Raw genomic sequence first — 72,089 nt, forward strand, 5'->3', positions numbered from 1 at the left:
TAGATCCTCCACCCTACTCATACTATATCTATATAATATACATATATATAGTGTATACATGCATTTATTTCCTCGAGACAAATCAGACAAATAAGAGAAACTACTGAAACAATTTGAGAGAACATTGAAACATTTTGCTAATTATTCGCCAATTCAATTCAAGAATTTTTAAGAACACTGCTGATAAGATCCGATAATAAGATTGCAATACAGAGAATAATAATGTACATGGCTTGCTCCCTTAAAACTATCAACTCGAGCATGGTCTTGTGCACTTATTTTCTCAATGGAAGAATAATGATTAATTTTACTCCTTTTACTGTTTGGTGCTACTGCGATAGATTTTACGATAATTAATATTAAACTTTTTGGTGCAAGGGAGAGAAGAGATAAATTGATGGTAATAGAATAAGAAGAAGAGAAAGAAGAAGATTGCGGGCTGGAAAACGTTGAGAATATTGTGCGGGGAAAATAGAGATATTTTCACAATTGGGAAGACGCTGACCGTGGCTAGAGTTTTGTCGTTTGGGCGATAAGGTGCCGATCATTTGTTACGTTCACAGTGGGGCCATTGTTTCGTACTCTACGATCGATAGGCACCCTTGCGTGTTAGGGGAAGGGGGGGGGGCTATACATTATTGTTTTCTCTCGTCATACTTGTCCGGAGCTTCCTCTTCTCTTTCGAACATTCTTTGCGACAAAACAGCAGATTTTACTCTTCCTACCTCACAATAATAATATAATAGACCATGGTTTCTAATGAATTTGCTGGAAAATAAAAGGTTTAAAAGTGGAAGAGTTTGCAGTAAAAATTGAGGCACGAGAAAGTAGAATAAATCGTTGTGCATGCGGAGGATGATGAAAAGAACATTTTAATTCGTACCGAATGAATCGATCTGCCAAGCATATCGAGAGAGCCTCTATGAGAAGAGATAGTGAATCGTTAAGAGTATCCGAAAGTAAGGCGGCTAATTGACGAAATGGTTAAGAAATCGCAGGTGTCTGTTAGTGGCAATTGATTTGGCGCGCGGGAAATTCGGTCGAGCGAGCGCTCGCTCGTTCTTGCTGAATCCTGATCCCACGGAGGCGCATCGATTCCGCGTCATCCGGAATCGCTCGGTTCTCTCAGTGGCTGCACGCCGATGGCGCACGGTAAGGGACACGTCTGAGGTGCACCAAGTCGATAAGTCACGCTGCTCGGCTAGCTCACTGTGCCGAGTACAGCCTTGCAAAATGTTTCCTATATCCATATATCTTTGCTTTCTTTCGGCTCAAATTCCACCGATTTTCATTCTCCAATAACTCTCTTCATTTCACTTTGAACAAAAAAATATTATTATTCCAAATTTGCGTATATAGCGTAACCTTATATATAGTATTATTATTAATAAAAAGTAGTTGTCTTATTGTAACGATATATGCTAGTTTGGGGGGAAAAGATGGGATGTGGTATAGAAATGATTTTCGCCTGGTGTATAGCGGACGTACGAGCTGTGTTCTCTTATAGGAGAAGGGGGGCATATGTAGGTAAGGAGAAAGGGAGAAGGACGGTCGACGAATACGCGAGAAGATATTCGCGCTGCCCATATAGGCTAGGTCGGCTATACATGGGAACTGATGCCGGGAAAAACTCCCCGGTGGGGCCGAAAAAATGAATTCGTGCGCATCCCGTGCCCACACGTCTAACTTTCACTTCGCTCGGGGATCGGGCAGCCTCTGTATCGAGTGCCGAGCGTAAAGTGCCGAACACGGAGTACCTACTCTCAGCGAGCCAACGAGACGCTTGTTATATATAAACACATATATATATATAGGAGAGTGCAACTGGCACTCTCGATTGTCACGAGCCACGCTATTTTTTACCGATACCCTGGACCGCTATAGTTTTAAATGCCGAACCTCCTCCAATAACTCACTCTTGCAAAATCCCACATATTCTACATTATTTCATTTATCTTTTATTATACCACAATAATCCTCGACTCCTTTAACCTTTGATTTGTAGCTTTAACGATTCACTAAGAATTTAAAAAATGTTTTTGATAATCTTCTTTTTTTAGAAATATTAAAATATAAGATTGAAAATGTTACAATTGAATGTTATGACGTTTGAATGAAGGATTGGATTGATGAAGGAATAGAGGTAATCTGGTGGTGCTACCAGCTGTCAGGAATCTGGCTCTGCGATGCTAAAAAGTCAAACATCTTCATCTCTCGCCTCCTTCTCTTCCTTCTCCACCTCCTCGAGAGGAATCAAGTGGAGATAATAAATGAGTAATATTATGCCAAGTCGAGAGGCGAGGGTCTCTACATATATATATATATATATATATATATATATATATATACATATCGAACGCGTGCTTCAACAAGCAATGCGCGATAGATAAAACCTTGACGATCTTGTCGCCGATCGTCGTTATTTAGTTGGAGGGAACGATAAATCGACGTTTACGCCTACTTTCGCTACGTTAAATATAAACAACTGTAACCTGTAATTAATACCTCAATGCGTCCCGGCTAAATTCGACGCTTATCCCATTCCTGTTTCCTTATTACTTTCTAACTTGGTTCGAACGGTAATAAGTTGCAGACACTTGCTGACAATATCGATCTTTGGTCTACCTCATTATTGTCATCGATCATTATTTATTTACTATATATATATATATATATATATATATGTGTGTGTGTATGTATTAATTCATTCGTTCAACTCATATACGACAAATAAAACTGGCTTGAAAGGAATTTTAATATTTTTAGTGCCTCGAGAGAATAGGACAAAATAACCGGTAATAAAAATTTGTCAAATAAATTCACGTGCGGTCTGCTTAAGTTTGAGTGTGTTTCTTTGTACGTGTGCGCGTGTGGGCAAAGGTTAGGTTTTTGAATCGGGGAATCTTGGCAGCTACTGCGAGGAGCAGGGCGCATTTCGATCGTTACCTAAACGACGAGATCGTTATCGCAATACGGATGTGCGATATATCACGATGTCTGAAATCCCCCATCCTTCTGCAAGAGATATTCGCGAACAAATCTCCCAGCTAGTATCTAAGTACTTTGATCTGCCGCGAATTGCTGCTTCGCTATTAAATTGCGTTCACCGCTGGTGGAAAAAAAATCTATTTGTCTGCGGGAAAAGATAGTCGGGTCCTGGTGGAAAAAGTGGAGAAGGCAAGAATCGTGAAAAATAACTCGCGCTTTGATCTACCATTTTCAAAGAAATTTTCTCGAGATCATCGAGAATCCTCGTCTGGTATTTTCTTCGGGTCTCTTGTACGCCACTGTGAACTGAAAAGTGCACTTTATTCGCGCGGGTGCCTTTTCCACGCGGCATCTGACCAGTGGTTACAGAAATCTCCTTTTGTCGCGGCGAAAAAAATCAACGAAACCGCTAAGAGCGCAATCTGAATACCGCTTCGCCGCGTCACGATTTGAAACCAGTCAACGTTACACGATGTGCTTTTGTCCGAGTCTCGTGCAGTCTTACTGCACGTAATTTCTTCGTATGCGTAACTCTAGCATCGGGCAAGAAGCACCAAAGTCTCGATTCTCGATGATAATTCGTGACGACGGAGGACAAATGGAGCATCGAGAATCTCTTTTCGTCGTTGAGAAATATTTGTTCCGAGAGGAAAACTGGCAAATGTCGCGCAGGGAGTTGCAGACCTTTCGCCACGTGTAACCGTGCCTGGGCAATTTTCATTAAACATTGTGATTTCGCGTAATGTGCTTTGTCGATTTTTTGCCACCGACGCCACCGCCACCACTTTGCTTCCTGCTTCTATTATTCTACGGTTAGGAGGCTGGCTCTTGCCTCTTCTGCCACCCGAACCCCTCGTCCACCCCCGCTACACTTCCATTAGCCGTACAAGTCATTCTTGCTAAATTCAAAATTCCTGCAATTGTCGTCTCTCGAGAAAAATTCATCTTGTGAAATTCCTCCACCGAAATCTCATTTTTTCTATCGGAATTTTAATACATATTGTATATTATTGATAAAGTAGAGAAAACGGCACTCGATTGTATGAGTATTCCTGCACCAATTTCTCCGATTCATGTCAGTGTATTGTCCATGCGTGGGTGTAGAAAATTTTGAAAAACTGCAGTGACTGTAGAAAGACGTTCCCTGGGATGAAATAAATGTTGGTAGCATTATATCTAACCATATTCGTATGCCTTTGTGCCGATAAGCGTCGTCCAGTTTCAGAATTCGCCAAGTCCACTGTCCAGGAGGCTCGTATTTCGATAAAAGCATTATCAGAGAAATATGGCCTTTCTGAAGAAAAAAAAAGAGGAACGTAGGCAAGTTTTGAAACTGGACGAAGTCGGGGTAATTGAATCTGCAACACAGACGAGTTCGTGATATCACGATTTCTGGATTTTCTTACGAAAGATCGTATAAGAGACGAGTGTATCGATAAATCAGTCAAGGGAAAACGGTGAAAACTTGAAAGAATCCTATGAGATCGTTCTCGCGTTAAGATAGCCGAAGTCTTTGGCAAAGACTCTCGCTCTGAGCGCTTATATATATATATATATATATATACTATATTCCCATTGTCCGCGAGTCTCTAAACTTGTGCATTAGAACTGTATAACGAACCGCGGGTAATTGCCCCTAAGAGATCCATTAAATTCTTAAATTGTTAAAATAAATCGGTCGTTACATATCGCTGTGGCGAAGGAGAAAGTATTCCAAACACTTTCTAACTCGTGTGAAAAAATGTTCAACCACACAAAATTTCATACAAAATACAATAGCTGAGATGCTCGAAATCGATGTCAGAATTAATCTAATTAATAGGATTTTAATTCGAAGAATCGTCCAACAAAGTTCTTCCAAGGAAAAAAATAAAGCATTCGGTAATGTATAAGTGAGGTGGGGTGGAGTGCGAGTGATAATTATTGAAATAAATCGGTGGCTGTTGTTGATCCGTAATGGGGGAGAAAGATGAGAAAAGTAGAGGAGAAGGAGGGGGGGGGGGGGAGTGACTCGCGGTCGGGAGAAGAGCGCATGCAGATGAATAGCTTGCAGAAACCGTGAGACTCGAGTTTGCCCTATATATTGGGAGCAGTCGGAGCACCGGCACGACTACTATGCCTTATACGTGTCTCCTTTTGCAGCATGTATGTGTGTGCATGAGCGAGTGTGATTGGCTCCTTCGCCACGTCCACGTCGTACGCGACTGTGACTGGGCCTGGTCTTGGTGTCGTTCATCCTGAATAACCGTGTTCATTCGCTATATATATATATATATATACCACTACACGTATCGACAGAAATACACACACACGCGCACCTACAAATTCCCCGAGTACAATCGTGTGCGTTCATCCATGTTCCTCTGTTTTGGTCGTGAACCTTTGTACACGGCTGGGTTGTCACTCGGTTCGTTCATCCTTGTCCTTTGTTTCGATTGTGAAACTTCTTTGTACAGGCCTCGATCCACGGCGTGTATGTTGATCCATGTTCCTCGTGTTTCAGTGTGTCCATCTATGATCCTTCTATGCTGCTCGACTCTACATGTTTCTATACTTTCCTCTCTTGTATATACACGCGCGAGCGCCTTGAGAGATCGTTGCGATGAAAACTCGGTCTCTCCGCTCTACGAGAGTGAAGCATAGTATAGTGTGGAAGAGTTACGGCGGAGGGGGGATGAGAGGACCAGAAGAAGCCTCATGGCTAATCGTGCCGTTTGCGAGCGCGCGCGCCTCGCCTCACCTTGCCACGGCTCGACTCTCCTCCTCACCCTACCTAACCTAACCGTCCCCGTGAACTTTTGCCTTCTTCCATCTACTCCACTACCACATACGTCGCGCGTAGATGCGCTATTTAGCGATAGACGTGACCACCGTCCATCGCGCGCATCTACGAAGATCACGTACAGGTCACCTGCGAACAGTGCTCGAATGGAAGGATGGAATTAATTGGTAATATTGAATTCTTTTTTGAAGATACTAGTGAAGCGTTTTATGTCCAGGAGTCTGATATCGATCCATCGATCTGCATCGTGTTCGATATATCGAGTAGGCGAAACGTACGACGCTGCCGGGCTGCCCCCTCCTCGTTCCATGGTTTCTTCGTTAACATCGCTTTTCACCATTCCTCGAGGCCAACTTGGCTAGGCCTTATTCGCACGATCCCCGACGCTGGGCCACCTTCGGCACGACCTCTCCGGGCTTCCTCGTCCACCAACCCCCCCCCCCCTCCCTCTCCCTCCCACTCCCCCTCGCGCTACCACCGTAGGTGGCTGCATTGTACAGCAGTGCCGATCCGCAGTTTCTTCTCTTTCACCTTTCGCATTGCATGCACCGGACACCGGTCAGCATCAGCCGAAACTTCACCGTTACGCTCGACTGGACTCTGTACTGGATCGTTTATGAACGCTCTATCCGCGCGTACAACCAAACTCAGCTATTAAAGCCCAGGGAATTTATGAAATCAATTAAATTATTAATTAATTTTATGATGTGTTTTTTTTTTAAAGGAATTTATCGAAGAGTACAGGAATGATGAAGTTGGGGATGAAGAGAAACGTGTTCGAGAGTTAGTACATTATGTAGTAAGGCACACACAGTCGTGGACACAACGCGAGGAGTTAAGAAGGAAGCTATAGAATGAAAAGTTTTTTGTGGTAAATAGGAGAGAACGTGTTTATTTTGGCTACCGGTATTCCGGTTAGCGAGGGCATCACGCGCGAGGATCGGAAAGGCATAAAGAGCGGGAGTCGAGACTCGACGGCGTGGAGAAAGAGAATACAAGGGGTGGTTGGCGTGGCCAATCGATCAGCATTGGTGGTTTTTGCAACTGGCCATATGTCATAGTCGGCCAGCAGGAGAACATGCCGCAGCATCCAGAGCCCAGCTTGGCCCGCGTCTATTCACGATATGTGACGAATATTTTCGTGGGTGGCCATTCTTATACCCCTACCACCCTACCTTCTTCCTCTTCCTCTTCCTCTTCATATAATTTTTATCAGCCTGGAGATATCCCTCCAAACTTTCCACGATTATACGGATTTAGGCTTGAAAATATTTGCAAAGCCCCATCGGCGAAAATAAGTAGAGAAGGGTGTACTTTGATTCGTGGAATTACACATTTTTTAAAGATTAAGGTCGACGGGGCAAATGAATATCTGTACCAGCTGATTTGGTTATGACTAATAGGCTTATTTCGAGAGCAGCGTCGTTCGTTAAGGAGTCATCTGGATCTGGATTTCTTTGTTGGCGAGTGCGAGGCAGTGAATGACAGTAATCGTAGCTACATGGTCGGCTTGCAAATCATCTTTCGGTTGGAGCACGGATTCAAAAGGCATGAGGTCATCGCGGCGGACGGGGGAGGATAGAGTTTGCTCGGCGAGATCTCTCGAATTCGGCATCGTATCTCACTCTCTCTCTCTCTCTCTCTCACACTCTCTCGGGACAATGGCTAGAAGAGGCAACGCTCTTCGAACACTTTGAAAAGGGGCGGTGAAGAGGCTCGCTGAAGATGCTGGAGGTGGGGAGCAGGGAGGGGTACGTGGGTGCAGCGCAGCTAGAAAGTGTCCCAGACCGAAAGGAAAAAAAAGAGTCCGGGTCAGTTTGAATAATTTTGACCACACCTCTCGTCAAAGCAATACACGACGTATGAATACATACATTTAAATGTCCCCGACTACGCCGCACAAGTATTGTCCATGTCAGAATTTTTAAGCAGCTTCCTCCTTCATCCCCTCGACTCCCTCCATTTTATCTCCATTCTTGCTTCGATAATCCACTTTGCCTGGTCAATCCCTGCTAATTAAAATTCTATCTTACGCAATAATTTGGAGTAATTAATTATCGCCAATGTTCTTTTAGTCCTTTTTTGTAATTCTTGGTGCTTTCAACGCAACCAGCTGGACTAAATCGTCCCCTTATGGGTCTGGACTTTTTCTTCTTCACAAATCTAACGTTAATAGACGGGAAAGCTTTTGTCCATGGTTCGAAGGAAATGACGTTTTACCTTGACGTATATGTACGTACCGTTAAGAGTCGGCTTATAGCATTCTCGCACGATTTGAATATTGGAGCGCGCAGATACATACGTCGAAAGGGGCAGCGGCATCCATTGCTATCCACGCACACACACATGCGAGGCTCGCACACTCGTGATGATCGATCGTGAAAGATCACCGTCCGTACGAACGTAAAACACCGAATCTCTTAACCATTCGAACGCTTCGTTCAATTTCTTTTCCCTTCTTTGGATCAACCAATCTTTCAAAATTTTCCAAAAAAACCTTATCTCATTTTTGCAATTACTCGATTTATAAAAATGGTTTCAACAAACTTATCTCAACGTTAAAAAAAATATATTGCTAAAATTAACGTTCCAATGTTTTCTTTTTGGTGAAATCTATTCTAATGGAACTGTTGATAAGTGAACAAGTTGGAGAGGAAAAACGAAGATGGAGTACCGATTCAATAGAGTTTATAGGAGTAATTATAATAACTGTATTGTGTAATCGTATAAAACAGTGAAAGAGAGACAGCTAGAGTACAAGGGAGAGAGTATAATATATAAGTATATAAGAGTTTCACTGGCTGGCGCGAACGGCGATCCGTACTCACAAACAGCACGACGAGCGTACACTTTCCGTGGCTTTTGCTTCTCCTCGCATTCCGATTGGTGGGTGTGATTGCCGCCACTAGAATGTGTAGGTGTGCGTTGGTACCGCCACGCGTGGATGTCTCGCGATTATGAAAGCAAGACTCGCGAACGGAACGAAATGAAACGGAAGGACACAGCGCTTCCAACTGTTACATCTTTTTTTCTTTTACTCTCTCTCTCTTTTATCTCTCTGGATAACAACAACAACAAGCGAGAACAACTTACCCGTCAGCACGAAATCATTTGCATTATTCATACGAGGAAAGAGCGCGAGGGAAACTGAAATTTGTCCAGAATTAACGGGTAGGTTAAATCTCAACGTAGAATTAAAAACTACTTATTGTATAGCTAGTTTGATTAACAAAAAGTTGAAAAATCTCGGTAGGCACTCTCTTCGAAGCAATAGAAGGGGGGGGTGGGGAGTTGGAAGATAAGAAAAGGTAAACTTGGGAAAGAAAGAGTTATACAAATTATTTCGTGAATGGCGAGGGAGAGAATATTTTGACTGTGCCAGGTAAAGGTTTGAAGTATCATTGGCGACGTTTGTCCGGCTTGGACAAAACATGTTCCGGTCCGGTAGGATGACCCTAACGCCGCACCTTTTGTCGAGCGAAAGGAACGACCCGCCGTGTCTTTGTCATTATATAACGCCATTGTGGCCACACTTGCCCGTCGTGGAAGTCGGCTATGCCTTTGCATATTATTAAAATGACGATGATTGTCATTTCTCCCTCCCCCCCGTCCTCCCCCTCTCCTCTTCCTCACCCACTAACATCGCCACCTCGAACGGAGCCTCGCCGAGCAGCCTTCGTCTCGCTCTTTCGGGGACCCTCTTGGTTCTCCAGGCTATACGAATGTATATATGTGTACTATATACATATATATATCCTAGAAAGAGAGTCAGAAATACATCCTCGGCTATAGTTTCTCCACCTCGCTCTCTTGATCCTTCGATACCTAGCCTCACCTCCCCCCCCCCCCACCCTCCACCTCCTGCGCCGCTGTACTCCTACGTTCCCCTTCCGCTCTCTTTCTCGCTCACTCACGTTTTCTCCTCCTCCTCCTCCTCCTCCTCGATGAAAGAAGCGCACACGAAGCATTGCCTCTGTTTACTGGACTCGAGGTGAGGAATCACGCGGTTAATGGGCAACCAGAGCCGAGGAATTTTAGCAGCATAAATCAAACGGAATAAATTAAAGCCGCGGAAGAAGAGGAAGATGGCAAGAGGCGAAAGAAAGGAAATTGTTATAGATAAGGATGCAATATTGTGGATGTGTGTGTGTGTGTGTGTGTATTGTCGAGAGAGAGAGAGAGAGAGAGAAACGAATGAGAGAAGGATGCATGGGGGAAGAGAAGCATAAAAATGGACACGGTGGAGAAAATTCGAGGTTAGATTTCTAACCTACTCTGAGGATCTGTTGAATTTCTTTGCAGTGGAGATCGCTCGTGCGGCTGTTTACCGACCTCGTGTACCGGTAATGCCAATAGTATTCGTATATATGCGGCCGCACGATAATCGTAACTTTCGTCAGCCGCGGTACCAGTATCGGCCATACAAGACAAACGAGGCAGCGCTGTGAGCTCCGCTCGCGAAACACGTATCGGCCAGCGGGATCGAGACGAGCTCACGATCGATCGGTTGTCAAAAAATTTTTCCACGCTTGCACATCGTTCGAAACCCACCTGGAGGATTTTCTTTGGAAACACTCAGCTAAAATCCTAGCAAATCATTAAACCTTTATTTATCAACTATTCATCTTTATATCCTCCTTCTGCTTTCCTTTCAAATTCAACCGTCCAAATCTTCATAATTTTTATAATTCATTGTGAAATTTATTACTGTACCTGAATTTAATTGCAACAATTTTCGTTTTTTTTTTGCAAATGACTGAATACATTGATCAAGTGAGATAGGAGATTTTTTTTTGCACACTTGCGTTTCCGGAGCGTTGAAACGTCGGATTGGTATTTCCTTATCTATTGTATTATTCTTCGTAAAACTGCTATTAATTACGCATTCCTCTAGCTCGTGTCAATATTGCCGATTGATTGTCTCGGCTGAAGTTTGTTATATTGTACGTCGATCGTTAGAAAGTCTGTATCTTGACACTCTGTTTGAAAGACATTAATACGTCGCTACTTACGTAAAGCACGTAGCATTGAAATCACTAACAACATTCCGCTTAATTGACGTTTAAAAGCTTACATGCAAAGTTGGTCATTTCTATCGATCTACATAACGCGTTATGTGATTATGTGATAAAATCAATTGGAAGATTTTTGGATAGAGTACTTTAGGAACTGAGCTTTTGAACAAGATGATGAATGTTATGATTTGTTTAGCGAAAAAATGAAAGCATATGAGAATTCAACGATTGTAGGGGATGATTCATATATTCATAGATAATTTGATATCGATCAGTTTCCGAAGTAACACAATGTATAGTGCGACCTGCTTTTTGCCCAAGTCTCTTGTGTACTCGAATTTGCATAATTACGCGTTTTAATGTACCCTACGGTCATGAGGGTCAGATCGAATTTATCTCATTGGCCCTCACCTGTCGTGCACGATGCGGGTCTCGTTGGGGCAACTGACCACCTGTACAGTCTCCGCTACAACAGCGATCAAAAAAAAAAAAGGACAAGAAACTACCTGGTGGACGTCCGAGTCTCTCTATTTACTCACAAACACACATAGAAAAGTATCGAATTCAGTCGCACCATAGTCAAACGGATAGTGTTTGAGTAACGGATATAGAAATGTTCTATATATATATATATATATATATTTGTGTGTGTATGTATATAATTCTATACACACATATAAAGTTTATTGCCACATGTGTGCATTGAAATTGAAAAAATGAGCAAGCAAATGGAAATACGGTCTTGCAGCAATAATGAATAACTTGGTGAAAAAATGTTCGATAAATTTTGCAACGAGTACTTATAATAATGAAAAAAAGAAATTGGTCAATCGCTTCGAAGAGATGGAGGACAAATTGGAGATTGTGTTCATTTCTGTTGGCTAAAACTGGTCGTGCATGAAACAATAGAAAAGTCATAACTTTCTCCAGACAAGGACTCGGTTATATCCTGTCCAGAATATCTTGGACGCGCCCAAAAGTTGCACGTTTTGCGGTCACGCTCGAGTCAAGTCGAAGTTGAAGCATCATCGGCTGCCAAAAGCCGATTTTCGAAAGAATCAACAAAGCAGGAGGTGGGGGGGGGGGGGGGTCAGAAGGAAGAAAAAGAAGAATTCAAGGGAGACCAGTTTTCAGGTAGCCCAAGTCTTGTCACCGTTACTCGTGCCAATCAGAAAATTAAATCGTTCCTAATAAAAATAGTCTCCAGCTCCATTATACCGTTCGACTTCCTCCAGTCTGGCTACGCACTCTCAATCTTTTCAAATTTTGTTCCTCTTATTTCACGATCAATTATGCACAACTCATATACGTCGTCTGGTTTAAAATTTCTCATACTCTTATTGGCTTATCGTCGATGATACAACCCCTACTTCCGCTATAGCATCTAACCCGCTCCTGGAATAAATTTATTCCACTGTACATCGGTATATAACAAGGAGTTTGATGGATAGGAGAATATTTTCAGTAGGTTATAAATATTGCCTCTCGTACGAGAGCACCAAAACCATCGGCTAATTTTTCATTTTCGATCTCGGACTGTACAGCCCGCATGTCGGGACGAACGGCTCCCGGAACGCGCGTGTCTCGCGCGTCTCGTGCCTGGAAAGCCCACAATGGAGACACATGTCAAAACAATTGGCACACAGGTGTATCGAATTTACCGAAGAAATAAGCGAGGACACCCGGAGAATCGTGTCGTTGCGTCACACTCTGCCCTCCCGTACCATCCCTTGACCCCTCCTCCCCCTCCCACCTTTCCACTCCGCTATGCGTTGTTACCATGCGGTCCAATCAATGAATTTCCGTCTATTGTACCGTCGAAGAAAAGGGATATAGGCTGTAGGCGACGAGAGGGTCAACCGAACGCCGAATCCACACGAGGCACGCCGATCGTCAGCGGAATGTCGACAGCAACGATGATGCATGTCTCCTCACGCTTTCTCACTCCGTTTCCGGTCTTCTAACCTATAACAGCTACTATCATTCAAATTCCTCATCTTCGACTCCACTATATCTATTCTTCCATTTTTCCTCGGCCATTTTTTAACACACTTAAGAAGAATAAAGCTGCGCCTCCTTATGACCACGTCCAGCTTTGGCATTTCCCATTTCATAATCGACGCGCTGCAGTTATGTTCGAAGCTTTCACTGCAATTCGTCCTTTCTATTACGTCATAGAGCTGCAACTTCCCTGCATCAATTTCAGGTTGTCCTTCTACTAGTTCTTCCAAACGGCTTTGATCCAACTTTTTCATGATATCGCTGTCCCTCCTACGTTTTCCCGAAAACTAAACTCGATTCACTCCAAACTGTTACATATGGTGGTGTTACTTCTTCAGATCCGTTTTTACTAGGTTTTTTTTAGAGCAACTGGTCAAACGGCCGTGACAAATCACAAAGCTTGGAAATTTATACGATTGGTGATTGTGAAAAAAGGACAGTGTCCTGCAGCAACGACTTCCCAACAATCTTTGTGAGATCCCGAAGTATAAAATTTAATCCTGGGATGCATCCTGAGCCATTTTCATCAGTATTATCTTGCAGTTGGAAAAAAAGCTGGAAGAAAGGAGGAGACAATCGTGTATGTCTTCGCCCGAAGCTCCAACAAATCGCAAGAGATAAATTTGGAGATTTGGTGAGGCATAACGCCCATGTGATCTTGGAACCCCGCCGTTTGCCCTCACCCCCTCCCCCTTTTTCCTCGTCGATCCCCCATCCGGTGGACCGAAGAAAAGCATGCGGAGCCTTTTCAAAAGGACCAAAAACCGAAATTTCGTGGACGCTAATCGTTTTAACGCTGCACCCATGGCCAAGGAAAGTACGTGAAGCTTGCGAAATTTTCGTTTACACAGCCGCACGAAATCGGAAGAAATGGATAATATTACGATGGTCGAGTCTGATCGAGTAACAATTTAGATTCTTCCGGGTAGCTTGGCGATTTAATCCAAGGATTCCTACTGGACAAGCTAGAGGGATGATCGAATCAAGTAATGGAAAAGAGGGGAGGGGGGATTTCATTTTCAACAATTATCCGCGTTGTAGACGCCCGTATATCAAAAGTTTAATTGAATTTTCGGCCAAGATTCTCCAGTAGCAGATTAGGATCCGTCTTTTCTGCGGTCTCTATATATGCAGCACCGGTGAAATCTGCTGGCCAATGTTCTCTTGCCTCATTTCCCTACTTCTCTCCAGTTGGAGCAAATCTCTGCCATAGTGACTCGCTCCGCAATGGCATATTATCCTAGCTATGGTCCTGCAGCACCACTCAACTCTTCTTCGTCCTTCGCGTCTCTTCTTCCTTCATCGCGTCGCTCTTGACAAGCCTCGATCTTTGCCCACAGGAACAACCCACCTCATATTCCTTGCCACATGCTTTCGCGTAATAAGAGCGGGAAATCATTTCCATGATTGAAACTGAATTAGCTCGCCGAGCACATTGTACGTCGATATACTAAACCAACATAGTATCGAACCCACTCTTCCCTGCCATCTTCAAATCGGTTTGAAACTCACTCTTGTTTATTTACGATTTCTGTGGGAATAACGTATTTAGTGGCAATAACATGCCAAGTGATTCGATCGGTTCATGACTATGTAGAATCATCGCTTGCCGATTTTTCCCGAGGTGATCATTAGTTTGACGATATGACGTAAATATGTCGAGTTCACGCTGAGGGGAAAATGGAGAGAGAAAAAAAGAAGAAAAGAAAAAACGGCTTAATTGAGGATAGAAGTTTGAGTGACCAGCTGTGACTGGCTGACTTTGTAGCTGAATCGAGCGAGAAGTCGGTGGGATCGGTATTGGGTCAATTGATTCCGGCTGAAGTCGGCGAGAAAGGGGCCTGCTGCGCTTCCGGAGGTGGGCAAAAAACTGTCCGATGCACGAGGTAAAGCTGGGTCCGCTCGCGAGAAACCGGACCGATCATAATCAGAATCGGTAAAATTGCCGAAATGTGGTGCGACCGACCGGTACCTGAATGAGAAACGCGTTCGTCATCCCGTAGGATCTGTTTGCCCTGTCGCACAGGCCTTTTTCCGGATAAATCGTCCATCATAGGCAAATATGACAAGCGGGCAGCGCCCCCTACAAAAGGAATCGGCAGCGTGAAAAATCTGGTAGAACTGACTTTGCAGATTCGGACTGCGCGATCTGCCTCGCTGAGGTAACACGAAAGAGAGGAAATATTTAAGGGAAAGAAAAGGAAGAAAGAGATTTATTCTTACAATGGCGATGGCCTGTTGGACTGAACATTCCCTAAAATCTACAATCGCAAAAATTGGCGATCGTAGCCTGAGTGCCCATGCAAATGTGTTCTGGTGACCAAACGTTTTACGTTATATTACCTAACTGTGCAAAGTCGAGAGAAAAATACCTCGATATAATAAACAGCTCTGCTCAAAATGAAGTAATAGTATAAGACCGTCGTTTAATGCGGTGTACAAATTATAGGAAGAAAAGAATGCAAATAAGTATTTAATCAACAGTTTGTTAATCAGTATCATGCATATGCTCAGCATTGTTATCCCGTCGCTGTTGTATAGGTGGAAGTTATGACACTAGAACAATGAGAACGTCAGTTATAGCTGACACAGGTAGGACGTATGAAATCGTAAATACGTCCTCGTGCAGCTAGATAGAAATGAATTATCTACCTGTCCAAATTATGTGTGCGAATTTTTTTCCAGTCCAGACAGTATACTGAATTAGGAAAAATCTCCACTTTCTCTAGGAAAATTTCTGATATATTAATACGAGACGATGGAGTCAAATAAAACCATTCTAATTTAAACGACTATTGATTAATTTAATATACGAGAATTAAAATTATTTGACGAATGAACTCCATATATGGATTCAGACAGGTTTATAAAAAGATTGTTCGATTAATTTTTATCCCATTGGATGAAGTTTGTTCCCGAAGAAGTTATTTGACCAACCGAGATCCTGCGACACTTTCTTTACTTGCTTTTTGAACCAAATGGAAGGGGAACGTTGAAGTCAGAAATTTCTCGGAGTTAGCGGAGGGAGAAAATTATTTTTTTCCGTTTTGTCGGCTATTCTTGCCACTCTGCGCCCAAGGAGTTACTGACCCCTGGCCAGTCCATGGAGAGACGATCGACTATTTTTAAACGCGCGAAAAATGCATTACGTCCCTTTCGAAAGAACTCGAGTAAAGCACAAACTTCTCCGAGTGTCGTCTATCCACTCGAAATAATTTCCAATGTATTGCAACATACAAATTCATTTACCAAAGACTAGAAATAATAGTAAATCTAACATTCCTAATGTACTCGAAAATTTCTTATCTTACTTTTAATTTTATGATAGTAAATATTTATCCTGGCAAATAATTGTTTTTTCTTTCAATCAAATTTTACCATTACAATATAATACAGTGTAATGGAAAGTTATAATATTTATCGAAAAAGTTTATTTGACACAATCTTCCTCTTAACAGAATAGCATAGAAAATCAGTGTGGAAGACAGCCTGATGAATCATTTTTCAGAGATAGGCTACTCTTTGGTGAGACGCGTAATTAAACATTTCAAGGTGGTTTTGCGATTTAAAAGTAATTTCCTCGAATGCCTATGAAAAAAAAAAATAAATAAAAGAGCCACCTCTTCCCACGGTTGATCAGCTGGTCTGCGTCCAGAAAATGATGATCTTGCCCTTTCCTACAGTTCTTTTTTTTCTCAAAGATTTCCAATTTTTCTACCTGGCTGAGATTTTCGATAGATATAGACAGACCGGTGCACTCAGGTCCTTTACAGTTACGTAAAAAGGTCCTGTTAAGGACGGATTGGGGAAAGTAATTATTTGCTCAATTTACGAATGCACCAGTAAACATACGATGATTCCGTTATCTTGCTCGATGCTGTGTGTGCAACGTGAATTTATAAATCGTTGAGTCAACGTTGAATAAAAAATGGAGACTTTTTTATGCAAGGCATACGTATATATACTTATATGTATTTTCTAAACGCTAGATCACTGATCAATCGATATAAATGTATCACTGGGACCGAGTGGCAAATTATCGAATTGGCTATTGAAGGAGTTTGGAAGCAATAAAATTGGGTCAAAGGCAAAAAGGATCGACAGCTGGTGGGAGTCAATTTCCTCGGGACTTTGTCGCGTCATAAGAGAGCAAGAAGATCTGGATCGGTAGCGTAAATCGAGTAGCAAAACGATAGGTAAAATCGTAATAATGAACGATGGAAATTCGAAGAAGGGAAAAAGTGGGACGTCTTCTCCAGCGGGGAAATCTGGATGAGCGCACGTGGTCCTCCTGTATCAGCGAGACGGGTACCATGGGCGCGTCTTTTTCAATCGCTTTTTATAAACCTTCTCCCTTTTTTCGGGGCCCTCGGATTTTTTTCTTACCCCTTGGCCGGCCATCTGCCGCTGCGGAAGGGGCGGCCAAGAAGCAGTAGAAAGCAGTAGCAGCCAGCAGCATCTAGTAGAGGGGTTGGAGAAAGAAAGATGTGTGATGAGAGATGAATCTGGGCTGGACGAAGAAAGCATGTGTCTTCGAGAGGAGGTTGTTGCATCCGTAAGGAAGAAAACGAAAAAGGAAGTTGGCTTAAAACACAGGATGATGCGATATATGGTCCAAGATTGTTATCCCTACGATGGTAAATTTTATCGAATAGTAATAGAACGTAACAAGGACACACGATTAACGATCGAAACATAATTTAACAGCACGAGGCGATGATGTTTATATATAGCATGTAACACAATGTATGAATGATACGAAATTGCAGAATCAGATTAAAAGGGTGGACATTTTGTGAATGTTGGAATAAAGGTAGCAGGAGAAAGAGAAAGGGAGAGGGGGGAGTCTGCGAGCCTCTCCAGTAGTGGCCTAACGGCTTAAGTCCCAGTTTAACGTCACAGCCTGCTTCTTCTGCATTGGAACTCTCTGAATGAAGCACGAAGAAGAAAGGAAGGAGAGAGGAAGTAGCTGAGATGAACACGCATGAATAGTCTGTTTGAAGATAACGCTACGGCCCCTGAACCTTCGCCGCTTCGAGATTTAACAAGTTTAATCAATCCATGCACAATTTTTAGATATTGCAAGGAAACAAGGATAATATATATATATATATATGTTGTAGGATAATACTTAAAATAAACAATTGAAGAGCGCTTGGTACACTTGTATCCCACAACCGTTTTCATGTGTACTATAACATATTTACCGCTACCTTCTGTCCATTTTTTATTGATCAGAAATAGAGATGGAGGCCAGTTCTCACGATTGGGTGTTTTTGAGAGAAACATTGGGAAAAATTCTGGCCAATTCCTGTCATTCCGCGTGTACATTCCCGTAGGGCGAGGTCCTGGACTAACAACCTAGCAGTATTTCAAGCTTTTTTTAACGTCTTTTTTTGCACCTTCCGCTGGCCGAGAATCCGTGCCACTCGGGGTACCGTTTGCTCCCCCTCCTCTTCCAAAGGTTTTTTATCCCGAGTCCACAAGGTGTTTCCGTCCACCCCAGGATCCGGTACCCCCACCATCTTTTCACATTTTCCTTTTCCGGCTCTTGTCCCTCCTCCTCCCCCTTCCTTTTCTCTCTTATAATTTCAAGGGATAGAATTCTTGACATAAACTCATCAGTACGAAAATCTTCAAAGGACAAGGTTATACAATTCTTGTTAATTTTTCTGTCAAATTTCCAGCAGAATGTTCAATTATTGAAATCCTAGTGAACTTGCAAATGGAAGAAGTTTCGTGGAAAAATGAAAAGGATCCACGTCCGTCCAGATTCTCGTGTTATTTATATACGTTTCCACCTTGAATCAATGTCCCCTTCTTTTGGTCAAGGGGAGGGGGGGGGGGGGTCGAGATGATAAAAAAGTTCCCACTATTCGAGTTGGCAGGATCAGCTAGGGAGACAGAGGCATAGGTATGGGATGGAAGGATTCCTGCACCTAACACTGGCTCTTACCCCCCAGGAGCTGCGTTTTTTTAGCTCTATCCGCGCCCCTTCCTGAGACTCATGAGGCGCATGCATTATGCGCGCTGTGGGTCGTGCGAAAGTGCTTCGGTGTGAGAATTTTTTTATGCAAAAATGGACATGGGAAAAAACGCGATGGGGGAGGGTGCTGGATTAACGAAGAAGCGCGGATATAATAATTTTCCTGCCTCGTGTAAGAATTTTTCCCAGACTGGCTGACCCTTCCTCCCAACAGCTGCCCCCCTCTTAACTTCTTTTTATAAAACTGGAACGAGGACTGCTTTTTCGCTGAACTTCATGGAAATGAAAATTCACTGGATCGACATCGGAGGGACAGAAAGAGGATTCGCTAAATGATACTGATCCAAGTCGATTCTAATTTAAAGCGTCGTTAAAATATCGAGTATGACATTTATAAGTTTCGCTCGAAAATACGTACCGTGTTAATCATTCCTGACAGCTGGGTATACTCTATTACGTATCTAAGGATTTTTGTAAAGTAGTCGATCATTCACACGTAACTATTGTCTATATATATACTCGTTAATACATTTGAATAAAAATGCGAAATCTTTACACGCATCTCTGGATAGAGGTAAGGTTCTTCGGTTTTTGAATAATGTTTATGAAAAGATACAGGATATAAGAGGAAATGACGTTAAAAGGTAGGAGAGAGTTTCCTGTGTAGGGAAAATGGGCAACCCTTGCTGGAGCAGGAAGGTCCAAATTTCTAACCACCCTTGGCAAGGGGTCTGTCCCTGGTTATATTTGGTTTCTATCTGTTCTCGAGCACACATGCTGCATCGCCGTCACCATTAACCTACGACCGGCCGGTCAACGACTTTTTCTTTTTCCCAGTCGTCCGTGCTTCATCGGATCTCTATAATAAGAAACATGCGCGTACAAAACGATCAAGGCGTGTTTCATACTAAACGCCGAAAACATTGTTGACACCATCGCATTGAAGAAACTGTCCAATTGAGAAATACAACGAAGCGGCTGAATATTTCTCAAGGAGACTGGATAAATTTTATTATATGACTGCAATAAAATAAAATCTATTAGAATAATGAACTGTCAGACAGCTAGGTTCTATTAACAAATCAGCATGTAGCTCGTTGCTTGCGCAAATTACAGATAAAATCAAATAAGAAAAAATGATTGTTAATACATCTGCGTATATATAGAGATGCATCGAATCCTGAAATATTTATTGATTAAAATTAATATGGTAATTTATGATAAAAGTTAATTCCTGCGATATATCATAGCTGTTTTCTTTATCGTCGAAACTGTGTTGACTGTGTCGAAAGTGTCCACTATCAGGAAAAATTGTGTAACGAAATGCCAAGGCCTCTGGCAACCGTTAGTATTCGCGCACCTGCCGGGTTTCGATTTATCCGTTCCTTACGGGGTCACCAGATACGCCATCTATCCGTGTAAAATTTGCAGAATCCAGCAATCCCCATGAACCCAACGACCTTAGACGACAATCTCTGGTCAACGAAGCGTAAAACAAATGAAGCATTTTATCGAAGATTCGAAACGTCAGAATGTATTTCCCAACACTTTGCCGGATAGCCAGCGAGTGTATACAAATTGTTTTTTCTCTTATAATTTAATTAATGAAAATTTATACACCAAGCACACGAGATGGTTTCGCGGATGCCGTGTCCTCGTAAACAACGAATTGAGAAATAACGAGAGAGTGAGAGAAAGAAAGAAAGAAAGAAAGAGGGGTGGTAAGAGAGTTGGCAGAGTTGCTAGACTTCGAAGAATTTCGAAGCGTCTTTGGTTGCGAGTAAGCACGGAAAAAGAAAGGATTTTGATGAGCGAGAAAAGAAGAATATAGTGGGGGACGGACGGACGATAAACTCCCACGACGCACTGGCCACCGAAAGCGTGCTTCTCCTCCCCCCTACCCCCCTCCCTACGACGCATCTAACCCTGGCCACAGCATCGCACTGGCAACTCGTCGAGATGGAGCACATGTGCACAACGGTAGTCGCAGTCGCCTCGCCGGCAGCAGACGGATCTTTTTTGTCTCGAAGTAAAAATAATCTTTAAAACCCCGAACAGGATGCACGCGGACGGGGAGGACCCGGGGCATCGTCACCAAGATGGCCCGTACTACGTTTTTTCACCCTTTGGACGCTCCGTAACGGGTGTCCGAAATTAACGTCCTCTCTCCCAAGACGAAAAGGAGGGGGAGGGGGGAGGGAGACCATCATTCCTCCAGCTTTCTGCTTCCCGGAGGAAAGGACCAAATGCAAGCTGCATCTGTCGACTGTCACCAACGAAACAACCAACCGATAGTTTTCACAAATTATTTTCTGCCATTGAATCTTCGTAAGAAAAGCCAACAGCGATTTTCTTCGAATATTATAAGATTTCCATTGAGGAAAATCCAGGAAAAATCAAATGGAATTTTTCAGTAAAATTTTAGGATTAATGGCTATGCGTGCGAGTATAGGTAGAGAAGAAATTCATCCAGTTGAAGCATCATAAAAGAACGGGTCGTCGAGTAATGGACGTTGGCAGAATGTTGAATAATATGCAGAGGTATGACTTCTTACGTGATAGGTAAATTATCACGATGCATTGCTGTTTCATTAACCATATTCCATGTAGAGACACAATACTACCAACGAAGAGAATTGTGTCTCGTTTCGACTCTGCATAAACATTCTCTCATAAAAAATTATTTCTCTTTAATTGTAACATTACGAATAAGTTCATAGAGAATTAACTTTTGTATATTTCTCACTTTATCCAGTTATCATATATATACATATATAATAAAATATAGAGGCTTTTGATCGGTAGGCGAGTCTTAATTGGATTTCTCGGTGATTCTCAGGGGGATCGAGCAATTCTGACAGTGGCTCGGGTCTTTCACCTGTCGTTTGACGCGAGAGGAGAGACCAGAGGTCGCTTAATTAGAGCTTCATGGCCGCGAAATCATTTCCTCCAAGCGTGCTTATTCGCAGTGAGTAGCTATACGCGTGGGCGTACGTGTTTCCTCCTGCTGGATTATAATGGAGGCTCGGAGAGGCCTGAGTCGCGAGTGACCCCTAGGACTCTTTATAAAGAGTCGTAGAAACTCGCAGGTGAGCCTTTGCTGCGCGAGGAAAAAATATGCAATGAACTTGCGGACGGTTGAAACACAGTGCCCAACCGGTAATGAATGTGGGAGTTTCACACGGGTCAACGGATCGCTGCGTTTTCTAGGGATACACAAGGTGCACTTGGAATTTCTCTTCTGCGCCAGTGCAGCTCACCGCTTCTCGGTCTACGTGTGCGCGCGCGCGCGTGTGTGTGTGTGTGTGTGCGAGCGAATGCACGTGTGTCCGTGAGCGCACCTAATAAATGGCCCGATAACTTATACATTCGAAGAGAACGATATCATCTCTGAACGCCACAGCGTCGCTTCCACCAACGCGCCCCCCCCCCTCCCCTTTCCCTCACCTTAGCTAGATGTGCAGCTCCTCACCAAACAGGAAGTAGACCAAATCTTCTTCCACTCATCGTCCTCGACTACCCCAGCTAGCTCGACCATTCTATCCTCTGTATCTGTACCACGACAAACAATTTGTACAACTTTAGCAATGCTTCATCGATTATATATTTAGCAGCGCTGACTAATTGGAAGAAAAGCACAGAGATTCTTCGAACATTTCAAGCTGAAAAGCTCTTGTAATGCTAATTGGAGAAAATTGGTGGGAATCATAAATTTATCGTTTCATGAATTTTAACGAGTACTACGGAAACTGATAATCTCTCGCTGATCCTGAAAAATGATCCGACGAGCATTTGTCGTCGAGGAGAAAGAGCGGAATAAAGTTTCGCGAGTAGGTGTCCGTTCTCTTTTCTCTTCCGTGGATCAGAGAAGAAGAGGAAGAAGGATGAAAGCTCTCCAAGGCCCTCGTGAAACTAAAGTTTACGCGAGCGTTGAGAATACAGATTAACCTTCGACCGCGAAACACTTTGAGAGTTTAAATTTGCACCGAAACTCGCGTGCCTCGCACTCATTGGCCTTTCCGAAATCGATTTGCCGCCCCAAAGCCCGAATCGTCCTCTCACCAAGCACAAATCACATAGAAGCGAGCTTCCAGTTTCCGCGTTAAAGACTTTGCTTTATTAGACTCGGTTAACGCGAGATATCGAAGGATCAGCGATTTTTCAATATTCCAATTTAACTCTCTCTCTCTCTCTCTCTCATTAAGAAGGTTTGTGGAAAGGTCGAGCCAGGGAGGATTACACTGGCCAGAAACAAGACTGCGAGTATTTCAAAGATATATGGTCGTTATCTTGAGATAGAGGTTGGGTCAGGCCAGGATGTCTAAAAATTTGAGCATGAAAACATTGTCCAGGACACCAGGAGAACCGCAACAGATAATTTCCCTGTATACAGTTAAAAGTCACTTGAAGCTCTTGGCTAAAGATGGCCCTTGCCTGGGAAACGTTTAGACACCCCTCCTCCCCCTTCTAGGAGATCCTTGTAATGCGCTAGGAGCACGAGGCAAAGCTAGCTTTCCCGGAGTGAATTTTAATTTGTCGAAAATTGCTATAAATTCCATACTATGTATATACGTACAATAGAAGGAAGGAATATTTTCGCAAACACGCGAATTTGATATTTTTATAATATGTCAGGTAGAGTTTTAATGTTGAATAAAAAAAATATAATGTTCAATTGTTGCAGCTGCTTCAGTGGAGTTTGCGTGGAAAATGATAGTCTAAGAAACAGGTGAGCTCTTGCAGGGGATGATGCAAATGTACTACCTGCGCCGGTAAAGTTTCCTCTCTACCCCGAACCTTCCCCCTCCTCACCCCACATCGCTCAACACAGGATCTCGATCCTTCCAGTGAATATTTCGCGTGAAAGATCCGCGACACGGATATCGATCCCAGTGCGGATGAGGGTTTAGTCACAGAATAATTAATGTGAGAGAGCAGTTACTCCTTGTGTACTCCTCTACTCCACTTTCTCCACAGATCCACGGAAAGTTTAAGGATAAATGATCAACGAGCAATGCTAAACGCGCCAGATCGATCCATAAATCTCACGGAATCCTGCAAGTCTCACCTTTTGTCCCAATTCAACTTTAATTATCATAAAATGCATGTACTGAAACTTTGCCAGATCCCCTAATATCTTTTCTTAATTAATAAACAAGTAACTCAAACAAGAAATTTAATCAAGCGCAGAATTCGTATTAATTTTCTCGAAACAAAGCCAAAAAATTAGATTTTTTCTCACGTTTCGTTAATACTACATTAACTGCTAAATATATATATATATATATATCTAAAGAAAAATAGCGAATGAATAATTCAATCTGATGGGAGTTTCGTAAAGGAATTGTTGAAGGGTATTGCTGCGTGGGAGGGGTAGGTATATAGTGAAATGGAAATTTTAACAAAAAAACAATTATAGTTGCTTTTGGAAAAATTGGTCGATCATCGCTAACCATTGATATTTCCTGGAAAATTTCTTAAAAGTCTTGCGCGCTTTCAGCGTTAGAAAGTGTGATAGGGAGTCCGTAGAGTTTTGTCATTGCCAACGGACGCAGCATCGAGGAGTCATCGAATGGAGGGTTGCTTTTTCCAAAAGCTTTTGGCATAGATCCACAAACGAGAGACCGTGTGTCGGATTCGTGAAAGAGACGGGCCGTGTAAGTCTCAAGGATAGAGTGAGACCATTGGACGTATAGATAAGGATAGAGGAGGGAGCTATATGCTGCGCTTGTCAGTGAGAAGGATAGAAAATTGCGCGCAGGAGAGAGTAGGTAGGTACGCGTATCGTGTAATGGGAAAGAGAGAGTTTTGCTCCAAGTGCGAGGGAGGGAGAGAGAGAGAGAGAGCTTGTGAGAAATAAAAGATGCTAGATATAGAAATGCCCGCGAAAAAGGTTTAGTTTCTTGACGATTCGACAGGGAATAAAGAACCTCGAAATAGAAAAGATATAGGGACTGAAGATCCACTGGAGAGAAGAATAAAATATCCAATAGCACATGAGCAAATTACGTTAAAAAATGTAAAATCAAAGGAATGGTGCTAATGCGAGACGAAAGGTTTTGGGTCTGAAGATCCACTCGGAAGAAGAATAATGTATCCAATAGCACATGAACAAAGTACGTGAAAAAATGTTCAATCAAAGAAATGGTATTGATGCAAGACGAAAGGTTTAGGAACTGAAGATCCATTCGGGAGAAGAATAATATATCCAATGGCACATGAGCAAAGTAAGTTAAAAAATGTAAAATCGAAGAAATGGTATCAATGCGAGACGAAAGGTTCCCAAATGAGGAAATTAAATTTAACGGGTGAAAAAGGGAAGATTTTATTGATGTCGCGCAATAATAGTGCAAAAGTGCGTTGGTTGTGAAATATATAAGGAAGAAGAAGGGCAAGTAGCAGAGCAGAGCAGCATCAGCATCAGCATCAGCATCAGCAGCATCAGTAACAGAGCAGCAACAACACAGCGACAGACAGGACAGGAGTAGAAGCAGCGGCGAAAAAGAGATAGAGAGGGAGAGAGAGAAGTGGGGGGATGGCTGATGGTGAAGCAAGTAGCGGAGGGAGGGATAGGAGAGCGAGGGGTGAGTAGGGGTAGGGGGGTAGGAGAATCGTAAGGCGGAGGTAGGGGTAGCGACGGATCGAGAGAGAGAGAGAGAGAAAGAGGGCAGTCTCCCCACCACGGGGGTGAAAACTACCCCGAGAGGAAGCGAGCGAGCGAGCGAGCAAGGAAACGCGAGTCGAGCGAGCGAAGCGCGTGGGGTGTCCGGCCGAGACGAACCGAACCGAACGCGTCCGAAGCGAGCGCAGTGCCCGAGCCCGACACGACACACCACGACCACACCAGGCCAGGCCAGGTCCCGAACGGCACGATAGGCGCACGTCCGGCACAGTCCACTCAGAGATACGACCCATGCTGGACGATCGTCTCTCTGGTCCACGCCGGCTCCACTGCGCTCCAACCTACCACACAACGTCAACCTCTACAAACTCCCTCCTACTATCTATCTACTTTTCTCTCGCTTTCTTTCTCACATTCAAAATTCCACCACCAAAAATTCTCGCAATTTCACCCAACCTATCTCTATCACAACACATTCCTAAACAATTGACGTATTAACAGTTTCTTCCAGTGTGTTTACCCTCGATACTATGACATTATCACCGAGGGACGACGCAGCTGTTTTTGTGCTTCCAAGTATTATCATCGCCGTCTCGATATAGTATACTTACCGTACGGTGTTTTTATTCGTGTGCCAGATTTACAATGTTAATGTCGCTGGTGCTGCTGACAGAGACTGCGACTTGAATTACAGTGAGATTTCTCAGTGTTGGAGGGAAATAAGAGAGAGAGAGAGAGAGAGAGAGAGAGAGAGGATCCCATCAGTGTTAAGGGTTAAGAATGGTTTGACTCGGTGGACGGAAGCTCCGCTCGGAGCTGGAATAATGCTGCACCTGTAGCTCGCAGGTAGTAGTGCGGGGAATTTTGTTCAAGAGTGCTTTTTTTCCTAGTGAAGAGAAGTCGGTCAATTATGACAACATCATGAGGACGAACAGTCCGGCTGTCAGTTGACGAACAAGTGTCTCGGATTCCGAACCGAAATCAAGCACAGGTGGCACGTCCGCCCGTGCGTCGGATCTCCTCCATCGCCGTGATTTTTAGGCAGGGACTCTTAATGCGTGTGCCAAAGTCCGCGAATTAGTTGCCAGTGAAGTCTCTCGAGAGATAAGTGGACCATTGGTGATTCTGCGTGAATTCGGACCGAGTGAGAATCTCTGTGCTTTCCGGATGAACTTTTCCAGAGAATCTTCGCCACGCGCGAGGAGGAGGTGAGGAGGATCGGTCAAGTCTCTTCTCGAGCCGATCGCTTCTCGTGTTCCGGAAGCCGCGTTTGTAAGACGGAGGAGAACCTGCTGAGGAAATATAGGGAAGAAGCTAGAAGCTCCTCCTCCGACAAGTTTGTCTTCCCTTGCAGACGGATCCAGTAAACACGTGTACCACGAGTCGAGGACCCGATCGACCCAGCCACCATGAGGATCAAAATGCCCGCCGTCAGGATCGCCCAAGGTCAGTCACTCTCTCATTACCTTTTCACCTTTCACCCAATCTACTCCTGATTATCATGATTCTCGCGCGTAACACGCCTCCGCTTCGATAATATTCCTCGGATACTCGTGCTAGCCGACGGTTCTTCAACGTGGAAATCGTGAAACTTTGACATTTCCCGCTGGAGCTAAATTATATTTCGCTTTATCAAGCCGATTTTTTCTTTTTCCTCGGCTAATCGCCTCTTTGCGAATGTCACTATTAAAAGTTATTAGCAAGGATTGATCATTTTGGGTAAATTAGGTTTGATTAAAAATCTAGTAGAGGCATTTACGTGGGGGAAATAGTTGGACGACTGTAAAGTTTCTGTGAGACGAACATCGAGATACCGAAGCGTCTGTAATTTATTAATATGTGGCCGTTTCCATTGATTACATTCGCCAAACTAGTGTTTTCGTTGGGAGGAAAAACAAAATGTTGAAAGAAACTAGTTTTTCGTGAATTTTTCCAATGGAGAAAGGCGTCTCATATAAACATATACATGTATAGTAAACAAAACAGGCGTGATTTAATGTCATTGGGATAACTGAACTAGAAATTTCAATGAGGCAATCTGGAACGTAGAATCCTCGATTCCCATCGACCAACCACAAATCCTTCAACAGTTCGATCGGATCGTTATAAATCGTTTTCAATCGAGTCACGCAAGTCCGGTATGCTCCACTTTGATTCTAATCTTCCTGCAGTCGTTCTAATTTGATCCCTTTTCCTCACGAGAGTACAGTTCGCCATGAAAAATACTTCAAATCCAGAAGGCTTATACAAGTTTATCGGAAACTAATATGAAATGAGAAAATGATCAAAGCTTATTGCTCACCCCTTGATTACATCTTAAAGAGGATTAACTATAATGAATCAATCTTGTTTATTATGTACCATTAACAAAACCCAATGGAAACCTTGCTTTACTATATATACCAATGAAACACAAATCTGACAGAAAACAGTGCATACAATAAATTACAGAATTGAGAAAAACAGAAATAATCTAATCCATGCCAAGAATCATGCAAAAAATCGAGAAACTGAAAAATTAGTAAATCTGTAAAGACGAATATAATATTTGTCATTATGTAACAAAGAATCTTTAAAATTCTTATACGAGAGAAAAGATTTAATATATATAAAATATTCATTCATTATCTCATACATATATAGTTTACCAAAAATATTTCAGCAATCAAATGGCAAAGATATATTTGATAAAAATCCATATTGGATTTCATTGTCAGAAACAAAAAATATATATTTAACCACGATGGAGTTTATCGACAAAGAATCGAGTGAAAAGAAAAGAAGGAAGCGTTCGCATCACGGATTACAATGCGCCGTGCAGAATTGGCGGATTTTCATTAAGGGGATGTAAACATCGAGCCGTCGCGTCGCGTTGCGAGAATCGTGGTGCGATTGCGATAAATAAAGAGCAGTATTTTTCGTCACGTGGAAAAGATGGCAGGGGAGAGAGGGAGGGAGGGAGGGAAGGGGAAAAGGGGAGAGAAAATGAATCGGATCAGTTGGTCGCTAGCGAAAGTCGCGAGAAAGTCTACGAAGAAGTAGAGTGGAGAGTTAACGGGGGTGTAAGGGGGCGGGGGACGGGGGTGGCGGGTAAAAGGTGAAGAAGGGCAATGTCTTGGAGAAGTGTTCGTCTGCAGAATTTTTAATTAGAGACTGTGAGGAGGGGCATTGGGTTGTCGCGCGGGGGTGGGGTTGAAGAGGGGCGCATTGTCATGCGCGCGTTTTTCACAGACTTTTCCACCCCCTCGGAAGCCCTGCAGGCTCCGCGCGCGCGACGGTGGCGGCGGTGGCGGCTGCGGCGGCTACGTTTTCTTAATTACAACTGCGATATTCTTTAGTTCGCGCGATGACGCCGCCGCGAAAAGATATCCATCCCAATCCTTCGGCATCCCCGCGGTCCAACCCCTATTATTTTTTTCCTATCGAATTATCTGCCACTGCGCGCTCTACTCTCTCTCTCTCTCTCTCTCTCTCTCTATTCGATAATCCCACCTCGCTCGCAAACCTCCTCTACCAACGTGCGTGCGTACTGTGTGCGTTTCTTCCTCGTATATGTGCGACAGTGCGCGTGCGTGCCAATGTATATGCGCGCGGGCAAACGTATGTGCACACTGTAAGTGTATGCGTGTATGTATGTGAGTTTGTGCTCGCGCATAGGTGACCAAGTCAGTGAAGAAATGTTCAATCGTGCTAATAATCCCATTTGACAATATTCGAAAACCGAGAGATACATTTAAAGACGATGTAACAAAATTTCGATACTTGCTAGATCATGTATGAAAATTATTCAATAAATGAGAAATACTTAAGAATTTGTTTTATTGCATTGATAATACAGTTTTTTCATTGTTTCGGTGTCTAGGAGTCTCAAATGTGGAGATTTTTGGACTTTTTTGGAATAAAAGCCAAAGCTCAGGGTGACTTTGTTAACTGTTCAAAGTTTGTTGCTTGTATGATAGGGTAGAGAAGCGTGTAACGTGTGCGACAATCTCTCGCGCTCTTATTTGAATTTGTGGTCGTTCGTATATGCTACAGTGTGGGAGGAAATCAGAAATTTGGACAGTTTGTCGATAATCGAACAAAGAGAATGGCGCTTTTATCGAATTGACCGATTTTTAGATTTCGTTGAATTATTTTAACATGAAATTATTATTATTAATCATGAAAGGGAGATCCTCTAATGTAATATTGGTTATCTTTATATTCAAGGTTTAAATTCATAATAATGGATAATATATATGTTCTTTACAAATAATATATAACATATAGTAGTCTCTAGACTAGAAGTACCAGATTTTCTATAAGTATAACATGTTACGTGCGGATCAATATTACATACATGAAGAATTCATTCGATTAATTATTTAAATCAGTCTTTCCTTAATCTTCACAAAAGGAACGGTGCGGCTTTTAATCTCTGAATAGAACAGAATTAAACATACAAATTTATAAAGCTATTATTAAATTTGGAATTTTCTTAAAATAACGTTCGCAAAAACTGTAAGATAATATTTCATTAATCGAGTCACACAAGAGTTCAACTACATATTACAATTAATACTTTATTTCCTTTATCGTCGATCGAAATTTAGGTTGTGAATAAATTTAAGTACTCAAAATATTAGACTATATATCACGAAACGAGTGGCAATGAAGAGAATAAATAGATTACTTATGTTGTTTGTTTTTAAATCTCATCTCCACACTGTTATACGTATATATGAGAGTCTTCCCAAAACTAAACAGAGCAAAAACTTTTATATTCCATATTATTGGTAAACAAAGAAAGGTGGTCAAGCAAAGGAACCGCGATGCAATATAAAGTGTAACGTGGAAATTAGAACATATACACATATTAACGATGAAAGACTCTTCTGTCAAACAAATAAGAATTATAGACGTTTCAAGTAAGAAAATATTATTATAATAGAAAGAAAAGAGAGAATAAGTGTGAGACTATGGTTAGGTTTGTCGTGAGAGAATTTTAAAGGAAATATTGGCGAAGATAGTGTAAGGCGGCAATAAAAGTAGCACGAGGTGTTGGCCAAGACGTAATTTCGTGTCGTGTCGTGCCGTGCCGTGCCGTGCCGTGCCGTGCCGTGCCGTGCCGAAAGCTTATCTCGATGAGGCGTGACAGATTAATTGGAGCAATTAGACACCGCATTAGGACGTCGCGCGTCGCGGCGTCCTGTGCAATCGGGCCGAGGTACTCCCGAGGATGTTATTTAGCAAACAAAGTGCGTTTTACGTGCCCCTGTCGGCACGTGCGTGGCATATGCGCGTTTTCTATGGCCTATCTGTTAAATATTGTCTTTGATGCTACCCGTCGGAAGCCCTTCTGCTTCTTCTTCTCCTTTTCTACTCTCTCTCTCTCTCTCTCTCTCCCTCACCTTGGTCTTTCCTCATCTTCTGTCTTCCATTCCGATTCTCTTTTATCTCTCTTTCTCTCTCACTCTTCTAGATCTCGAACTCCCTTTAATCAGTAGTTTGCCCATCCTTGTCTTCGCTAAGCTTCAACTTCTCTCTATTTTGTATTCTTCCGCTCTCTTTCCATCTCTCGCTCATCATTTTGCAACTCTCTCGCTCTTCGTGGTCTCTCCCTGCTCGTGCCCGAAGCACGCACGATGCCTTTAGCGGCGAGTCGACAAAAAACTACTTTGATTTGATTTCTCAGATTAACCTTTAGGGCGGACGGGCGCGTGGCAGGATCCCTTCTCTTCTTCTTCGTCTTCCTTTTCTCTTCTTCTCTCTCTCCTCTTTAGCCCCTCTCCCTCTCTCCTTTTTTCTCAGCGTTGCGTCTCAGTGAAGGGTCCAGCACGCGCCCAGGTAAAACCAACGAGCTACGAGACATCACGCCGGACTCTCATCCTCTTGTTTCTTTTTTTTTTTTTTTTTTATTATTTTTTAAGTCATGTCAGCTGTAGAAAAATTGAACAACTTCGTCGAAAGCTGCTTATTTTATCGAAGAAATTGTATTTTAGATAATTTGCTCGATATATCGCTTAACTGGAGAAATTCGGTTAAAATAAAATTATATAAATAATCTCAAGTCTTGCCGCGCGCAGTGTTTGCAAATTCTTTTATTGGTTCGTAGAACAAAGGTGTTAATATGGAACGGGTTTTATTGCTTTATGATGTACGATAGGCGGGTTATCAATGTGTAAGGTGCAATGATTATGATCTTAAGTAGACTGTAATTAAGATTCAGAGCGATACTTCAGGAATTACATCGGGGAACTGGTTGTGCTTAAGGGCAATCGATTAGTTTGAAGATACGCTGATAGATGGCGTCACGTACCAGTCACCGTTGGATTTAGATCATTGCTGCGCTTTCGTTCCTTCTCTCCTGCACACACAGTCTCTCTCACGCAATAGCTGCAATTTTTTTCATCTCCAGCGACAGAAGATTGACGCAAGAGTTAAAAAGATATTGTTGATTTATTTTGCAAAAGAGAGGAAGTCGAAACGGTGTGAAATTGTAATTTTATTCTATAGTTATCTGGTGTGGGGGAAGATTGTCTGAAAGCCGAAGAAAATTACTAGAGTGGAGTGCACGAAACTGGGAGAAATTAAGCAGCGAAGGCAATTAATTATTTGTCGATCGAGGCGTTCCTTAAATCCTTGTCCTTGGCAGGACATGCGATACTGTCTTTCCCGAAGTTGGCTGTATATCGTCCGTCCAATCTGCTGGTGGGCAATTTCACTTGAAATACGATGTCGTCGAGCTCGTTCGCGGAGCTCGTCGACTCGGCTTATTGGTCTTCACCGAACAACCCTTAAAAAGGGGTTAAGACCGCGCAGTCGCGCGCTCGCTTTATACCCTTTTTTCCTTCTTAATTAAATTCGATGAATGCCAAGTGTCGTCGTACTGAGCCGTTTCGTCGAATCATTCTCTCCTATCCACCAAATTGCTTCAAGAGAGTAAACTTTAAATCAGCTGAAACGCGAAAAGTTGTTGGAGTCTATTGTGAAAACAGGGGGGGGGGGGGGGAGGGTCTGAAGGAAATTCCAGGCATTATTTCGAGAACGGCTGGATTTTTTTGAAAAACTCGTTGATAAGAATCAAATTTGCGAGACGTTGAGAAGCAATCGAGGGAAGGAGAAGAGGATGTTTTGAGTTGCCAATCATCCCCATTAGAGGGTACAATACCGGTCATTCTCGGGGGTCTAGGCAGTTGCGTCAGTAAATGCAGGATTTAGAGGCTCTTCACACGGTGGGCTTGGTATATATACAAAAACCATTTACTCGAGAAAAGCGCCACTCCGTAAACTTGCTGATAAAAAAGATGTGCACGTGTGTGTGAGAGAGAGAGAGAGATAGAGAGAAGACACCCCCGAGTAAGGCGAGACTGTCCAGGGTAAAATTTATGCTGTTTGCAGTGTCGGTTTCCTGGTCCATTGTCCACCATTGTCCGAGACCCTCCTTCCAAGGTGCGAACACCTTTACGATAATCTGCTCGTATTATTACACGCTTTGTCGGCCTTCACTTGTTGCCTGGAGGGTTCGAAAAGCCTACCTGACCAAGGGTCAATCGTACTTCCACCAGGAAGTAAGGTGTCCCCTCATGATCATCCGGACCCGCCCCTTTAAACATATTTACAAGCCACGGACTCTTCCTTTCTCGTCTCTCGCCACGACCCTTCAAACTTGACCTTCGAGCCTCTTCTTATAACCAGCCAATTCCTTTTTAACTATAATACTACCTATTCGACTCCTATACTCTGATACAATTATAAAAACCTTACGATGATCATGACACATTTTAGCAAATTCCTCCACACGAGAGTAGTATTTTTGGTACAACTGAAGAATAAACGTATACAGAGTGCAGCATTGAGAATCTGCACGTAGATCATGAACTTTGAAATTCTCTTATCTTCGTTACTCTAAAAGATATAAGTTTTATCTACACAATTTGTTAAAGCACATTCCTTTGCGTTTAATAATAAAAAAGTTCTGGAAAAATTTGCTACCTCTTATATAGTTTCGAACATAACGAGAATTTTATTTCCATCGGTTAGGTCATTTTGATAGTAGACCCTCTAATATATATTTATTTTTAAAGCGAAATAAAAGAGAAACATATTTATAAACATGGAGAAAAAGTAACTGACTCATTTGTAGGATATAAAAAAAAGATTAAAAGTTTGCACTATACATTTTTCCACATCTGTCCCTTATATGCTAAAGCTGTATAATGTCTTTTAGAGGATTTGAATTAGTAGAAGATTGGATTCTGCAGTTCGAAAAGAGGAAAGGGAGGAGAGAATCAATGTTTTGTTTATTAATATTCAAGAAGACTGTGCCTCGTGCGGTCACCCGTTATAGGCTAATGTCCTAAGATGAGTGCTCGCTTATGCACACATTTCGTATATATAGTATATATGAAGCACGCAGCGTCGAGTTGTATATATGTAGGTTCACTCGGAACTTCTCTATAAATACGAGACCGTTGGAGACCAAGTTCAGGGGAATAGGGGAACGTGGCATTTTTAGATTTTCTCCCGCTTTCCCCTGTCTCTCTCTCTCTCTCTCTCTCTCTCTTTCTTCTGCAGGAAGAAGAGCGGGGGGAGTGCCTACCATTAAATCACACGCATAGCCCAACATTTGCTCGCGCTGTTTTATGGAAAACATGGGGGCTCCCACCTTGTAATGGTACTATACACAGGCGGAAACGCGCGATTAAAATGAAAAACCGCGACGTCCTTGCTGATTCTACCAGCCATTCGACACTTCGATAAACCGTGGATTTGCGAAAATTAATAATAGGGTAGGTTAATTAGATGTATAAAAAGATAGATCGAAATTGAACGTAAGAGAGAAGCAATGAGCAAGGCGATTCAGCCATATTGTCGCCATTGTCCTGAAACGGTCATAAGAGATTCTTACCCCGACGAGATTTTTCGAAGAATAATTATAGACCCCGTGGAGGAGCGAGCCCCCCACGAAGCACAGTCTCGCTCGATTTCAATTGGTCCAGGTTGAACGTGGAGCCTGGACAGTTCCTCCCCTTCCCCTGATGGAATTAAAAAAAAAATGTCCAACCGTGCAATTTTCCTCTCGACCAATCAGGAGCATGTTTAACAATGAGAATAGCGCCATTTCGTAAGTTGCTCGGAAGTTTTTCACCATTTTATCTTCCGTCCTCGGGTTAGTCCGAGCGAAACGGCCGGACGTGATTTCTCGAATTGGCTCGATTTCGTTTTGCCTCTACGGATTTGTCCTCCTTCGTGTCGTTTTTCTACCTTTTCCCGCCGCTCTAGCTTGCCTTCCCTACAAAGAGCCTCGTGTTAAAGCAAATATCTTGCGAGCTGCTTGCCTGTCCGCCCGCCTGCCCGCTTCGTCGGTCCTAAAGTCGCGTTCAAAATCGTCACTTCCCCTTCCGGTGTTTGGTCGAGCATGCATGCCTCTTTTACGATTTACTTTTAGATCACCCGAAAAGAACCGCTCGAGACGATCAAACTGCAAAGTCATGTTTACCTTTGGTACACATTATTGCGCGATATATATTATAATTATTATATACACAAAATCAATATCTATATGTATATGTGTATATTTATGGGATATTTCAAAATATATGAATAAAATGCAGAAATATCCATTATTGACTCTTCGACGGCTAGGAAAATCACACGTTTCGAGGCCAAAAGTGCCAATATTCCCAGGACCATTCGCGTGCTACACCTTCTGACTCGGAATAATAGGATTTCCTCGCTGAACAGGCCGAACATCGTTTTCCGGGAAAACCATTGGGAAGCATCTCGCTCATTTCGAAAAGTTGGCATTTTGAAATTCGTCCAAGTTCGTAAAACTGCAATGGCGAGTAATTAAAATCATTAAAAGCCACATTAACCTTTTCTCGATTCTTTCCCGGGTATATATATCTCGAAATTGTGGTTTCCATCGTGTGAAACGCAACAATGGCTGTTGGGGTACGAGAGGGGCTTGTGGTGACACTGTTGTTGGAATTTATTTTACATGATAGGAGAAAAACAAGAGGGAAAGAAGGAAGACAAGGGTACGGAGAGGGTGCGGGAGGTGGAGGTGAGAGCGGATGAATTTTCGCTTGAGAAAATTTGCGAGATCGTTAATTATTTCGCGCAACATGCTTCGGCACTTGGCGTACGTAGCGTTGTCAAAAGTTAGCATTCGAATGTTTTGCGGTGAGGTTTCCGAGTTTCGCGGGGGACGTTTTGAATAATGTAACAACGAGCCACCAGCCAACCACCCCTGTTACCCCCACCCTTCCTTCTATCCACTCATGAAAGTTTCTAATTAACTCGCGCGCGCGAGAGGTTCTATATATATATATATATACCTATAGGGGGTGGCTGCGCGGGGCTGACGAGGGAGGGTGAAGAGGTCACGCCATGCCGGACAAAGCGGTTTTGGCTTTTGCTTACACTTCACACTGGCGATCTATAGATTGTTTTTTGGTCATTGTATCGAGCATCCACACTCTCTGGAGCACAATCACGAATACAACCACGCCATTTCGAATGGATCGGCATTATAAACTTTTCTATAGCTTCCTGCCTTTACAACGCTCTATAGAATATTAATGAAAATTAGCAGCTTTTACCATTATTCGCTTGGAACGTATAATACTAATACCAATTGTAGTGATACAAATGTGTTTTCGATCTTTCTCTCGTTTTTCTCGTTAATTTGTTGTTGCTTCATTGAGTCTCCTCTTACTATACATATACACACATATATATATATATATATATACCATTTTTCTGATTATTTTATAAAAATGGTGAAGCTCGAGGAAGCACGGAGGTGGAAAGGTAAATCAGAGTGAAGAAGGTGAGACGCGTGAACCGGGTGGGGTCAGTGCGTAACGTAAAAAGATTCGAGGTCCATGCACGTGGTATATATATATACACATAGGGGAGCGAGACGGATTTGCGGGATCGAAGCAGCTGGATCGCGTATAACTGTACGCACATGATTTATTTTGATCAAAAATCACGAAAGGGGTTTCTTGAAAGGTCTCGCTTGAAAAGCGGGGACAGGTCAAACTCTCTAGGACCTGTTTGGCCGTTTTCAATGGACAATGTCCTGCATGGGGCCCTTTCTTTGTGCCTCCAGATCCTCCCACGATACGCATGTGGAGCGTTCTGGCCCATTCACCGTCCGTGAGAACCAGATTTCATATTTCTCATAACTGGCCGCCGTCGCCACTGCCGCCGAGTCGAGTAGTGCCGTGCGGCGAAGCTGCACTTTTCCGCTTCTGTCTTCTCGACCTCTATGTATATATATATATATATATACTAAACAGTGTCTATAGCGCGTCGCAGAGCGCGGCTCTCACCGGCCAGGCCCCAACAAACTTTTTCTCTCTCTCTCTCTTTTCTTTTCTTTTCTTCTCTTCTCTTCTCTTCTCTTCTCTTTCTCAACTGTCCACTGATTTCACCCGTTTCTCATCTTCTTCACTCCTTCCTCGACTCGCCTGCGGACCGCCACCGCGCGACCATTCGCTATTCTTCCGTGGGAGATACCTCACGCTACTCGCTGAGATCCTATCTTCTGAAAAAAATAACACCTATTATATTCCCTCACTCTATATATACCTATAGCTAATATAAACGAGAAAATTCTCATTGCCCAATGAAGGGTTGCAAGAATCATAAACACTCGCATTTTACCATAAATTCTTATAATTTTCATTAATATGTTTATTTATAAGAGAGACTCGCAATTTTCAGTGATGCTCTTCTTGCGGTACCTGTATTGTGATAATAATAATACAAATTTATATTGGATTCGATCAAAGTCCGTGATATTTGATATTATAACCGTAAAAGGTATTAATGTACGCGTTACGCGAGCACAGGGCTAAAGTAGTGTTAAAAATCCCTCTTCAAGGGTAAAGACCCGTTATATGTCCCGCTTCTGTTTGCAAGGTCGGAACTATTGAGACTATTTAAGGATATGTGTGCATGAAAAAAATATCTGGTAGGAAATTAAAGAAAAGCATGCGTAGAAAAAGTAAAGGTAGGAAGGAGGTCAGTGGACTATGGAGTACCAAAGCATTGCTTCGTATTGGTACTAGTGCACTCGGGGATCTCAAAACAGGTATGAATTTTTTGCTGGGCTAACCGACGTTTTTTCAATATGTCTTTAAACCGAATTGAAATCCTGCGGGATGGAGAGAGAATTGCGTGCGTGTACTGACTAGTGTGTGCCGAGGCTTGAAAAACACAAAAAGGGGGATTGGTGTAGGTATTGAAGGGTGTGTGTTGTAGAAAAACTAGTAAGCGTAGCGATCCAGATCCTGTTGGTAGGACATATACCAAAAATAGATTTGCAAAAATAATATAAAAACGTCAAAAGCACGAAACAGATTTGAAAATTGTTCTAACGATACTTTTCTTCCTTTCATTATTATTACTGTTTTATTTAATATAATAAATTTTGCTTCTTATAATTCAATATATTTGTGCATAGCGTCTCTGACGAGGTTCACCAATTTCAGAATATTCGTTTAAACGAGAAATTCTATAGTAAACTGAGGCAATATTAAATATTACATGCAGCATTTAATCCTTAATGAAGCGAGTACACGAGACCAGATGCTGAGAAGGTATATAGGGTATACATGCTGGAAAAAACGAGGGTCAAAGAACGCCATTTTGAATCCTTTGTATAGAGGAGAATCTGAGAGGAAGAAACTCGGTTAGGGTTAACGCGAAAAACGCCTCACCCCGAGAAAATTCAACGACCGAGGCTAGCCTGTTTGGAGAGTGAAAGAAGGGGGAGGGGGGGAGAAAGGCAAATCGGGGATTTCGTATAAAATTTGCCCCCTCTACCAAGCCACGTGGTGCGTAGTAGGTCCTTTCTATTCTTTTGATATATACTGGCTGGGCCCAGGACCGGCCCAAAAACTGCCCCCATGCTCCAGTCAGCATCCGAGCATGGTACAAAACACATCTCAATTTCGGTTATGAACGTCTCATCCAGCGCCCCGGGAATTTTATCCGTCTCGCGACGGAAGCTCACGATATGTTTCTTCCTTCGCTCTAGTCACCAGTGCCAGTTTCACGTTTTTTGACAGTTGACAGTGTGCTTGGTCGGTGTTAATTGACGATTTAACCGAGGACGGGTAATGGCGTACAAAGGTAAATATAACGGCTCGTCCTCCAATCAGATTTAACAATCGATATATACCCTCTCTCGTTATATTCTTTATTTCATCCGATTAGAAAGCAGAACTCTATATAAGAAGATTGTCTGGATTATATACGCGATTGCTAGATACATATATGTATATATATACATGATTTGGGGTTACACGAAGATAATCCCTGATTTTGACATAGGTTTGTTTTCTTAACGTACGAATGCATGAGATATTATATTCGCGTAGGAGTACATAGGTCGGGTGATAAATAAGAATAATGCGTTTGAAAAAGCGTGTCCCTTTCAATTGTGAAAAATTGTCATTTGATAGGAATTGAAAAAATGTTATAAATTGTACGTTGGATTTGTAATGCAGCGAGTGCAGCGTTACGTGGTGAAGCAAGTATATTGTCTGGAGGTGGAATTTTGGTCGGTTGATTTTTTCGTGTGGTTTTGCGGTGTATCCTGGGATATCGGGGAGCCATCGATGCACAGAGAAACTCGGCAGATATCTCGAGGCGGTATCCTTGTTAGGACATCCGGCCTGTCAAAACGTCCAGAGGACACATCGGTCCAATTGAATTACGATCATCCCCAGGGCGAGTCTCGACCGTAACCAATAATTCCATTATCCATTAGTATTGGGTCGCGCCAATTTCCTTCTCCTCGTCGCGAGCGACGGACGAAATATACGTATAGGTACATAGTGTACATATGTATACTATATAGATATATATGTGTGTGGTATACGTGGTCCGTGCCAAATTCGCTTGAATATAAGGCTTGCTCGTGCTATCTCCACGGAATCGACATTTGATACCGAATTTTCTCCCATTTGGAATAAATCGCTAATTAAATAAGCACCGCTTCGATCCATTATTTGTACTCCGATAAATTCGTCGAGTCCCTTAAACGTCCAATTTCTCTATTTCTTCGTATCTCGCAATTAGAACGCAGCTTTTTACTTGATTAAAACGATTCCATGCAAAATTTTCAATTTTCAACGCAATTATGAAGTATTCTATAAATTATGATAAGCTTTCGGTGAACGAGAAACGAATCGATTTTAAAATATAGGTGATTATCGTTGTGCGTAAATCATTAATATTTTATTATTAAGCAACGACATGTTGTTGCAATTGTTATATACAATATGAGAGTAAATAAATCGACGAGGAGTTTACTTTCGTTTAGTGAAATCTCCACGATCGATCCTTGTGTATCAGTGAGAAGATAAAGAGAAAAATTAATGTACGGCCTTAATAAAGACGGGGAATACCATTTGCCACAGATATTTCTGCTAGAATCAGTCCCACTCAAAGATGGAAATTACCAAGATTCTAGTAATAAGGGAGCCCACCCGTTACAGCGATCGAGACATTACGGATGTATAGGCCAATTTGTAAGCAATCCAGCTTACATTCGCCAGACAATATTGTATTTTTATGTTATCTTTCCTCGACAATCCGGTGTGCACCGTGTCCTTTCCATTTTCTACTTTTCCCCGTGACCATTCTCTCTACACGTCATTCCATTATGACATCACAATTCACCTCGATACAATATCACTCATATTTAATTCAAACATTCGTTTCTTCGAAAAATCAACGAATCTGATGAACAATCGCGTTCGGTATTATTATTAGTACATTCGAAAGATGCATTACATCAGAGTTTCACCATGGAAATTGGCAGCATTGCTGAGGAATGGTGTTTTTAATAGTATAAAGGAAAGTTTGCACGTATACGTAAAGTCTTGTAATGAATATTTATAGTGGGTCGAGGATAGTTGGGAAGCTGAAATTAGATTCATCGATGCTTCCTCGGTCGATAGATTATGTAAGACTGCCGTAACGTTAGGGGATGGACTGGATGAGCGTGTGCGCGCGCGTGTGTGTGTGTGTGAGAGGAGAAATGCTACCGGGGCAGAGAAACAGCACGCGTACGATGAAACAAGGACGAGGGAGCCAGGAGACAGGACACACGAGAGACACGAGCCTCACCTGAGCTCTCCTGACTGGGGAGCCCAGTTTCTCCTCAACATCTGCCCCCGAAAAAACAAAAGCCCATTGTCGCTAACGACCGCTCGCCAGTCTCTTGTTTCTAACCTTTTCAATCGTAGGCGAATAACGGACCTCTAGGTCCATTCAGATCCTTCAACTTCCTCTCCTTCTTCTTCTTCTTCGTCGTCGTCTACTTTACCGTTCGGGAACCACATTTTTTCATCTCTGGCAATCCGGTCACAGTCCAGACTCCGACCTCTCCATCTTTGACCAATACATACACACACAAATGCACACACCAACCCTCTAATAATAATACTGGACAGATTAAAATCCAATATTTGATCAAAAACACTTAATTACTGAATTCTCCTTGATTCGAGGATGTTTAACAAATATCAGAATTATCAAACAGTTTTTATCCTCGTGAACTTTCTCTATATACTTTATCGTCGTTGTTCATATAGCTATGAGTTGAAGAGCACATCGCTAAAGCAATGCTTTTAATTCCTTTTATCCGTGAGACGGTTGGCAGCAGAGTGTTCGATTAAAATCTCGCATTCCAGCTGAGAATACGCGACATTGGATCGACATTGTCTTCTTTAGAGCGTCGGAGCCTCTTATCTAGCTTCCTGACGCCAGGTATAGTATGCCATCGTTTCCGGGGCTAAAAAGAAGCGCGCGAAGAAAGAATTCCCTTCGAGTTTCAATGAACGCAGCACCATAGACATTCTGAGCGTTGACGCACTAGAGAGATGCTTATCTGTAGCTGGCTGATGCTAAATAAAAGCGTTACCGGTCTCTCGGCCATTTCCAAAACCGAGCAAATTCATTGCGGAATTGTAAAGCCGGTGGACCCTGAGGTGCGTGGCTGCTGCAAATCGAGGACGTTTGAGGATGGAGAGCCATTGAAATAAAAAGAGTGAAACGTCAGATTTTGAAGTATCGATGGGATTGAATGGTATGAATTTGAGATGAATCGTGGTGATGTTTGTGGATGAGGCGAGAGGGAGAGGGGGGGGGGGGGAGAGACCGCAGTGTCCCGGTTTAAAACGTATGCGAGGTGTACGAGGGCAGTTTGCGAGTTTGCGCTCTGGCCAATGGTCAAGAGAGCTCCGCCCAGAAAGAATCGAACCGTGTTGGCGCATTGAGATGAGTAGAGGGGCGCAGAACGCATCGAAAGGTGAAGCGAGACGAGAGAGACCACGAGAAAACCAAGACCCATCCCCTACCCCAACCCCCCCCCCTCCCCGCCTCGCAAGAACACGAGTAAACAAACCTTGGGTGAGAAAACGTCTCTCTCGGTGTCGGGGGTGAAGACGGGACCGCGCGTCTCGACGACAACTTATACCAGGAACAAATGGAAAGGGTCAACAATAACGTAGTAAGAGAGATAGAGAGAGAGAGAGAGAGAGAGAGAGAGAGAGAGTAGAGGAAAACAAGGCTGGTTAGGGGAGAGAAGGGAATATGTGGAAAGAGAATATTGGAGGAAAGAGCTATAGGAAAAGTGAAAAAGGTGAGGAATGATTGTCTAGAATCCTGTAGAGGGAGAGAGAGAAATTCGAAATGAAGAAGACAAGTGAAAGAGAAGAGGATAATGTTGGAATGGTTTTCGTTTCTTCGCGGGGCTGACGTCCCCATCCGGAAGGTTATGGATACTTGGCTCGAAGAGGGAAAGATCGATGCACGAAACTCCTGCCAATCTTTATGTTAATGCCCCAATGTTGCCAGAACTCTCCCGAAGGACACTTAAAAATGAATTGTTACGTCTGCGGCTGACCCCGAGACCTCTGATATATTACAACAGTAAAAGAGGATACTTTCGCTAAATAGCCGCAAGGAATTCGATAAAGTCAAAGCGTATATAAGCTTTGGAATTAGCATTAACTCGAGTATAACTCTGCCGTTCCATTCGAATTCGAAGGAAACAGTTGTGGAAATAAATTAGCAATGTGGGTCGCGACGCGAAGCATTAATTCAATCGTACGCGCATTGTTCAGTTTTTCAAAGGCTCCGGGTTGAAGGACGTTGTAGAAAATATCCCAGAAGGTCATTTGTTTAGACGAGTTGACGAACGTTTGCTTGTTTTTGTCTTTTCAGCGGAAACATCGCAAGGTAGCACATCCCCAGACACCGTCCAATGCGGGGGATGTAGGGCGTCGTACTCCCTCGGCGAGATAGTCAGGTTCATCGAGCACAAGGTGAACCACTGCAGGAGCACGTTGCAGGGATGCCACAGTCCAGCAGCGCTGGCCGCTCCGGAGGATTCGGATCCCGAAGACGCCCTGACTCTCAAGGGATCCGAGCAAGACTCGTCGAAACACAACTCGGTGCCCAGCATCTCTGCGCCCATCAACAAAAGGTCTGGCGGAAGACTGGAGAGTCCTCCAACTCCTCAAGCCACCGCTCCGGATGCTGGTAGTCCCATTGAACTTCGAGCTAGTGCCAGTTCCACCCCGAAGAGAAGGACGGAGGCTCTGGACGAGGACAAGGAGGACATTCCGAAAAAACAAAAAACCGAATCGGTCGATGCTGACACGAACACCATCAACTCTGGTGAGTCTTTCGCCTGACCTTAACAATTTTATTCCTCCTCCCCCTCCCCTCCCCCCCCCCCCCCCCTCTTCTTGCATTCGCTCCCTAGCTGTGATGCATCTATTGTTTTTACTCTCCATTTAGATTTATTCTCAAATATCCTCAATCTGTTTAAAGAATCCAATTGAAAACACTCTAAGAAAACGTACAAACTCCTGGAAGAGTCCTAGACCAGAAAAACCGTTTTGCGATGCTAAAGACCCTCTAAGTCTGTTTGGCCAGGTAAACGTTGCAGTAAGAATCTGCGAGTTGAGCTTTCAATTCATTAAGGGGGTCTGCATAAATTTTCTTTTAGTTTGCTCTGCACGCTTGAGTGCAGTGGTGGCCAGCTCTAAGAGCAGCAGTTCTGCAACTTGAAAACTAGTGTAAATACGCTTTAACTTTACTATGGAGCTCGAGTATTTCGAGACAAAGTAGAAAATTAATGGATGATAGTGACCGATTTACCTAATTGTGCTTTCTACAAAATACACTAATTGTATTTTCTTTTTATTCAGCGAGCTTATACCCCGTGCAGTGGCTTTCAGCGAGTATGAAACGATTGGATTTTTATATAGGGCACTCTCTAGGCGTGATACGTACATGAAATAAATCTGAAAGAGTTTTTCATCGTTAACGCGTAGTGTCCCTGGCTAAGGACACCCGCGTGTTAAGCCCTTCTAACGACAATGCGGCCGCCCAACAAAAAGATTCGATGGGGACAGGGGGTGCTGCGGAGCGCAAACCCAGTATCCACCCCAGTTAGTTCAGTAGAAGCAAACTTTTTAGATTCAAAAATCGAATTTGCCGCATGTTATTGTCCCTGCCAGTTGTACCAGCCTCGCTATCACATGTTATTCTATCAATACATTGCGCCCTTTATCTATATCTCGTGAAATAAATGTAACACGATATATTCCATTGTAGGAACAAATTCTTGTTAATATCGTTATTCTCACTGATTATCTCTCCATATATACCTACCACACGGTTCTTTATCAAAGCAAGCTCGTTTACGTATATAACCGAGCGTTCGATAGATTTTCGGGCATTGTCAAACAGCGAGAAATACCGAGGAGATAACTGGTCGCGAGAAATTCGAGGAGTGTCAGTTACCGGAACACATTCGCTCTATTTTTAGTAATCTCCTTGACTCATGCCACACGGGCAGACCCCAAGCTGAAGTGTAAAAACCGACAACATCTTGAACATCTTAGTTTTCACTTAGGTATACATCTCGATATTGGGAATCTTATTCAAGCATAATCTTTATAATTCATATATAACTTTTCCTCTTATAAAACTAATTAAATAATTATAGCTGCATATAGTTCTGATTGTTTTTCTGCTAATCAACCTGCAATGAACACGATAGACGCGAATTATCTTTCATGGATCAGCAGATCTAATTAAAATCTATAAAGGTTCATAATTATTTCGATAGATTCACGCGCGCACTTCACGGTTGACCAACGAAAGGTCGTGGACAACTCGTTCTAATGTGTATACAAAAGCGTATAGCCTTGTTTGAATAATTTGTACCGCGTGTAGGAGCCGATGTCTTTTTAAAATTTCTTCACGGCCCGTGAAACTTGTTTCGGACCCTTTATCTGACGGATATGCGCAATCTATATATATATATATATATATATATATATATACATGTACAATCTAAAGAATAAAGATGGAGAGAAAGAGAGGGGGCAGGGGGATACGGTAGAACCGGAGCTAACCCTTCGTAGGCAAACGTGCGATCAGAAGAGAGCTCATCCGGCTCGTGCTCATCCCTGTCCACTGGGTTATTCCGAGCCGAGCCCTTTTCGTCGCTTTTTTCTGCCACTTTTTGCGTCCAGTCGGCCACGTCGGCAAGCCGCCCAATTAGAATCTTCCTATTGTCTGGCCACGTGGTCCGCACGAGCCAACCAAAGGTGCACGACGCGCATATATACAAGCACAGACATGTTACACTCTTCTTCTCCCTCTCTCTCTCTCTCTCTTGACTTTCAGAACTATTTTATAGCAATAAAATTTAAAAGCGAGCTTGCTTTTGCAAAAATTCAAAATATTTGTATGCTATATTTCTCTCTATGTATATATATATATATATATATACATATAACATAACGGAAGGAGCATAAATTGTTGGTGAAAAGAGGAGTAACGAAAGGGGGAAAATGGAAAGATATAAGGGGAGGGGGTAGGGTGTCTATGGAGATGAGTCGATTGCTCTCGCGTGGTCTGGTCGACTTCCTTCCGGAGCGAGCGAGGAAAAAAGGGACAAGGGCAAGGTAGGGGTCCCGAAAGCTGGAGATGTCGGCAATTCGCGAGCAATTCTCAGCTCGCCTCGGGCGGTCGGCGACGGATGGACGAGAAACGGGGTTGATCCGCGTCAAGGAGGGATAAGAAAAAATAAAGCACCGAGCGCCCGCCACCGAGGAAAGCCTCACTCGTGGACTGAATTAATATTCCCGACAAACCTGACAGATAGATCAAATATGCATTTCACCCGCTGGTGTCAATTTCAACGGATTATCATCCTTTCCATTTCCCTTTGTCCTTCGATCAGTACCCTGCCCTACCCGAAACTTTTCCTAATCTTTCAACTCAACCTTTTTCCCTTTTTCTTTTTTTCCTCCCATATTCCAACAATCCTCATCGACGTTCTTTCAATTTCATTTCAAATAAATTCCACCTTTGAGTAATCTTTTTCTTTTATATTCTGTAATTATTTATTATATAACTTGCAAATCTATGAGTATTTTTGTCTGGAAAAAACGTAAATTCTACCTTGGTTAGATTTTTTAATAAAATATTGCTCCTTTTTTCATTGTGAATTTTCATCGATTTTATACAATACCTAATCTTATATTGATAAATTCGTACAGACACCGCGAGCTTTTTTAACACCGCGAGGAGAGACAAAGGCAACTCCGCTTCGAATATATATATACATATATATTACTATATATATAATAATAATTGGCAAATTCCTTTCTCTCCCATAAATCTAGTTTTAAAATTTGATTCTCTTTTCAACACGAGAAATGGTAGTGCAGCTTTTGGATAAGTCTTTTGTGCTATTGTTTCTCTTTTTTGTTGAAATTGAAAAGTTTCGTTCGCGTACAGTGTTAAAGGTCAGTCACACCGTTATTTTTAAGCATCTGATAGTAGTAGACCGCTCTCGGTTTTATTCTTCAACGTTGGCAAGACGCAAAGTTAATGGGCCTTTGGTCCATTCTCGATGTTTGCGGTTGAACGGACGAACAGACGACATAAAGGATTCCTGAGCGCGGTCTGACCAATCCCTTCGCGGTGCTTCAATGACCACAAGGAGTGCATTATACGTCCATCCAAACATTCCCGTTTGTTCATTTGTCAGAAACGCAGCTTCAATTTCTATATGTATACATACATATACATACAGTGGAAAACTGTTTTTACACCCCGTAACACCTAATGTGAAAGAAGAAGACGTATATGAGCATTACAGGAGAAAAAAGACTATGTTTGGTTTCGCACATTTAACTTATACCGAAAAATCTCCATACAGTACTATATATAGTATGTTTATGAAACACGTGCGCGTACACGTCTTACAACATAGATCGGTCGGATCTCGCGAAAGCACGTAACCTGCACGAGCAGACGGACTCTGACGAAACAATAATTGGTTTTGTAGAGATCCAACCGCTAACACGTAAAATCACAATATATGCAGTAGAGGATAAAAGTGATATCGGACTATAATCCCGGGCGGATGAGCGCGGTCACTCAAATGAATTCCCGATTTCGAGCGTAATCCCTGATTAAAATCGGCCGCAAACTCCCCACCTGAGTGAGTCGATTGTCCCTTTTAAGTGCAGCCCTTAAGCCGGGGCACAAAGTGCATACGTCGCATACGTTGGATAATCGATATTTTAATATTGTCACACGCCATTCTGGTTTAAAGGCCTTTGTGCCTCGTGACGTCACGAGAGCAGTAAAATTCTGCCGGAGCGAACGCGCACGGCAGATGTGACGCCGACTGCAAATTAAACTTCGCTTCGATGCATCCACGCTCCTCGCAATATACTCTGCTTAAAACTTAAATCGAGTTTCAAGCATCCGAAGCAATAATTTTCTACGATATTTATTAATTTTATTTGTCGCGTCGATCTCAGTCCAAAACAATCGGGCAACCTAGGACCTTTCCCCTCGATGTTCGCGTCTTGCAATTTCCGATAGTCGCGAATTTTAACGTATAGGTCTGCATGGCAGTTTCCGAGAGTATCAGTCGGATTCTCGAGACGAGGTATACCCTTGTCAAGTGGTCCGTTCGTCTAAGGGTATTTCTATGGAGGATGACCAGAATCTTCCATTGGTTCTTAAACAATGGCCTTCCAAACGATTTGCACGTAAACGTCGACGGAACCAATTTGACGGGTAATTTCTGCAGAAAATCGTTCGGTCACTATCGCGAAATACGGGGTGATCAAAATCCGTGCAAGGCATTTTATTCGAGGTCCACGTTCGACGAGGGTCCATTTCAAATAGTCCACTCGAGATCTTATACTCTTCCAAAAATTCCTTCAGCGATTTAATCAACTTGTTGAAGCATCCATTCAATCTCAAATTACCTTCGATCCTTCTCTCTTTATTGGGTCGTCAAGGATTTAACTATATAATATGTTTTATTTAAGAAATTCTAAATTCCAGATACATCTGCAGATTTATCAAAATTTTTGTTGAATACAGCCACTGATTCTTTTCCAGCACAAAGTAAGTGCGATACTGCTGGGTTGGTATTTAGATAAGTTGAGATTTTTCATAGGGCATCGAGTAGAGCATATATATAAGTATATATGCTATATAGACAGGCGTGAAAATCTGAAGAAATAATCCTAACGGATGGCCACCCGCGAGGTTTGCATATGAAAAGCGACTGGCCGTGAATCGATACACCTTTATTATGTAGCCACAGCGCTTGCTTATCTCAGCTCTAACGGCGCGGACCCCTCTCCCTAGCTTGTGCACGCGGCAAAGCCGGCAATATTTTCGACTTCCGGAAATAATCGAGCGAGACCAAACAACATTTCAGCGCTTCTAACGTGAAACAATATGGCAAATTTTCACGCCTTCTGTTGTTTCTCTCATTTTCACGCTGACTCGGCGTATCTCCCTTTCTAATTTCCTCTCCCGAATTTTTGCGCGCGTAGACGCGCGTCTCGAAGAACTCTATATCTATATATGTATAAAAACCTTGACTATTTTCACTGAAAATCAGTAAAACGGTTATTTTCGATCTCCTGATCCACTTATATATGCAGAGCGAAAACTTAAAGATATTAACCACCATATAACGAGGATATATATATATATATATATATATATAGATGTACCACTGTACATCTATAACTGTAATACTGACCTTTTCATCGAATTTGCATTTGTGTGTCCCATTAAGCGAGCAAAGAAAAGAATTTACTAGTAGATGCTTCTGAATGTGACGTTACAAGCCGATAATACTCGAAGCTTGGTACGAGCTGGCGAGCGAGTCATTTTTCATCCATTTCTTTTCATGCTCTTTGAGATTTATCTGTCATTCATTCGGTTGTTGCTGGATTGTTTGTAAAGAATGACTGCGTTCCTCTTCCATCTGACAAACACCGATATCGCAATATCTGAACGGGCGTACTCCTGCTGAAAGGTCAAAGCTGACGGAAGAAAAATCCATCGCCCACTGTTCAATCGCTATTATACTTAGCACCTTGTTACATCGACGTCAATTGTATTCCGACTGGAGAAGTTATGCTCATTCACTTTCCTGGCTGCTACTGATCGCTCGAAAATTAACGCTCGCTAACGAGCTTTTCATTGTAATTCTACTATTTTAATAATAACGCCACCTATATTCCCCATTACCGCTTTAATTGCCTCACTCCAATATAGTCTAGAAACAACACCGTTCGCTCAGATCGATCCAATATTTTTACTCTTCACTCTCGATGATCCAATCGCTGCAACAATTAACGTGTAACCACGGAGCGCTCTTGTTAATTTTTCATAAAGCTATATATCTATAGTCTTGAAAAATATTTAGTGATTTCTATAATATGGATATAAAAAATGCACGACTTTATACATACCTATCATCTATAATAAATGGAAGAATATTGATGAGAGGAATTACGTATATATATGTAGATAAATAAGTTTATAGACTGAAGAATTATTCGGGTTGATCGTAATAATGGAGAGAATTATGTACGCTCGAAGGACATAAGGAACAATTACCGGGGCTGGCAAGCGCAGAGGCGTTTCGAAAGCTCCAGCGAAATGTAAAGTTGGCTTAGCAAGCGTTCAGCTTTAAGCAGCACTCCTGGACTTTCTTCTTAACAAAGATCTTTTCTCGCTACGAACGGCCATTTAATTAAGACCGCTTTATTTTGTAGCGAGGCTTTGTCTCCCGCTGACTTTCCTTCTCGTTGGCGAAATGTCGTGAAACAGCACATCGAGGACTTTGAACTTTTTAATCTCTTACGGACGACTTGGACTATCTCCGCGACTGTTTTCCTTGCAAGCCATTTACAATTGTAATCCCATCGACTCCAATCAAGCGGTCGAATGGCAAGAGCAGCCCGCCAACTTTTCACCAACTTTTCCTGTATTCTTTTCAGCTTGTGCTCTTTGAAAAAAAAAGAGTATAGAGAAAGAGAGAGAGAGAGAGGAAAAGTCTCGACCCCATCTAGAATTTACGTTGAAACTGGCAAATATGGTTGGTCTCGTGGTACTTTCCTGCTTCCGAGGGTGCAAGGACACATGGTGTTATGCCGGACCATTTTACTGTCCTTTATATATATATATATATATAGCGAGGAGGGTGGAGGAGCGAATTAATAAAAACCCAGGGACAGCTTCGTGGGGCGTGAAAAATGGCAGAAAATCTGATATTCCGGATTAAAAACATTGAAATTCAAAAGCCGTCCCTCCCGCCGTTGTCGGCCGAGGGTTGTCAAGTCGTTAAGGGTCAGTTTCAACTCTCTCCTCATAACCCCCGGGCCCCTCTCGCCTACCAGTCTCCGGTCCCCACGTAGTACCCGAGGATATTATTTTTAAGCCCCCGCAAGAACCGCAATTTGACACAGGCGCTCCCGTTTGAATTCCGAATTCAATCGGCGCAACCGATTTCTATCCGATCTTACAAAATTAAGGTGGATCTGAGAATTGATAGCTGAAATACGCCAGACTCCTCCCACTCTCTCTCCCTCCCTCCCACCCTTTATATCTCTCATCTATATAGTATACAAAATGTATATACTACGTGTGCGATGCACGCTTTGCGTCCCGCACGTGGACCCTCAAATTCTTACCGTATATATACAGTAAAATAGTATATATATATATCTATACCAGAACGTATTATATACGCAGGATTGGACGCGAAGACAGTAACGACCTATAACGTCTATTATCGTCCCTATCTCAGTTTTCCCCCCGTCGAATCACCAGAAATCAGACGCAACGATCCACCCCACAACAGTAGTATTATCTTAGCCTGTGGTACTCGCCATTTCCAACCACGATACTTATATATACGTACATCAAATGATTCAACAAGCAACGCACACACACTTGTCGTATAACAATAAAACGTACACAAGGAATATTTCATAAAGACAAGTCGAAAATTTCGAAGGAATGATTTTTCGTAGTGCGCCAATAGTCATACAGACACTCCGTGTCCCACTTGCCATTGTTTTGACGAAATAAGTGGGAAATGAGACGTACGCGAATTGTTGTCAGATGGCGAATCGCGATAATGCGTGAGAGATGGCTGTTCGCGAGTTTATCGACGGTGTCCGATCGTTAATAATCGAGCGAGGTGTTTTCGCAATCGCTATATAACAGGACGAACGATCTTTTGTGTTTCAGAACCAAGATGGCTGCAGTGTTCCCAATGCGCGCGAAGGCAGTCTTCCGCGTGGGAGTTGCTGCAACACGTGCAAAGCGTCCACGGAGCGAGGCTCTACACGTCCTCGTCGCCATCGACGAATTCCTCCTCGAACACTCCAGCACCGAGCCCACCGACACCCACACCGACGCACACCCACCACCTCAGTCCACCGAATCACCTGAATTTGAGCAGCAAATCAACAGGCAGCTCCTCCGCTGCCAATTCCTCGGGTAGCACGAATACCAGTGGTAGCAGTGGTAGCAGGCAACAGCTGACCTCCTCGGCGGCGTCCCTCGTGGGCGATCCCCTCAACAGTTTCCTCAGGCTGCCGCAGCACCTCGAAAGAAACTTTCCACCGATGTTCAGGCCGGATTTCCTAGCCCTGAATCCACTGGTCAGCTACAGAGGCCTTCAGGAGCTGCAATCGGCCACGAGGAACCTCCACGGTATGGACGGCCTGAATCTGGGCGACTCCTTGGTCAGGAGCTCCCTCGACTCGTTGAACAACGCTCGAAATCTCGCCAACCTCGCCGAGCTCTCTCATGGCCGCGGCCTTGCCAGCCAAGCTCATCCTCCACCCCTAGAAGCCAATCTGGATTTTTACTCGGCGCGCCTAAGGAGCCTCGCTAACCCGTCCTTAGGCGCGGCTCCACCACCTACGGCTAGCAATACCAACAACCCCAATCCTCCGGCAGCATTGCCCACGGTTCCGGTAGCCAGCTCCGTGCAGCAGCAGCAACAGCAGCAGCAGCCGCCACCCCAGCAACAACCACAGCAGCAATCTCTGCAGCAACAGCAATCTTCCGCCCTTTCGAACGTTGAACCTCCTAGTCCTGCATCCGTGAATCCTACGAACCTTAGCCATAATAGCCACAACCACAACCACAGCCACAGCCACAGCCACAGTCACAGTCACAGTCACAGCCACAGTCATAGCCACAGTCACAATAATCAGCACCAGAAAGAGAATTCGCCACCCTGCTACAGCCAGAGTCCGGTGGGCCATCACAACAACAACAACTCGACCGACAGCGAGAAGAATAGTCCACCGGTCGCTTCGACACCCATCATCGCAGACTCTGCTTCGGAAACGGTGTACTCCTGCGAGGTTTGTGACAAGAAGTTTAGGTTCCAGTCGAATCTCATCGTCCACAGACGTAGTCATCAGGACAAGGAGAGGTACCAACGCGAGCCTCCTCAGGATGTATCGTCGGTCGCATCGCGGTGCGATGTTTGCGAATTGGAACTGTCCAGCTTCGCCGAATTGAGGAAACACATGAGGAAGGAGCATCAGGAGGCGCTCGACTCAGCGGCCAGTCCTCAGGGTAGCGTCGAGACGGTACCGGACGATGGATCCAGCTGCGACGAGAACATGGATCTTGAGGAGGAACAGAAGGTTGATCGAGAGGATAACGAGGAGAACACTCCTGAGGATTTGAGCACCACCCAGGGTCAGAGTGGGGAGGAGAGCAGCGGTAGGGTCGAGTCGAAACCAGCCAGTCTGGTCGGTGACCTAATGGAGAAATTCGGTCTCAGCAACATTGCACAATATTCCGAGGCGTACAGGCAAGCTCTTCAGGAGAACCATCGTGGAGCCTTCATCAAGGCTGAAGCATCCTCCAATTTAGCCAATTCCTTGAACAACAACAAGGAGAAGGATAGCGCTCTGTCCCCGACCAACTTCAACTCGTCCACCACCCCCAACATATTCTCCGGTCAGGGTTTTCCCAGATCCGGCCCGGACTTTGGTGGTCTCTGGCTACCCACTCCGCACTACCTGGAGAACAGTGAGTTCCGCAAGGCTTCCAAGGCCACGACCTCGAGCTTGACGCTCCCCGGACTGCCAAGCCCGTTGCTGAAGAAGGAACGCAGCGGTCGAAACGATACTTGCGAGTATTGTGGCAAGGTCTTCAAGAACTGTTCGAACCTTACGGTGCATCGGAGGTCCCACACCGGGGAGAAGCCGTACAAATGCGAGCTTTGCACGTACGCGTGTGCCCAGAGCTCCAAGCTGACGAGGCACATGAAGACTCACGGTAGACACGGTAAGGATACGTACAAGTGTCGCTTTTGCGATATGCCATTCTCGGTGCCGAGCACCCTAGAGAAGCACATGAGGAAGTGCGTGGCCATGGTGCAGCAAGGACCTAAACTGGGCATGCCTTATCCTGTGAGTCAGGACGAGGACTCCTCCTTGAGCACCAAGGATACTTGATCCTGGAACGGAAACCTACCACCCATCCCGCCACTGTGGCCTCACAGGCCACCTTATCCTGTTTACTGAACGCGATAGGATCCGTGGCTATCAGGGACCTTGGGAAAAGATCGCCTCTTACGAAGCTTCCACGCGCAAGGACAGCTGCCAAGGTCTTTGCCAGCTACACCACCAACGGAGTTAGCTTTCTTCGGGAACCGTCCAAGCACGTCTCGATGGCTCTCTCCATGCTCACTACGCTCGAGGTCGTCTTGCAGGATCGGGAGGGGTGGTAGGTCGATAAAGGATCTCCAAACTAACTCGGTGGACCTGGAAACGGTCCAAGCGACGAGAAGCTCAAAATAAATCATGAGGGCCATTAACCCTCTCTCCGTCGCGCGGAGCTCGAGCTTTCGGACGCGTCCTTACAGTCACGAATACCCCAAAGTCCGACTTCGGACTACCAACCAAGGAAGAAAAAGGAGGACGCGAGAGTCTTCTTCCACTCCTACTTTGCGTTCAATTATTTAAACAAGCAAAAATAAAAAACGAAAGTAAGAAGAAACAAAAACTCTCAAACGAATGGTTACCACTTTGCGAGTCTCAGACAAGTTATAAATTCTATCGCTATAAATAGCTAATAAAGAACGACGCTACAAATATAAATAGGAGTATATGGTATTATATATACATGCATATAATACTTGCGTACATAAATATTATATACATATATAAATATGAAGATTATATATATATATAAATATATACATACAAATATGAATATAAATGCAGAATATACAGATATAAATATATATACATAAACTAACGAATATAGTGACTTTATTATCGTATTTGAAAATTATTTATTTAATAATATATTCGTATATATATATATAAACATTGTCTGTGACCAATATTATATATATATATATGTTTATATATTACTGAAATTTGGTGGTCACTGTAAAATCACACTTTTTGTACATTAATCGGTGTCGCTGTGTTTGAATGTGGTAGGGTCGGTGAGTGAAAACGAAGGAAAGCTTGCGCCCGGAGAGCTTGCGCACTTTCGTAAATAATTTTTTTTTGTTTCTTAAAGAAAAGCAAAAAGCGACACAAAGATCCTTTGTACATATTTGAACTTCGTCGTTCGAAACCCTGTTATGTATCGATGCTTTTAGGATATAATATACCGTGTGCACTCTCTTTCTCTCTCTCTCTCTCTCTCTCTCTATCTCTATCTCTCTCTCCTCAACTTGCCTGTACAAGTATCTGGAGCTGCACACGCGCTACACTTTTAGTTTTTAAGAAACTTACTCGATCCCCTATGTAAAATGTAATATAGTATCTATTATTAGTGATTTTACAACCTTTATTCTCATTATTATTATTATTATTATTGTCATGATGATTATTGCCTATATAAATATTATTATTAATTATTATTATTATTATCATTGGCTATTATTAACATTATTATTGTACCATTGATACTATTATTACTAAGCCAGTGAACTTAGAAGCACCGCTTATATATTATTTTATTCATTAAATTATTATCGAAAAATGTTTTTAACCGTTAAGAAGATACCAAAGTTGTCTAGGTTTATCAATCGTTGCTAGCGATGCGCGAGAGACGTTGATCGTGAATCGTTCGTGTGTTTTTTTATGATAAGAGAGAGTCGCGCGCAGAACGACATTTTCATTCGAAGTCGAATGAAGCGCGGTTGGTCTCGATGGTTAATTCGCAGCTTCGCTAGCACTATTAGCGATTAGTTCGTTATTATATTTATCGTCTTCGGGAGAGATTTAGCCGCGGCTTTCGCAGGATCGACATACTTCTCGATCCTGCAAAAATCGTCAAACTAATGACAACCCGGTACAAGACTTCTGTTTTCCGTTCTTGCCCAAGACTGAGGTTTTCGCGGGTGATGACAACGATTGTCCTTTATTTTACGTTCCATTAACGATTGTTTCCTCCTTCCGTTTCCTTCCGCCTCGTTGTAAACGTTTTTGAAGAGAACTGTTCCTAAAAATGATGTAGGCAATAAGGTAATAAGCTCGAGAATTTACGAGCGGTACGCGTCTGTGTGTGTGGCTGTGTGCACGACTGTCTCTGTACGCGTGTATTTACGTATGTACGTATGTGTGAGCGAGCGAGCATAAATGCCAATTAAAAGATGATATTGGTGAGGCGCGTTAAAGTCGCTGTGTGCGTGGATTCGAGATAAAAGAAACTCATATCAGATAGTTCTCTCGGTGTTAGAAGTGTACGGCTCTAGATAAAAATCTCGTTATCTAGTTAAAAATTTGTTAGTTTCATTCTGAAATACGTACATGCCAGGCTCCGTTTATAAGACACTCTGTAAATAATGGCACTGCCCGTAGCAAAGATAACGGTGTGAAAGGGAAAATTTGCAAAATGATGTAGCTGCGAGTCAGCGCAAAGAGGCGAACTCGACCCCTTAAGTATAATGGAGTAAAACTCAGCAATTGGACGAACAGAGAAAACGAGTAATTGATTAAAATTGCCAGAGACGTCCCACAAAGTTCGCTTTGCTGCGGACAGAAGGAACTGGGTGCAAAGAAAGATACGATAAAAATCATTTCCCTTCCTTTTTCAACTCAAATCTCAAACCCATACTAGGGTAAAATGCGTGTAATCGATAACAGCAAGAAAAAAAAAATAAAGTACGGATCGATTTCATCAATAGTTTGCTTCCAAAAATTCTTTGTCCTTCCTCGAATTCACTTCATATAGGACCAAGATCCCTGCCTCACGAAAGACACGAAGATAAGCAAACTTTGCGAATGGCAATCGAATTGGTTCGACGCAACGAATTTCTCTGAAAAATAGCTTCTTCCTTTCTATAACTATAGGTATATACTGCAGTCAGACCTTACCTATATGATTACGTAATATAATTCATTTAATCCCATGTATAACAATACACCTATGTTGATCGATCCATCCAACCAATGCAATCCATGCTGTTCAACTATGCTGTACACTATTTGTTTCAACAGGCTAGTCATTTATAACTTGATAAGTAATAAAAGAACATATAAACCGAGTGGCTATTCCGCAATTTCATTTTAAATTCCATCAGCAGCTTCCAATCGATTGCCAGTACTAAGACACAGGGTAAATCGAACAAAAAGATAAACGATAATCTCAAAATATGTCAGAATTTTAGTAAAAAAAAAAGTATCTAGACACGTAATAAATAAATCTAAAAGTATTTCCTATAATAATAATAAGCGAGTGAGCGAAAAGAAAACGAGGAAAACACAAGGAGTATCGTAGCAGGGAAATTGGATTGTAGCGAAAAGTTTTCTGATCCAGGGTAACTAATCCGAAGCTCGGTTTCTAGGGACAGTATGCCCAGGTTAAACCTGGTATTAAAGAAACTTATAACCGAGGGTCGATATTAAGGCAATACGAAAAAAAAACCCAGGCGTTCTCCAGTAAACTTTGGTGAAAAATTTAAAAGCGCACTGACCTTTCACCAAAGTTTCCTTGGGATTGCCCTCTAATTATAACATAGCAAATACGGTGTATGTCTTGTGCGATTCAAATAAACGACATTGTTTTTAAATAAATCTTACTTCTACACGATTATTAACATTTTCTTCACAATTATCCTGATCCTATATATTTTTCACGGTATAGTTCCAAGCAAAATCATCAATTCCTCCAAGTTTATTTTTAATATCCTCGCCGAGTCGGACAATTATTGACAATGATTGGAATAAAACTTATCCTATCGATAATGATAACTATATTCTCGCGTTTAATGAATTCATTCCAAGAAGACGAATAACTGCGAGCGTGCTTTATAGTAGCCGGTTCCGATATACATATCTCAGACACTAATAGAAAAGCTCGTTACATAAATTGTTTGACTTGCGTCGAGATAAAATGGTTATTAGTTTACGCATATTACGTAATTTGTTTCGCAACAAGTATAGCCCTACCGATTAATTTGGACGCAAAGCGCTATAAAATCACGTATATCAAAAAGGGCTAGCTGGATTAAAGCGCTTCGACTCCTTTCTCATAATTTATATATGTAATAAAATCTCCGGGAATAACGCTCCCTTGCTGCTCATTAACGTTAATTATGATCAGCTATAGAAGGCCGTTATTGGCTGTTAAATTTATTCATGATGGAAATTTTGGAAATATTATTATCTAATGCAATTAATTCCAATTGTGCAATATTGATTAGCAGCTAATCGGCTATTCATTTTTATTCGATACTCGAGAAGCTCCAGAAATAATAAATATCTCTAATAATGTCCTGGAATGATTAAGGTTAAATAATACGAAAACATTATACAAAATGTAGCAAAGGAGGATATTCAGGGTTATTGAAAAAAAATAATAATAAAAGCGATTTATTGATTTGAAGAAAAGTTATTAAACATCTGTTCTACGTTGTTAGTATAAGGAGTAAAAAATTCGATGAAAATGGTCATCATCATTGCATGATTTTCTATGATATAACGCCATCTATCGAACAGGGAGAGAACTGCTTTGAAAAAGTGGAGGCCCTGTTGAAATGACTTGAATGGCCACAGGTATAATACGAAGCACAGGGGGGCTACGACCAGCTATACCCTCGGTTCAATATAGTGTTTGGGTAGTCCTGTGTGGTATACTGGGGTACCGACCGGTATGAAACTTCACAGGAGCAGCTTGTATCGAAAAACGAGAATCGATTAAGATCTGAGAAACACAGCAAAATCTACCTAATTAATTTTCAAGCATTAGCACCCGACGACAATAGCCTGCACAGGTGCGGTAAAATTAAACTTTTCCATTTTTAATTCTATCCTCTTCTCCGTTAATATTTAATTAATTTTCACTCATGGTGCTGATTAATAATTTATCCAAGATTTTTCTCGATCAACGGATCTTGAGGAATACGATTGCAGTATAATTATAGAAATGTAAAAATTAAATGATTGGCAAACAGGTTCAAACAGTTTATCGAAAATCAAAGGAGGAATAGTGGAGGGAGGCAAGGCGACCGTCAATCGACTTGGGCCAAACAGGAGCACTATATCCAAATTCAAAGTTGTCTGACAATGCCGTTAATTTTTGGTCGGGACTCATTGTTCCCAGGTTGCATTCATCTGTCATCTAACAGTGACTTCTGACACGCCCGAAACCGCGAAATAGAACCAGTGTGCAATCAAAGTGTAAACGCTGCTGATCCAAAGCCTTCTCAAACACCAATCTTCTCCTCTTGAGCAATATACGAATTTCCAATATATGTTCCATCAAATATATCAACAATTACAAGATTGAACGAGGCTTTGTGTTCAATGCTACAGTACTACGACTCTATTTGTCTTAGAGGTATAGGATCAAGAGAAAAGAGAACTAATTTTACTTTACAGCATATAAATACTAACAGCTCTTTTTCATTATTTAAACGTGTAATTTTATATAGAGAGTTGGAAAATGATGGAAATAATGATAGCAAAGTATGAATATTGCAGGATTTTCATAATGGTCAATAGTTTCTCCATTGTGGACTGGTTGAATGCGTGTTAACTATGGCGACGTCACGACAATGGCGGACACTAATCTGCACGTCAGAAACAGAGGTGCCCCTGTAGCCCGCCCACTAACCCTTTCACTCGTGGCTTCGTTCCTGATCTGTCGGTTTTCGGGACAAAATATGTCAAACACCCCCTACCTTCCAATTTCAACCCAATCGTCAAGAGGACGGCTACGTTTGAAATTCCACGCTGCTGCTTTTCTTATCAGTGGAATTTTCTTTTTTCATTAACCGTATCTAGCACATACTTAGATATATACAGCAAACTACAATTATTATAAAATTTTGTTTTCTTTTCCATTTATTCACTGTTCCTTGTAACAATGCATATTATTTTTCTTTAATTTACAGATAAAAAATAAAAGATAATTTTTTTTATCCATCTAAATTATCTGCTGCAAGTTTACCAAAAGATAAGCTACCCTAATATCGACTGGAATTTATCAAATGTTACCACTTGATCTAGGAATTTAGTAATGGGCATCTTACCATTAGCAATAGACCCATTTCTAATGGTATATGGACCCTTACGTTAGATGTCGCTGTACACAACGGACCCTTTCCACCTGGTCGACGGCTTACCTGAATCATGCTTCGGTAGAAAATCACTGAACTCTCCCCTAGCCCATAGAAATGGGTACAGTAAGGGACAAAATTTTAATTTGCCCAACTTATCAGGGATGTACATTTGAAGCACCAACGCCCAGTGCACGAAGCAAAAATTATCAAATAATATTACATTTTTTCCATTAGAATTTAATTATCAGATTTTAATAAAATTGTCTCAGAGTTGAAGACTGAAACATTAAAAATTCTAATGTTTCCATTATTGAATGTAGGTTAAAGGAAGTTTTAACTGTTATATTGGATCAGAGGGCACAATTTAAATAAAGTTATACCGATATCCAGCAAGTTCCACGTTACACCAGTTGACTTTTAATCTATCGTAACGTTAAAGTCTTGCAAAAATTCAACAGCTGTATCGAGCTTTTGAACGGTAAGGAGAAAGTAGGAGACGAAGAGATAGGTGGAAGGATGAGTAGAGAAAGGGGGGATAGAGAGAGGGAGAGAGAGAAAGAGATGAAACGGCGCCGAAGCTCGAAGTTTGTTAGATCGCGGAATTAGTCGGCTGTTAAGCCAGATAAGCAGTGAACATGCACGAAAACAATTGCGCTGGATTAGGGAGAGTCCGCCAGCAGCTTCTGGTCGTTTAAAAGATTAACCTACGTTCGTTTTGTCAATTAACAAGCAACCCTTCCAAGTCCAACTCTGATCTCATTAAAGTTTTCTTTCATTGACCTATCTTACGATACTGAAATATATTCTTATTAAAGTCACGCTATAATAGTTAATATAAATAAGGTATCAGAACTAAGCAAATTTGTATCTCGCAGAACTTTAGCGTTATTTATGCACTTTCTCAGAAATGAACAGTGCGCACATGAGTATATGACAAATTAACAGTGTTAATATTGAAGTCTAGAATTAATCTTTATATCTCAAAGTAGCCAGTGAATGGGTTAACGAATCGTACGTGTGACACCCTGAAGAGATACTCGATTGGTCAGTGAAAAGGGGTGGCCAACCCACGCTCACGATTGGTTAGATTCTCCCTTCTGTCAGACGAATGCTGACCCTTCGGGGGTGGGTTTCTATTCCTATACGAAAATTTCACCTACTCCCTCCATCACTGTACGAGATATTCAGTTACAATCTAAACGTTTCTCTTTCAAACGCCATATCCAATTCAAGCAATTGATTTGAACGCAATTATATGTTGCAAATAATATTATTTTATTTTACATTAAAATCTGCGTGTACATCCATCGATAAATTTTTATATCGCTAGCTCTTATTTGTACCCCGTTTTATCATCTTTTAATAATCTATTTATGTGTGAAAATATTATAGTGATATATATTGTGTATCTCCACGATTCTGAACCATATATATTTACATTCGGAGAAAATTGTAAACATACCTATGACACTTTACACAGTAAATTTTACTGCACAATATTTTCTCGGTGCGGTGGACAAAACTTCTGCAGCTTCTTATCGGAAAAGAGACTAGCTACTGGTGAATAAAGTATCATCAATAATAAGACTAAAATTAATTTAACATCGCGCGAGCATTGAGATCCTACAAGTCGGTATGATAATTCGACAGGGTTTCTCTCCGCATAAATAATTTACCTATAATATCCTAATGAATAACAACGTTTTAAGCCTCTCAATTTAATAACTGATTTCCGTAATAAAGCTCGTGCATCAAGTAAACTCGTCGAATTAACAGAAAATAGTAATAAATTATCTTGTAATGATTGCATTAATTTAGAAAAAATCATTAAATAAATATAAACATAAATGATATTATTATAAAGATAATTAATTAAGTGACGTATATAAAGTATGTAATATTAATTTACAATACCGCTGAGGAAACTTTATAATAACTACGCATTAAGCTGCGTATATTTTATAACCGTTTAACAAAGTTAAACTTTAGAATTTGAAATACGGTTTTATAGGGATGCCAGTGGGGTAGGTAGATTATTATGAGAGTAATTAATTAAATTGACAGCTACAGGTTGTGAGAAATATAGGTTTTGGGGAAATTTACACTAGGAGTAAGGTAAGTATGGGGCTAGTATAGAAGCAGTAGCGACGGTAGAAGTAGAAGCAGTAGAAGCAGCAGCAGCAGCAGCAGCAGATAATAATGATGAAGTTCGGTGTCCGTGTAGCCCGAGTGGATGGAGAGGCCGAGGAGGGTTGAAGCCGGCGGAAGGAGAAAGGCAACTCCGTCCGGAGGGGGTGGGTTATACATTTGAGTACATAAATGTATGTAACTTTGAGTTTGTGTTGGAGTGAACGTCGGCCATCTTGTCCGGTGGGTATTGACCGAGGCTACCGCCAGCCGAGAGACATGCCGTGGCGGGCAAACCACCCCTAGTTACTACCCCATCGCTAATTGCTCTTATTAGTTAAATCCATGCACTATCATTCTCAAACAACCTTTTGGAAAATTTATCAAAAATCTTACTTTCAAAAGCTCTGCTATCCTCGTTTGACCAAATTTGAACTCTACATTTCTATCAATAGAAATAATTAGTAACGATGTAATATATTATTATCGATATCATTGAAATTATTTCACGAAACGAAGTATTTCACTTATCCATTGATAATTTTGCTATAGTGTTATTAATCTGTGCCGGTATTAATTGATGACAGGAATAATTTAAAGTTATATAAAATAGTAATATTATCCTACGTTTTTTGGAATATTCGATTAATAATTTAACGTTAAATCAGGTGCGAATATAGCCAGTTGTCTGACTATGTTGAGTTATCAGTACGAGAAGGAAGCAATAATTGATTATAAAACGCAATTAACATTAGTAGCTAGGGCACATCTGCCAAATACTTGAATAAAATATTAACATTTTGTCAAGATATCCCTCACTTCTGTTGCGTTTATTCCTCTCATGGATAAAAAATTCAAGATTTTTAATCGCTTTTTGCATTTGACATGAAGTAGCTACTCTATTAAAAAAACGCAATTACGCAATTAGCTAACTAGTTGAACCATTACTTCGACTAACTTTTTACAATAATATTGAATCAATTAAAACTAACTGAGGATAAATTCAAATTATCAATATGAATGCATTAACAAACATACTTACATCGTATATTAAATCCATCATACGAAATATCGAATGAAACGCAAACATTTCATTCCACGAATTAAGAAGTATTTAAATGCAGTTTGAGATTTGGAGGAGAAAAAGAAGTAAATATATATGTGTGTATATCCGTTAATCAGAGGAATACATTTGATTTGAGAGGTAGATATAGGAGGGTAGCGCGCGAGGGTACTTTGGAAAGAATATGATAAAATCGATGGCTGAGAAGATGTAGGGGGTGGCGAGAGGGTGAGGTGGATACGTTGGGTAATTCCGCTCGCAACGATTTTCACTAGGACGACGGGCTTGACGTCGTTACTCACGCTCGGGGTAGCAAGTTTTTAGAAGGGTAGAGGGAAGGAGGGGGAAAGGGGTGCCAGGGAATTCGAAGCCATTCGCTTGACCCGCCTTCTAGGACGAATCTCGATACTCCAACTGTGTATCGGCCAGCTTAAAATTCACGGTACATCTTCGATTCCCATCGGCTCCCATTCGTCTCCACGTCCTTCGGCTTTCTACGAACGCCGCGATCTGACATTTTACCGGCGACTCCGAGTCGACGCCAAATGAATATCTATCCCGAGGGACCACCAGTAAAAATGCTCATTCCGATAGCACCGAGAAATATTCTAATAATATATCAATCACCAATTTCCATATCCTCTTCGAAATATTCGTCACATCTATTGTCGAACTGCTCTCACCAATCAATATTCCTCCCACGATTTCTCGCATTATTGCAATTCTATGATTAAAGCTAGTGGTTAAATAATTATCTAACCAACTTTTCGATGAGACTGAAACATCCAAAGTCAGTCAGTTTTTTTTATCTACACAATGTGCTATGTACATATATATATATACATATATTATATAAGATTATGTTTTGAGTTTTGAGGAAAAGAAATCAAATTTGCTCCCAGCTAAAGTTTCAAGAGGTACTGTGCAAAATTCTTTAATTGCAGTAACACATCTTACTTTGTGAGTTTGACCCTGGTAGGAATAATTGAGCGAATGTGACACGTCAAGAAATTTTCTTAATCTCGGCTGGATTTCGGCGTTTACGGCTTGGCAGGTAGCTCGAAGCATTGGACTATTTGAAGAATTCATGGATGGTGAGGCGTTTGATAGCATAGCACCCGTATGTGGGATGCTGCTGACGAAAACAACGATGGGTTCGTTGATTTGCTACGAGAGAAAATTCCAAAGGACCTTCCTAAAGTTTACCAAGGATCTAATTCACGTGGCTCGGGCTATTCGCTATTTCGCACTAGTGTGGTATTTTAAGACTGGTCTTGCCTCTAAAATTCCACCCCAACCAACCCGGAACTTCTCCCGTTCGTTGCTTGTGACTTGCCGCACTTACCTCTTTATTCACCCTCGTCATTTCTCCTTTTTGTCTTTCGCCGCGCGAACCTCTTTGCGTTCCTTCCACTTATTATCCTTATCTTTTTTTTTTAAACACCTTTACCTGAACTACGAGACAGGATCATTTAAGCACCATTATTCTCATATTTTGCGTCACTTCATTTTAAAATTTCACATATTTTTCTCCCTTTTTCCAATCTACTCTGATCATTCAACTTTATTATATCTCTGTTAAAATCTGTTAATTTTTCTTTATTATTATCTTATTAATGATCACACCTTCTCGATTCTATTACTTAATCCCATTGTTTTTATTTGTGTACCAATCTTCATTTAATAAGTACTACTATTTGAACGATAAAACTTGAAATTCGTTAAATATATACTAATTCTTGCAGATGCTTAGATTTTTATTTTAGAGGCTCTATATATTATTACAGTTTTTTTCTTTATTGTAGACATCTGCATCTATATATTTATTTTCCTCTCTCTCTCTCTCTCTCTCTCTCTCTCTCTCAGTTACTTCATTCTACTCCTGATTTACCTCCATAGCCTCCTCTTCCACCTTATCGCCAGCATCCTCGTTTGACCAACTTCTCTTTCCAGCATCTCTCTGTTTCTCTAATTTTGTGGTCTTTCCACAGTCCCATCCCGTTCTCTCCCTCTGTTTTTCTCCGTCGCTCGTATTCTCGTTGAGCTAAAGTTGTCTCCCTCTCCCAGTCCTCCTTCTCTCACTCGCTCTTGAATTCAGCGTCTCTTCGGAGCCAGGAGTTCTGTAGCACGAACACGCTCACTCGTGTGGTAGGTATAAGGTAGTACGTACTCTGGTGGGTATAGTGACTGTAGATATAAAGGTTGTTCAGCTGGAGGAAGGAAACGCGGGGGAGGGAGGGTGCGAAGGGGTTGAATCCAGAGAAGAGCGGGAGAGCAGGAAGCAAATAGGGAGATGAAGGGAGAGCTGAGAGAACGAGGATGAGGGTGAGAGACTGAGAGAGAAGGTGTGAGTGTGAGAGAGAGAGAGAAGTAGAATTCAGTGTCCGGACTCAATGTGTTGGTGCAAGGGTTCGTTCGACCCTTAAGGGGTTGTGGCTAGCATCAGCCCCCTCCGTCCCGGTCCTCAAGCAGCCTCCACCTCTTCCCCGGGCGACCACCCAGTTAGCCACCCTCGTAACCACCCCCGCCCAGCAAAACTACCATCCGCCGGCGGCCATTTTACTCTCCCTTTGGCTTGGACTCGCCAAATTGTAATCCGAGGCCTGGAATTTCCAGGTCCAGCCTCAAAGGATTCCTTCCGCGCCTTCCCACAATCCCCCCTTTCCATCAACAATCATGATTAACGAACGAAACTATTTCGTGATAACACTTGCTAACTATATATATGTGCACATCTCCATTCTTAGCATAATTTAATTATTACTAGTACTATATATATAAATCTTCCAAGTAATCAATTGTTCTATAAATCTTCACTCATTATCACATGCATTTTTAATTAGTGCTGCAACTTCCTATAAATATCTGTTCGATATACATTTTTATCCAATCTATCAGTATTTCAGTAAGTTTAGTATTTTACCTGAATGGATAATTGTGTTGCGTGTTTTCAATTCCGCTATATTTTTCCCCCTCAGCGCCAATCAAATCTGAGATCCAACGCGAAGTGGCCTCTCACTAATACTAAAGGCAGATCTTAATTAACGTTAATACGAGGTTCTCGGTTGAATGAACTGAGAAATGCAGGGATAGTAATTTCATATCTCTGCGTTTGGAGTTATCTGATTGTGCGAATGGTATCAGCAGGTAATTCATGATTATCTGTTTATTGAACGGTTAATGGGAATCGTGCCGAGTCGTAACAGCTCCAACCTTGTGTTCGACTCATATTGGTTAATAATCGTACTCATACTTACCTGCAAAGCTATCTCCCTATTAACAATTTTCATACTCATAATATTCAATTGTAGTTTTATTGGGATTTAGGTTGGTTTAGGAAGGACAAGCAAACCTTTATTTTATATATAATAATTACACAAATAAAAGTCCATATTTATAACGAACAACTTTGATCGATCGTCATTTACCTAATAATTGTCCCCTATTCGTCTAGATTTTTATCTTTACCTCTTCTGACATTTTCTCCCACGATCTGCAACAAAAAAGTATTATTTCTCAGGTTACTACTAATTTATAACAAATGAATAATTAGAAATTCGTTAATTATAATCGATAAATGATGATCTTGGTAGCGAGACAAGAAGAATCATAATAGCGAATAAGGTAATGCTATATAGGCAGAGGATGTTGTGGCAATAAATGTCGTGTTTTCTTTCGAGTACTATTTATCTAACGCTGGCTAGATTTTATCGGACTAGCTATAATTTGTTGTGCAGTAATATTAGTGGTCGACGCAGCATTTGTCATTTCGTACGCGCCTCTGTGTTGACAGGGCTGGCCCCGTTCTCAGGGCGAAGTTCAACGGTGAAACCGGAACAGGAACTGGATCAGCCGGTAACGGGTGGCCCCAGATACACAGAGCCCCCATACTGACCACAATCGCCCTTGTAGACAAATTCGTGCCAGTGACAATCAACCTTTCGCGTGTACAGTTTAAACTTAATACAATTTTTCTAAATTCACTCTTAAATCCATCTAAAAATGAACAACAAAAATTTATTTTTAAGCTCAACTTGTGAAGGACCATTGTATTTTTAGAACACACATTGTGTTTGTCTCACTTTTATTATTAGAATATTTTTTTATATAAAAAACGTATATACATGTTAATGAGCTTAATTATGAAAAAGTTATCATTGATCCAACGCTAAAAGGAATACAATTCCATTTCTAGAGAGGTCAAATTATTTCGCGTTTTACACATATAATACATTTTTATTTAAAAAATCAAATAAAAATTAAACTAGATCACTAATTTCATTTTATATAGATGATACGACCTCCTGGTTTCATGTAATTATTGAAATAACATGTTGCTAATTAGTGACCTTTGGAATGTGAAAGTTTACTATCAATCGTTAAGACGAGGAAATATCAACGATTTGTTTACAGATCCATAATATGGATATCAGTAATAAGAGGAGGATTGGAAAGGTGCGAGAGGAAAACTGATTCTTACTCGAATATCAATATGAAAGGGAAGTAGTGCACGCGGATCTCGATTTTTATCTTCATTCTCTGGGATTCCTTCTCCCTTCAGCTCTCCATCTGACTGTGGCGAATGACGGTAAGAAGGAAAAACGACCTATCCCATTGGATACTGCTACTCGTAAAGGAGGGTAGTAATCGAAGCACACTGGAATACATAGACACACTCATACATTCTCCACGATATTACTACTTGGAAAATACTCTCTGGCAACACAGTTTTTCCAAAATAACTGATAACTATTTTCTCTATTAAACCTGCAGATATTCTGTCTCTCTCTCTCTCTCTCGTTTTCCCAACTATAATCAATTGCTACTCGAACAAAACCGATATTCTTAATGAAAGTTAAATAATAATAGCTTTATTCAATTCTATCGAGCGTCCTAATTTAAATCTGTGAATTTGAAAAAGGTAGCTAGTCGAGTAGCCCAGTTGAAGATCAGAGGTACAAGAGAAAAGCAGGAACGGGAATTGGGTAGACGTTAAAGCTAAAGGGAAGAAGCTACAGTGGATCGGGGAAAAGAAGTGAATGGGATGGGGTAGAGTAGAAAGGGTGGGTGGAGGGGTGAGTTTTGTATTCTCTGCGCTCTGCTCGTTTTTCTCGGCGTGACCAGCCAGGCGTCTTGTCATGCATGGCCGATGTCGATATGTGTACGTATGTACACTCCGCGAGCAAGCCACCCCCTTCGGAAAAGTCCTTTTTACCACCCTACCTCACCTACCACCCTCACTCTCTCTCTCTCTCTCCCTATCCCTATTCCTCGCAAGCGCATACACAAACACACACGCATGCACATTCGTTTCCAGATCGGCAAAACTTCCTGCACGAAAAATCCGGAAAATTGGACAGAGCGATCGCTTCGACTGGTCCGTCGTGCGTTCTTCAAATGAACCATCAGCCATTTTTCATATCGAGATCGAAATACCAAACGACATCCGGTAGCTTGCACACTTTTCACGGCCCGCTGCCCTTTACTGCCATCCAAGTATTTCTATATAATTTAACAAAAAACAAATATGAAGGAATAGCATTCTAGCAAAGAAGATACTATGTAGTCATATTTTAAAATACATTCTGTTATTTATTAATATTTGGCAACAGTATCCTAATTTATTCTTGCAGATACAATAATTTGTTTTCATGTGTGAATTTCGTTTGATTCATTAAGTCGTAATTAGTTGAGATTAACTTCATTAATTTGCAATATTTACCACACTGGAGCTTCTACCTGGGATCGACTTTCGGTGTTATTGCATTTGATAGGATTACGAGAGAGAAAACTGTGCAGTTTGGGAAAGTAAGAAATGGTGCGAGGGTCGAAATTGGAAGAGTTGTTTGGAGAGAGGGTGAGTGTGTATCAGGTGAAAATTAAGAGTTTATTTTTGTAAAAACGGAGTGGTCAAATTCGAAAAGCAGCTGGAAAATCCGGCGAATTTCCAGAACAGTGCGTCGTATCGATTCAAGTTTCCGTGGGCGTTGCTATGAGATGGACCCTTGTACAGTTCCGAGAGAGAGGAGACTCGAGTGTCGCCAAGCTACCCTCCACCTCCGTTGCCTCCTCACCTTCGCGACAACCCCTCACCACTACTCCCTCGCCACATCCTCTCCCCACTTCACGCGGACCCACTACCTACCTTCCAAACCCTCATCCACCACCCTCTCTCCTTCTCTATCTCTTACTCTCTCCCTCCTGCCGTTATTACTTCTACAAATATACATGCTATCACATTTCAAGATCGAACTCCAGGTTCAAGAACCCAAAGGCGCCGTAAATTCGACGCTGCGTTGCTAAAATAACCCCCCACCCCTTACCATCTAACCTGTTTTTACCTTCACGCTTTTCTCATCAATTTTCATTGATCAAGCCAATTCCTGTCACTGACCTTGACATTTTTATATCACTTGATTCGCACGAAAAAGTTACAAATGCAGTTATTCGACATAAATTATATATATATATATATATATATATATAATCAGTCGTCTGAAATTTACACAATCGTTTATTGTAATGAAAGCTGATTAGAAAGCGATCTATTGAATGTAACATTAGGGGTTGGTTCAAGCGTATCATGTGTTTCAAATCATATGGACGTGTACCGTCTCAAGTTTACTTTTTCGTTATTCGCATTTCATACGTTATACTTGGCTCGAGCCGAGGAGAAAATAATACGAGCGGCCGTAAAACGCGAAAGAAGTAGGCGACGAAAAATCAAGAAGTATACATTTTCAGATAATGACTGTACGATATGAGAACGCTTTACTTTTGATATAATCGTAAAACGATTAAATTACCAGAATAAAATAAGAATTGTCATTTAAAATGAAGGATAAATTAAGAAATTTTTTACATTATTGAATCCATTTATTTTTAACAAAAATTTATTTCATCACTCTTGAAAAATTCTATTGATGAGTGAGACTATAAATTATCACTAAATTTATATATTACAATGTACACTTGTTAAAAACAGGTAGAGAGAGTGTCCAGCATCCGGTCAAGTGAGATCAGAGATCACAGGTTAATCTGTACGTATCTCGTCTATCCAGTTATTCTGGACCATATGTATCTGGTTAAAAGGGATGCTCCCTCTTGTATCATTGTCAGCTTTTTCGGCACGATCATAAACTTGAATCATAATTTTCTACCTGTTCGTGATTCTTATTTAAATCAAATAACTTTTCCCTTAATTATTCTATAAATATTAAATTGTAAAAACGAGCTATGAAAAGAACTGAATAAATTAGCACGCAGAAAATAATTAACTGGAAAGTCCAGAATTAATTTTCTTATATTATTCTATTAATATAAATGAAGAAAAAAGTATATTAATCTTTCGTCTGTAAACGCTTTTGTGATATCTCCTATCTGTAAACCTGGGTCTTTTAGGCCCTCCTAGCTTCCACTCTGTCAATAAACTTAAATATTTTAGAAAAAATCATGTCAATGTTCCAAGGCTTCTACTGCACAAATACCAATTATGAAATAATGAAAACATACTCCGTAACGTATATAGTTTTTCTTAATTCAATAAAGCAAGTAAGTATATAGGAAAGTAGTGATTTCCTCGTTTTACTCCAGACATGAAAGACTTAGGTTCACAGAGGAAGGGATAACGTTTCACGAAGAATTAAATGCAATTTTAATAGAATCAAAATTACATTGAGATTTTTCGAAAAACTCTATACGCCTACCATATAATATGGTTTTCTAAACACGTTTGTAAATCTTAGGAGAAAGAACCAATTACGTTAGTAGGTTTGCTTGTTCTTCTGTTTCGAAACTTTAAAAGGTCAACGTAGACTGGCTGGAGGGTGAAAGTTCGAGGAAGGGTAAGGGTCACCCTTGTCTCCATGCGACTCTCAGGATTGGGAATCCTTTTCCGAAAGGCTTGAAGAGTACGTCACAGGGTAGCCTAGACTTACTTAATTGGGTCCGCCATTTTCGGTGGTTCTCGACCCTCTAAAGCCTTTCCCCCTCCCCTTCCTCGCGTTGCTGCCCGAAAGGACTCCAGAAGGGTTGCTCGCCATCCGCCGTCCGTCGTCCGCCCCCGACCCTCCAGCCTCGACCCGAGAGTGGCTTTTGTTTTCACCCCCAAAGGGGTCGCCATTTTGAATTTATGATACCTCGAGACTCTGCGGTGCTCGGACACCGAAAAACTTCGGTCGTTAGCTGAAAGTTCAGCCGGCAGCCATAACCGAACTGTGACATTATTGCGTATATACTACTACTGCCATCTTTGATAATAAGTATACTCTTGGATGCTATCATATAATTTAAAGTACACTTTTTCTAATGATACATGGAACACAGCCCCGTTACATAAACAAATATATATCGCAGTATAATATGTTACAAGAAATTGTATTTTTAATATAAAAAATTTCTGTGATCATATAAAATTCATCTAGCGCCTAAAATTCTAGACAAATCTTATAAAATCTCCATAAATGAATTATATGTATATATATATATTTATACGAGGAAATTACTAGTCGCGCAATGACGGTCCTGATAGATTGGTATTCGTGAGGAAATTCAACCACGTATTTGTACATCCGGAGCTTCGTAGCCTCGCTGTACGTACAGCGTTTAGAAAATTCGTTTATGATAAATGCAATTTGAGCGAGGTACGCGCGGGACGCAAAGGATATTTTTAAGAACGATTCACGTCGCTAGTCTGGCGCTCGCTTCCGGTCCACAGATATTTTAGTGCAAATTCAATGTCCGGGTGGCGGGTCTCGCAGGAGATGTCGACTTAAAACAATTGAGGGCTGTTGCGCCACGCAATATCCTGATTCCTCTAATTCGATTAAGGAACTAGCTAGTCCAGGAACCGACAGAATTCGAGCAGGTACGAATGATGTACGGAACGGGAAAACGGGAGGTCTGCTATGTGGATACACCCCCGGAAAATAGGGTCGCAGTCAGCAAATTATCGGACTCGATAGAAGAACCAGTTCAATTTACCAAATTAATACCAACTGTATCCACCCTCTCTCTTTACCTACCCCTACCAGACGCAAAATACCGATTTGTATCGAATTTTTACCAATCTTTTCCTCGATGAATATATCTTATTGTTATATATAGATAAAGACTCCATTCATCAAAAAGAATCGTTGCATAAATTTGCATACACGATTTTTTTATTTATTTATATTTATTAAGATTTTAAATTTGTTTGCTACAGTTGCCTTTATCATGGACGAAGTTAACGAAATAACTATGAATATATCGATGTAATAATATTTATTTTTATTGTTATATATCGGCTTACAATTGTACTGCCTGTCCTTCAAAATTAAATAGCAGATAAGTGTGATATAAAATGATGTAATTATCAGGAAAATTCTCCCGATGGAAATTGAATTTCTTAAATCAAAAAATTATATCAGTGAATTGGAATATTTATTGAATGTCAATTTTTGATAAGACTTTTCATCGCCACGCAGAATACCTTTCTCGGACCAATGTGCCATTTTGCTCCCCTTTCCATCAAAGGGATTCCGTAGCATGAGCACCGCTGAAATGTAAGGGGGACGGACCTTTGATTTTTGGCCAG

The 72,089-nt window shown here is 41.8% G+C and overlaps 1 protein-coding gene across 1 annotated transcript; it reads left to right on the forward strand.

Annotated features, from left to right (window-relative positions):
* The first annotated feature begins 25,614 nt into the window (after positions 1-25,614).
* Cph (Chronophage) lies at positions 25,615-56,808 on the forward strand. The gene is made up of 3 exons (XM_066727327.1): positions 25,615-26,840; positions 42,630-43,085; positions 51,015-56,808. Exons 1-3 carry the CDS (start codon positions 26,804-26,806, stop codon positions 53,249-53,251), a joined length of 2,730 nt encoding a protein of 909 aa, XP_066583424.1. The 5' UTR covers positions 25,615-26,803; the 3' UTR covers positions 53,252-56,808.
* Positions 56,809-72,089: the final 15,281 nt, after the last annotated feature.

The sequence above is a fragment of the Prorops nasuta genome, unplaced genomic scaffold (genome assembly GCF_024137725.1).
Source record: "Prorops nasuta isolate Cenicafe-Biocafe unplaced genomic scaffold, Cenicafe_Pnas_1.2 PNAS00005, whole genome shotgun sequence".
NCBI lineage: Eukaryota > Metazoa > Arthropoda > Insecta > Hymenoptera > Bethylidae > Prorops > Prorops nasuta.

Excerpts from the sequence above, each read along its gene's own strand:
- Cph (XM_066727327.1), top strand. The coding sequence starts at position 26,804 with ATGAGGATCAAAATGCCCGCCGTCAGGATCGCCCAAG. Across the intron at positions 26,841-42,629 it reads CGCCGTCAGGATCGCCCAAG|CGGAAACATCGCAAGGTAGC; the intron begins GTCAGTCACTCT and ends TTGTCTTTTCAG. Across the intron at positions 43,086-51,014 it reads CACGAACACCATCAACTCTG|AACCAAGATGGCTGCAGTGT; the intron begins GTGAGTCTTTCG and ends TTTGTGTTTCAG.